The sequence below is a fragment of the Peromyscus leucopus genome, chromosome 7 (genome assembly GCF_004664715.2).
Source record: "Peromyscus leucopus breed LL Stock chromosome 7, UCI_PerLeu_2.1, whole genome shotgun sequence".
Taxonomy (NCBI): Eukaryota; Metazoa; Chordata; class Mammalia; order Rodentia; family Cricetidae; genus Peromyscus; species Peromyscus leucopus.
In genome coordinates, this window is record NC_051069.1 from 68,224,248 (window position 1) to 68,296,336 (window position 72,089).

Below are 72,089 nucleotides of genomic sequence, written 5' to 3' on the forward strand. Positions count from 1 at the left end.
GTTGGTTATGCACTGCATAGTCTATGCTTGTCTTGTGTTCTCTTTATTTCTCCTCTATATTAAAAATATAGCTGTGATGTTTACATCAATATGAGTTAGCAGTTATTTGTTTTGTATGTTGAAACATGTCATTCCATGTTTGCTCGCTAGAGGCTTTTAAAATTGTTGAGGAGAAATTTGATGTTATCTTGATGTTTTTGCCTTTGTAGATGAATTGGGGTATTGACTTTATAATTTTCAATATTTTTTCTTTGATTTGTGTATTTGACATCTTAGAGAGGTTCTTCTTGAGCTGTTCTTATTTAGCATTATAAATGCCTCTTGGGTTTTTTAATGTCTGTTTCTTTGTCTATATTTGAAAAATGTTCTAGTCTGTCATGGTCATAATCTCTGACCCTCTCCTGTTTAGCTGAGATCCTTTTGTTTCATGGAGTTTTAGGTTTAGGATCCTTCTAATATAAAAATTATTGGATATTGGGGGTCATACTATCTTGTTCTCCTTTACTATAGCTTAAATGTAGTAGTTAACCAACTATATCCTCCATCTCTGAATTTTTTCCTCTGCAAGGTTGTGTCACTATGTTTTTCATTTGATTCATTGAGTTTCTTCATTTTCTAGTGTTTTATATGTTTGTTTTCTTTTTAAAATTTTATTCTTTTAAATTTTTATATATGAATGCAATAAATTTTGGTTATATCCTCCCCCTACTCTCCCCTTTCAACTAAAACCAGACCCTTCCAACTTCATATCCTTTCTCTCTCTCTCTTTCTCTTTCTTCCTTTTCTTTCTTTCATTCTTTCGTTCTTTATTTCTTCCTTCATTTTTATTTGCTTATTTCTTCTTAATATAACCCACTGAGTCAGCTTAGTGCTGTCTGCATGCACATGGGTGGGGGGTTGACTTTTGGAGCATGAACAACCTACCAGAGTCTATGCTCTTAAGGCGCATCTCAATTTCCTTCCTAAATTTCTCTTTCATGTTACTGTTTTATTTTTATTGATGATTTTCTCATCCTCTTAACTGATTTCTTTTCCTCTTTGTTACCTACTTTCCTTTCTAGATCCTGGAACGAATTCTTCTGGTTGTATATTCTTTCAGGCCATTGACGATTTTAACCAGAAAACTAAATTCTCATGTTGCATTTTACTTATTCCAGTATGTTTTAATTCATTAGTTGATGAGTTTCAAAATATTTGAGGCGCTCTATTGTTTTGGTTTTTCATGTTTCTTAATTTTCTGTTTGATTTGTGTATCTGTTGGCCTAGATATCTTTTCAGTTTTTAGAATTTATTTTGCAGTCTACTCTTGACAGCTCATTTTCCAGCACCACTCAACAAAAAGAAAACAGATACTTTAATTAAAAAGGCATCAAATTATACAAAATACAGAAATACACTCAAAATCGAGAGAAGCCCAATAATAGACCACCATTGATCACGACAGTGAAAAAGTTAAAACTATTGTATATAGAATGTGCTATGAAGTTCCAAGTTGTTTGGGTAAATGTGGAAATGTAAACAAATGAGATAAATGAAGGATGCCGAGACTAGTGGAGAAATACAAGTAAATGAAAAGGGAAAAAGAAGAAGAGGGGTGGAGAGGAATATTATGGAGTCAAAGAGAAAGGATCAAGAGTTTACAAAAGAAAAGACAAAGATAAGAAGGAAAAAAGGAAGAACAAAAGAAAAAAGATTTCTCAATAATGATAAAGTTCAAAACTATATCAGATAAAATTAAGAAGGGGAAAATTAAAATATACTTATTTAAGATAAGCATTTAAGATAAAAGCAATGAGATAAAGCAAAAATATAAATGTAAGTGTAGAGGATGGTGGGTATGTCAAATGTATGGACTCTTTCTTCTGCTGAGTTTCTAGTTGCTGAATCTGTATTGGGAAAGCATTTGATGTCTGCCAGAGGGGCCTCTGCTGACCACATAGAGCTTTGCTGTTCGTAGGCTGGAAATGTTTTCTCATCTTGATCAGACTTGTTTCATCATGGCCCCGAAGGTGGTCTAACGCTTTAGCTAAAGAGTGTCTCCCAGGCAAAATGAGACACACCTCAGCAAGGAGATGGGTGCTGCTGGAGATCCTGTGTCATACTTTCAAGGCCCTTTAAAGGTCGGCCTTTTGTATAGATGCTCCTGTGGGTATCAAGTACTTTCCTGAAACTCCCGAGTTGTCAGGATCTACAGGATTCAACATGAGGGCTCCAGAATTTGACCCACCAGCAGGAGTCATACTCAGTACTATCAAAATTTAGGGTTGTTCTCAGTTGGTAAGATCTGTTCCTACCATCCCATATCCTCCCAGCCTGAGCCAAACCCCCTGCCATCTATACTGCTGGCTTGTCAGTGTCTGACCTTTTTGCTTCTACCACTGTCCCTTCTAGGGGCTTTGGTAGACCAAACTAAGACTCACTGACACATGACTGTTCTCTAGTTGACATCTGATTGGCTGATTAAAATTTCAGCGATATGGAGAGGTTGGAATGTTGCAGATCTAGAGCCTAATTACCCTATCTGGGCTAGCTTTAGGCCCCTGAATAGCCAATCCTTGCCCATCTCCATGTCTGAACTAACATCCTGTGACTAAGATAAAAAACTTTTTGAAATCTAATAATTTATCAGACCACTAGCTTCCACAGACCCCAAAGCTAAGCTAAGAATGTCATCAGATAACAGCTGAGACTCATAGAAAAGCTTCCTTCAACTTGCTGTAGCCACCTCCCTGGTGTAGTGACCAAATGCATTTTAAACTTGCCTTGATTTATGGCTTTCTTTGTTCTGTTAAACTATAAAGCTCCATGAAACTGCTTCCACACTGGGCCATGGAATTTGGAAGTAACCCAAATCTGTGTTCTTGGGCAATGACACTCTAAGTGACTCTAGAATAAACTATCTCTTATTCATTTAGAGATGAGGGCTGTTTTTTGCATATATAGTTATATCTACTTATCTACTAGTGGAATTCATTTGGTAGTAAACTTTTAATTTATTTACTTTGCTTCCTTTAACAAACAAATTCAGATATCAAAATGCCTTGTGCTGTTTTGTTATCCCAAAATTTTAACACCAAAAAGAAAAAGAAAGCTAAACAATGAAAATTATTTTTGGCATATGTTTATAATTTTTCCATAATGTTTTTTGCCCTGAATGACAGGAAGATGTTCAGAAATCACATGAGTTTTTAAAAATCATGGTCAGGTATGAGAAACCCTTCCTGTTTTTAGCTGGGGAATGTTTCCCAAGTGCATCATAATGCTTCATAATTACTAATTATTGGGTCATATGCTACTTGTCACCTGCAACATATACCACTAATAATTTTTCTTTTTCATTTTCTACATTTGCATTTAAATTTTTTTAACAATTGTATGTCTTTATTTATTTTATAGTGATTATGACCCTAAATTCAAACTAGTCATTTAGAGGAGTAAAATATCCTTGAATTACCTTTACTTCCACCAGAAGTTTCTCATCCAGTTAAAGATAATACTTTGTGTTAACAGTTGTGAAAATAGAAAAATCACTCAAAATATAGGAAAAATCCATATATATGTACACACACATATATGAATTAAAGCACTTGCAAGATTCAAATAAATGAAGATAATAGAAAGTCAGCCTTTGCAAAGAGATGTGAGTCAGAAGTTCCACACATCATCAAAGACTTAAGAAGCAAAACAAGAGAAAGACAAAGAAAGAAACCAGACGCACATTTCAGCTCCTTCTATGGAAAGTATTATGTTTTTATAGTGTCCGCAAAGGTACCAGAATAACAAAACAGTCTTCATGCAATAGGACTCACAGTGAAAGTGAAAAAGCACAGAACTGCTCAACTGAATTCACCCACCACCCCAACTGGCTTGAGTGATGTTTTTGCAAAGTTACATATTGTCATGTTGGGAATAGATAACAACCAAACAGCTTCATGTTTAAATTTGGTGGCATGGTGATGCCAACCTAGAAGGAAAGGGTTGACAAAAGCCTCTCATTTGAATAAACCACTGCTGATTGTAAATCAGAGTAGTATTAGAAAACACTTAAATGAAGTTTGTCAGGCTTCTCATAGAACTTACAGAATCAATCTCTCTCTCTCATATGTATGTATATAAATATATTATACATGTGAATTTATTAGAATGACTTATAGGCTGCAGTCCAATAATGGCTAGTTGTGAACGTAAAGTCCAAGAATACAGTAGTTGCCCATTCCCATGAGGCTGGGTATCTTAGTTCATCTTCTGTGTATGCTGGAATCCCGAAGAAGTAGGCTCTACCAATGCCAGTGAAGGAATGGATGTGCTGACAAGGTGAGGGCACATAGGAGAAGAATGAACTCTTCCTTCTTCCATTGTCCCTATATAAGCTCCCAGCAGAAGGTGTGGCCCAGATTAAAGATTTGTCTTCCAGCCTCAAGGTCCAGATCAAAAGGCATGTTGTGCCATCATAGCTTCTGATTTCCTATTATGTCTGTCTGTCCTCTCTCTCTCTCTCTCTCTCTCTCTCTCTCTCTCTCTCTCTCTCTCTCTCTCTCTCTCTCCTATCTCTCTATCTCTCTCTCTCTATGATTTCTCCCTCTCTCTGTCTCTCTCATCTATATCTACTATCTGTCTGTTTATTTCTCTCCTACCTACTTGTCTCAGCTTAATTGAAAAATAATTTATAACCATTTAAATTTATCTGTTTTAAGTTCACAATTGCTTGGGTTTTGTTAGTGCTATACAATTGTGAAAATAGCACCAAAGAGACCCTAAATTTTCTTGTCAGCCTTTGCAATTATTCTTTTCACCCTGACCTTTGGCTATGGATACCTACTGAACTGTAGACTGCTAAGTCCATTTTTCTTGGTCTAAAGTTTCATCCAAATGGAATTACGTATTGTGTACTTTAAAAATTTTTCTTCTTCTTCCATATATTACATCTCAACCACAGTTTCCCCTCCCTGATTCCTCCAAGTCTCTTCCCTATATATCACGTCTCCCCCAAATCCACCCTCCTCTATCTCCCCTCATTAAAAAGTACGCCTTCCGGGCACATCAACCAAACATGGCATATCATAATATGCTACAATAAGACCAGACACATACCATTACATCAAAGGCTGGACAGGGCAACCTTGTAGGCAGAGTTGTTTTTTTTTTCCCCCCGAGACAGGGTTTCTCTGTGTACCTTTGTGCCTTTCCTGGATCTTGCTCTGTAGACCAGGCTGGCCTTGAACTCACAAAGATCCACCTGCCTCTGCCTCCCAAGTGCTGGGATTAAAGGCATGCGCCACCACCGCCCAGCATTGGCAGAGTTTTTTGTCCCACCAGCCAGTTCCCAACTAACCACACAAAGACTTATTAATTATAAATGATTGGCCAATAGTTCAGGCTTGGTACTAGCTAACTCTTACATTTTAAATTAACCAGTATTTCTTAATTATGCTCTGCCATGTGGCTCAGAACCTTGTCTCAGTACAGCAAGTTCATTTCCTTTTTCATCTCCATCTCTTCCAACTCCTGAGACTCCTCTTCTTTGTGATCCCTTTTTGTCTGCCAGTCTTGTCTAACTGCTATCTGTCCAGCTCCTGGCCAGTCAGCTTCTTCATTAACCCAATCACAATGACATATATCCACACAGTAAAGGAATATACCATACAACACAGTAAGAGGAAAAAGGTGCCAATTGTAGGGAAAGGAGTCAGCAACTGCCCTTGCTCCCACTTTTACGAATCCCACAATAACATCAAGCTACTCAGCCATAACACATATAGAGAGGGTCATAGGCCAGACACCTACAGGCTCCTTGATCTTTGTGAGCCCCATGAATCCCTGTCAATTGATTCTGTGGGTCATGGTCTCTTGATGTCTATAACCCCTCTGGTTCCTCCAATCCTTGCCTTCTTCCAGAGGACTCCCTGAACTCTGCCTAATGTTTGGCTGTGGGACTTTGCATCTGCTCCCATTGGTTGCTGGATGAGGTCTCTTTGATGAAGATTCTGATAGGCTCCTGTCCCAGAACATTCTGTAGGCAGGACAAACTATAGATTGAAGGTTTTATGGCTGGTTTGGTATCCCACTGCCAGGTTACACAAGATGGCCTATTTAGGCTCTGTGTCCCCCATTACTAGGAGTATTTTCTAGGGCTACTCTCATAGGTTCCATGGAATTTCCATTGCACTAGGTATCTTAGCTTGCTCCTGAAATGACTGCCAATTCCAATCATTTCTCCCAGTATTTTCTACGTCCCCGTTAGCTGATCCCTCCTGTTTCCAACCCCACCCACCACAGCCCACCAGCAAAATCTATTCTATTCCCTCTCCCCAGGGAGATCCTTTCATTCCCCCTTAAGTCTTCCTTATTGTTTACCCTCTCTGGGTCTGTGGGCTGTAGTATGACTGTCTTTTACTTTACAGCTGATATCCCCTTATAAGTGAATACATACCATGTTTGTCTTTCTTAGTCTGGGTTATGTTATTCAAGATGAATTTTTTCAAGTTCCACTCATTTGCCTACAAATTTCATGATGCCATTGTCTTTAACAGCTGAGTAATACTTCATTGTGTAAACATGCCACATTTTCTTTAGCCATTCTTCAGTTGAAGGGCATCTAGGTTGTTTACATGTTCTGGTTATTATGAATAAAGCTGATATGAACATAGTTGAGCAAGTGTCCTTGTGATAAGATGAAACATACTTTGGGTATATGCCCAGGAGTGGTATAGCTGGGTCTTGAAGTAGATTGGTTCCTAATTTTCTGAGAAACTGCCATATTGTTTTTGAAAGTGGCTATACAAGTTTGTATTTCTACCAGGAGTGGAGGAGTGCTCCCCTTCTTCGTATCCTCACCAGCATGAGCTGTTACTTGTGTTTTTGATCTTAGTCATTCTGACAGATGTAAGATGGAATCTCAAAGTCATTTTGATTTGTATTTTTCTGATGGCTAAGAATGTTGAACATTTCTTTAAGTGTTTCTCTGCCATTTGAGTTTCCTCTGTTGAGAATTCTCTGTTTAGACCCATTTTTATTTGGATCACTTAGTTTGTTGATGCCTAGTTTCTTGAGTTTTTATATATTTTGGAAATTAGCTCTCTGTCAGATGTGGAGTTGGTAAAGATCTTTTCCCATTCTGTAGATTGCCTTTTTTGTCCTATTGAAGGTGTCCTTTGCCTTACAGAAGCTTTTCAGTTTCATGAGGTTCCATTTATTAATTGTCAGTCTTTGTGCCTGCACTATTGGTGTTCTGTTCAGGAAGTTGTCTCCCGGGCCAATGTGTTCAAGGCTATTCGCCATTTTCTCTTCTATCAGGTTCAGTGTACCTGGTTTTACATTGAGGTCTTTGATCCACTTGGTTTTGCACAGGGTGATAAATATGGATCTATTTACATTCTTCTACCTGCCAACACCGAGATAGATCAGTGCCATTTGTTGAAGATGCTTTCTTTTTTCCAGGATATGTTTTTAGCTTCTTTATCAAAAAGTAAAATGTCCATAAGTGTGCAGATTGGGTTTTTGATTCAATTCCATTGATAAATGTTTTTATGCCAGTACTATGCATTTTTATTACTACAGCTCTGTAGCACAGCTTGAAATCAGGGATGGTGATACCTCTGGAAATTCTTTTATTATATAGGGTTGTTTCAGTTACCATGGGTTTTTTGTTTTTCCATTTGAAGTTGAGTATTGTTCTTTAAAGACCTGTAAAGAGTTGTGTTGAGATTTTGATGAGAATTGCACTGAATCTGTAGTTTGCTTCTGGTAAGATGGTCATTTTTACTATGTTAATCTTAATGATCCATTAGCATGGGAGATCTTTTCATTTTCTGATATCTTCTTTTTCAAAGACTTGAAGTTCTTGTAATACAGTTCTTTCACCTGCTTGGTTAGAGTTACCCCAAGATATTTTATGTTATTTGTGGCTCTTGTGAAGGGTATTGTTTCCCCGATTTCTTTCTCAGCCAGTTTGTACACAGGAGGTCTACAGAGTTGTGTGTGTGTGTGTGTGTGTGTGTGTGTGTGTGTGTTTTGTGTGTTAATCTTGTATCCAGCCACTTTGATGAAGGTGTTTATCAGTTGTAGGAGTTCCCTGGTAGATTTTTGGGTCACTCATGTATACTATCATATCATCTGCAAATAGTGATACTTTGACTTTTCCTTTTCCAATTTATATCCCCCTACATCTCCTTTAGTTGTCCTATTGCTATAGCTAGAACTTCAAGTACTATATTGAATATACGTGAAGAGAATGGGCAGCCTTGTCTTGCTCCTAATTTTAGTGGAATTGCTTTGTGTTTTTTTCCATTTAATTTGATGTTGTCAATCAGCTTGTCATATATTGCTTTTATTATGTTAGGTATGCCCCTTTTTATCCCTGATCTCCCCAAGACTTTTATCATGAAGGGGTGTTGGATCTTCTTAAAGGCTTTTTGAGCATCTAATGAAATGATCATTTTTTTCCAGTTTGTTTATATGGTGGGTTACATTGACAGTTTTTGTATGTTGAACCATCCCTGCATATCTGGAATGAAGCCTACTTAATCATGGTAGATGATCTTTTTAATGTGTTCTTGGGTTCAGTTTGTGAATATTTTATTGAGTATTTTTGCATCAATGTTCATGAGGGAAATTGGTCTGTAATCTTTGTTGAATCATTATGTGGCTTGGGTATCAGTGTGACTATGACCTCATAAAATGAATTGTACAATGTTCCTTCTGTTTCTATTTTGTGGATAATTTGAGGATCATTGGTATTAGGTCTTCTTTGAATGTCTGTTAGAATTATGCACTAAAACCCTCTGGCCCTGGACTTTTTTTTTGGTTGGGAGGCTTTTAATGACTGCCTCTGTTTTCTTAGGGATTATAGTTCTATTTTGATTGTTTATCTGATCTTGATTTAACTTTGACAAGTGGTATCCACCAAGAAAATTGTCCATTTACTTTAGCTTCACCAATTTTTTAGAGTACAGGTTTTTAAAGTATGACCTAATGATTCTTTGGATATCCTTAGTGTCTATCGTTATGTCCCCCCTTTCATTTCTGACTTTGTTAATTTGGGTATTTTCTCTCTGCCATTTAGTTAGTTTGGATAAGGATTTGTCTAGCTTGTTGATTTTCTAAAAGAACCAATTTTCTGTTTCATTGATTCTTTGTATTGTTCTGTTTCTCTTTTTATTTCAACCCTGAGCTTGATTATTTACTGCTGTCTATTCCTCTTGGGTATATTTGCTTCTATATGTGTGCTGTTAAGTTGCTAGTATGAGATCTCTGCAAGTTCTTTTTGCTATGAACTTTCCTCTTAGCACCACTTTCATTGTGTCCCATAAGTTTGGGTATACTGTACATTTATTTTCATTCAATTCTATAAAGTCTTTAATTTCTTTTTTTATTCCTTCCTTGACACAGTAGTTAGTTGTTCAGTAGGGAGTTTTTTTAGTTTCCATTTTTTTTAGCCTTTCTGTTGTTTCAATTGTTGTTGATATCTAGCTTTAAAACAAAAAAGATCCATGGCGGTTTGATAGGATACAGGGAGTTGTTTGAATTTTTCTGTATCTGTTGATACTTGCTTTGTGACTATGTGGTCAGTTTTGGAGAATGTTCCATGAGGTTCTGAGAATAATGCATATTCTTTTCTGTTTGGGTGAAATGTTCTGTAGATATCTGTTAGGTACATTTGATTTATAATATCTGTTAGCTCCTACTTAGTTTTTGTCTGGATGACCTGTTCATTTGTGAGAGTGGGGTATTGAAGTCTCTCACTATTAATGCGTGGATTTCAATGTGTGATTTAAGCTTTAGTAATTTCTTTTACACATGTGGGTACCCTTGAGTTTGGGGCATAGATGTTAAGAATTGAAATGTTATCTTTGTGGATTTTTCCTTTGATGAGTATGAAATGTCTTTCTCCATTTCTTTTGATTAATTTTCGTTTGAAGTCTATTTTGTAAGATATTAAAATAGCTATACCAGCTTGTTTCTTAGGTCCATTTGCTTAGAAAATCTTTTTCCAATCTTTTAGTTTGAGGTAATGTCTATCTTTGGTGTTCAGGTATATCTTGTATGCATCAGAGGGATGGATACTGTTTTCATATTCACTCTGTTAGCCTGTATCTTTTTAATCAGAAATTGAACCCATTGATATTGAGAGGTATTAATAATTAAGGATTGTTAATTCCTGTTATTTTGTTGATGGTAGTGTGTGTGTGTGTGTGTGTGTGTGTGTGTGTGTGTGTGTGTGTGATTCCTTTCTTTGGGTTTTACTGGTGTAAGACTTTTTTTTTATTGCCTGTGTTTTCATAGGTGTGGTTAGTTTCCTTGGGTTGGAGTTTTCTTTCTAATACCTTCTATAGGACTGGATTTATGGATGGACATCATTTAAATGTGACTTGGTCATGAAATATCTTGTTTTCTTCATCTATAGTGATTGAAACTTTTGTGGGTATAGTAGTCTGCACTGGCACCTCTGGTCTCTTAGAGTCTGCAAGACATCTTTCCTGGCCCTTCTGGCTTTTAGAGTCTCCATTGAGAAGTTAGACCTGTTTAATTCTGACAAGTCTGCCTGTATTCTTTGGCCTCTTTCCTTTGCAACTTTTAATATTTTTTCTTTGTTTTGTATGTTTAGTGTTTTGATTATTATGTGGCAAGGGTCTTTCTTTTCTGATTCAATCTACTTGGTATTCTGTAAGCTTCTTGTACCTTTATAGGCATGTCCTTCTTTAGGTTAGAATTTTTTTCTTCTAGAATTTTGTTATATATATTTTCATGATTTTTTAGCTGGGGTCCTTTCCTTCTTCTATTCCTATTATTCTTAGGTTTGGTCTTTTTTTCCCCTTGTTCTTTTTTTTGAGACAGGGTTTCTCTGTGTAGTTTTGGAGCCTGTCCTGGAACTCACTCTGTAGGCCAGGCTAGCCTCTAACTCACAGAGATTGTCCTGCCTCTGCCTCCCTCCCGAGTGCTGGGATTAAAGGCATGCGCCACCACTGCCTGGCTAGGTTTGGTTTTTTTCATAGTGTCCCAGATTTTCTGGATATTTTGTGTTAGGAGATTTTTGGATTTAATTTTCTTTAACCAATGAATCTATTTCTTCTATTGTATCTTCAACACCTGAGAGTCTCTCTTTTATTTCTCATATTCTGTTAGTGATGTTTTTTTCTATAGTTCCTATTAGCTTACCCAGATTTTCCATTTCCAGAATTTCCTCAGTTTGTATTTTCTTTATTGCTTCTATCTCAATTTTCATGTCTTGAATAGTTTCCTTCACCCATCCCCCCAAACCCAGGCTTTCTCAGCATTCTTTAAGGGATTTATTGATTTCCTCCAATTTTTGTTTGTCTTTCCTTTGATTTCTTTAAGGAACATTTTTTGTTTCCTCTTTAAGGATCTCCATCATCTTCATAAAGTTGTTTTTAAGGTTGTTTTCTTGTATTTCAGGTCTTGCTGTTGTAGGATAGCTGGACTCTGGCGTGGCCATATTGCCCTGGCTGTTGTCGATTATATTCTTACAATGGTGTTTATGCATCTGGGTTTGGGATGGTTAGGTCTAGGCCCTGATTTCTGAGCTTGTCTTTGTTGGATGGATATTTTGTTCCTTGACTTCTGTTTCTCTTTGATCTTCTGGTCTTTATGGCCTGGATTTCTGGTGGCCAATGTGTCTTCTGATGTAGTAGGAAGTGTCTGTCCAAGTTGGAGGCTGGTCTTCTGGACGATAGCTTGGCCTTTGGTGCAGCAGGTGATCTTTGTTCTTCTGACTGGTGTGGCCTGCCGCTGAGCAGGGGAAGTCCACCAGAGCTGGTTGCAGGGCCCAGTGGGGGTCATGTGGGAATGAGGTGGGTGGAGGGCATGCACTGTAGAGTGGATCTTTGGGCACAGAATCTAAGGTGTGTGGAAGTTCAGCTGGCAGGCGCGTCACTCACCTGTTCTTCTGACTGGTCTATAGTATGCACTTTTGTTCTACTTTTTGATGTAGTAAAAAGGCTTTGCAGTTCATATAATTTGCTACATTGTGTTTTGTTTCTTTTATCACTGAGTGGTGTTCCACTCAGTGGAACTACATTATACATTTTTTTCTTCCCTTGTTGGTGGACATTCTTGTTTTTGGCTATTATGAGTAATGTTGCACAAAAGCATGTCTCTGTCTTGTCATAATATTTATTCGTCTTGAATAAATCCCCAGGGGCTGGTTTTCTGGGTTCTATTAGGGCAGGATAGGGAAAATTGCTGACACAAGAATGAAGAGAAGCCCCTTACTCTGAAGGCTGACTGAAGCCTTTGTCAGTTGAGAACCAGGAATTCCAACAACAAATCTGCTTAAAGCCTTTTCTCTTCCCCACTGTGAAACTGTAGGCTCTAGGACTCCCAGCAGAAAATGCCTGTGCAACACTAGTAGCTCCTGGCTTTACATTAGCAGAGTTTAATCCCATCTGAGGCACCTCCAGGGACACTTTAAAACGCCATTAATTAAAAAAAAAGGAGGCTAGAGATAGAGGATAACACTTTGAACAATGAAATCCCCAAAGCAAATTTCCTGCTAAAATTGTGACTTTTCTGGCAAGAAGGAAGATATTAAAAAAATTATACTTGGACATCTCCCCTTGGGCATCAGACTTTTGAGACAATAGAATCCAAATAACTGGAATTTTCCCAAGGGTCTCAAGTGAAAGAGAAGAGAAGGACCAAAGCCTGGTACCAGCCAGAGAAAGAGCTTGTCTCCTGGAATCAGATTTCACACAGTTCTGACAACCTGTGAGATTGATTTGCAGGAAAGGCTGGACCTGAGACAAGGATGGCTCAGTTATGGACAGGACCACACTGTGACCAGAACTACCTGCACACCTCTTGTCTCCTATTCAAACCTCCAAGACAGACTTGGGGGCCACTAGATCACTTTGTTCCTCTACTCGGTTGCCACATATGGTAAATCTCCATTGTGTGCTTTTCACTATTGTGTTTTGTTGGTCTATTGACTTGGTGACTTAATAGCCTGGCTTATTAGGGCCAATGGCACCCAGGGTATGACCGTAACAAATCTGGTAACAAATTTGATGAACTGGCTAGGAGAAAAGACACTTTTTTCTTTTCTTTTCTTTTCTTTTCTTTTCTTTTCTTTTCTTTTCTTTTCTTTTCTTTTCTTTCTTCCTTCTTTCCTTCCTTCCTTCCTTCCTTCCTTCCTTCCTTCCTTCCTTCCTTCCTTCCTTCCTTCCTTCCCTTCCTTCCTTCCTTCTTTCTGTCTGATATTTGTAGTAAGTTGACCTCTTAGACAGGAAAGATTGAACATTCCCACACATCTGCTAGAATTACATTATTACAGAAACTTTTTTTTATTCTTTCAGTTCAGCCAGCATCAACTGCTTTTCCCCTCTCCTTGATAAAACAGAGGAATGAATATTTGGACTTTGTGTTGAACTCCCAAGAAAGTCTGACTCTTGATGAATTTCTTTCTTGCCAATTGGTGTCCCTCAGCTATTTAGGACTCTGCTCTATGCCCATCTGCCCGGATAAATGTGTTATTTTTTGTTAAGTCTATGGGAGTTCTTGCACATCAGAAACTGAGTGTACTGATGATCACTAGCAGTGGATGTGTGAGAGGCCCGAAGTTTGAGTTTTGTCACCTCTGTGGACCCGCTATCCTACGGAGTCAAAGGGAGAAGGCGGATTAATACACAAATGACTTCTGTGTATTTTGTGTTTTGCTAGTTGTTGGTGTCACTGAAGCGGTGAAGACCCATGAAGGGAAAGCTTTTGCCTCCTAGCTAAAGGGATGGAATCTGCTGGCGAGTTCCTCAACTCTCAGCTCCTTTTCTCACTTGCTTATTCCCAATAGCATTAAAAAAGAAAACTACTATCTTTGCTTGCTTTAAAAGTCCTTTATATACCTGTGTTCACAGGAGGTTGCTGTTGGAGTGAAATAATGTTGACTCTCAGAAGGGGAAAATGCTAATTATCATGTGATTTTTAAAATAAAGTTCATCAGTTATAATGTTTACCAACATTCTGGATATATGCAAATAAATAGTTTATTCTATCATACTGTCTTTCGTATAATTTTGATGAAATGACACTTTAAATTTAGGTATTTTTTATTATGTTAATAATGCAACTTTCAAAAAAGGTTATTGTCTTTAATTTATCATCTAACAAATAAACATATAATTTCCTAATTTAAAAACATGATGCATTTTTATATTCTGCTTTATGTAATATGCCAATATGATATTGGCAAAGTAGCAGTTTTGAAGACATAGAAAATAAAATACTTTATTTTTGGTAGAGTGCTAGAATATTAGGACATGTTTTTCTAGAACATATAGGAAAGAAGGTCACTAATTTTATTGGCAATCTTCCCATTAATTTGGATTTGAACTATTTAAAGTATGAGCCATTTTATCTTAATTCAATCTTACTTAAAATCATATGGCCACTACTAAGTTTGACACTGTAAAAATACACACAGCAGTCTCAGCTCAATTACATAAGCAATAAAATTGTTCTATGTTAAATAAGGAGACAATTTCAGAAATGCTAGTAAGCATATTCAATAATAATTCAGCTCACAAAGTTTTTACATAGTCACTTGAAAATGTAACACTTTTAAAACAATCATAAGGTATCTATAATAATTATTAAACTTCTAGAATGAAAACATAATGGTTTATATAGTGAAGAATAAGGTATAGCTAACATTTCCTTTACTAAATTCTTTAGTGACATTTTAGAAATCTACATAATCTTTCCCTTGGTTAGGTCTTGTACTTGGATATCAGCAGGCACTAACTGATAGATGTGGTATAAAACTGGTAGGCTTCTAGGATGTAGTTCTCTGAAGCAGAGGAGATAATTTTAAATATGTCCTATTTTACATGTGCATATGGCACTGAACCACCATCTGGGGGGCACATGTTCTGAACTTTGCTGACTGTGGGAATGGATTCACAATGATTCAGTCACAACTCTTGCCAAGATCCACTGACAAGCTGTCCAGAATTAAGGGCTTCTGCTTACATACATGTTTCAGAAAAAAGCTAACTACAATACTTGGGGTTGAACCTCTTTCACTAGGTTAGTATTATAACCAATGAGAGTTTTTATACATACAGTACTTGTTCTGAGTATACAATCTGTGGAGAAAAATACTCAGCTGAGTTCGTATAGGTATACCATGCCTGTAAACAGCCTAATCCCTTGGCATGCGTTCTGAGAGTGTAAGATCCAATAGCACAAAAAGACTTCAAGTCTGTAGGGCTATTCCTTTGAACAGTATGTGAGGGTTTTTGCATGCATCCGTGCCAGCATTTGGTATTATCTGTTTTCTTAATAACTGTTGTTGAAATTAAGGTGAGAGAGAATGGGGTTTTATTTTGCATTTTTCTGATGGCTAGTGAAGTCAATAAACGTTTTCATGTTTATTTACCATTTGCATTTTGTCATTTAAAAACTATTTCACTAGTCTACTTATTGCTTGAGTTGTTTAATTTCTTGTTTAGGTATTTGAGTTCCTGGTATGGTCTAGGTATTGATCTTCTCCCATTTGCATAGATAGCAAAGATTTTCTGTGGGATATCTCCTTAGTCAACTGTTTCTTTTGCTGTAAAAACCATATAATTCATGAGGTCCCAAAATGTTGGCATTATTTCCTGAGTTAATAGAATCCCATTCAGACAGTCCTGCATATAATCTCTATCTTAAAGTGGTTTTTGTATCTTTTTTCTATCAATATCAGTTTTTAATTCTTGCATTAATGTCTTTTCTAAGATTGTATTTCCATCTTAATTTATATGATAAGCTATTCATTATACAACAGTGTGATGTTAAGTCTCCAAGAATTTGTGTATGCTCTATAATTTCTCTTGCTATTGAGCTCTAGTTTTGTTCCATAGCAGTCAAATATAAGAAATGATTTCAAATATTCTATTTATTAAGACTTGCTTTGTGTCCTATTATATTATCATCTCTTTTTGAGGAAGTTTCATGGATGATGAGAAGACTGTGTTTTGCAGTGTTTGGATGGAATTTTTTACAAATGGTTGTTAGCTCCATTTGACCTAACTGTCACTTAACCCGGATGTTTATTTATTATTTATTTATTTATTTATTTAGTCAGAATGACATGTCTGTTTGGTGAGATTGTATTTATGATGTCATGAACTTTTATTGTGTTGAAGCTAATCTCTGTCTTAATAGCTAGTCATATTTGTTTCATGAGATTGGGTCCATCCATTTTCTGTACATTATGGTAGGGTACATTCCTAGTAGGCAATAAATCACTAGAAACCAAACATCTTTCTTCTTAACCAATCTACTTGTCTATGTATTTGACTGGAGTACTGAGAACACTAATAGTAAGAGTTACTATTAGAAGCTATATATTAATTCTTGTCTATTTATTTATCATATGCATTTTTGTGCATATGTGCTTATGTGCGTGCATGCCACAGCTGGAATGTGGAGGTCAGAGGATTATTTTTGGGACTGGGTTTCTCCTTTCACCGTGTGGGTCCTGGGTATCAAACTCAGGTCCTCAGGCTTCTGTTGAGTCATTTGGTCACAATTCTGTCTATTTTTAAAGTGTTTTTAAAATGTGGTTTGTATGTTTCTCTATTTCATTTGTTGTACTACTGTTTTGGTGTGGCTATGTCTTTCCTGTAGCTTTATGAATGTGTTTATCTCTTTCTTCAGTCTGAGGGATTCCTTGAAGCATTTTCTGTAGAGTTGACTCTATGGGCATGAATTTTTTTACCCTGTTTTTATCATCCAATTATTTTTTTCTTTTTTGTCTAATAATGACAGTTTTACTTGGCAAATATTATTCCAAGTCCCATCCACATGTTTTAAAGTTTCTCTAGATATCTTGTGTTATTCTATAGTGCCTGCCTTTATATGTGACTTGATAATTTTTTCTTGCAACTTTCAATACACTTTCTTTTTTTTTCATATATTTAATGTTCTAACTATCATATGGCTCAGAGACATACATTGCTCTTCCTGTTTGGTCTTCTAAATGCTTCTACATGATGATCATATCTCTATTGATTTGTGATTTTTTTCATTGATTTATTTAAAAAAATAGGTTTTCTATGGCTTTAGCATGAATTTTTCCTTCTTATAATGTCATGTATATTTAATTTTATTTATTTATAGTTGTTAAATAGAGGAGAAATATACCTGAAGGAGAGAGAGAACATTGATTGGCTATATTGTTTGAGATCAGTCTCACTCTATTTCTCATTATAGCTTTAATATTTCTTCCTAGACACCCAGAACCTTTCTGTGATGTCCTTTGCAAGGTCAGGTCACACATGCTGGCTGCATCAGAGGGCAGTTCTTCAAGGACCGGGCCACTATTTGATCTCTGGATGGTCCTTCAGAAGTTGTTCTTATCTCTTGATGTCCTTTTCAAGGTCAAAGTCAGGGTCACAGATGCTCATCCCATCAGTGGGTGATCTTTCATGGATAAGTCGTAAATGTTTGTCCTATCTCTGAATGATACCTCAGTCTGGGTATGAATGCTGGCCTCTCTCCTGTGCTGTCTTTCTGGTACGGGGTATCCCACCTGGACCTTTAGTTTATGATTCACTGAAGACTCTGTCTCTGACCAGTTTCCCTCCTAGGTGAACATTGCCCAGTTCTCATTCACAATTTCTTACCCACTGTCTAGAGGTATTTTGTCATCAGGTTTCAGTGTACAGTCCCATAACAATACACTATTAGTATTGTGAGAGTGTCATCCATCAAGGGTCTATCATCATCAAGCCACCGATTCTGGAGAAAGGTCTTTTTAAAACAATGTTTTACCTTTGTTCTAGTGGAGGGCCCTGGGGGAAAATGTTTTCCTGTTATCTTCTGCCACTGCTGCAGACCATGCATGGTTGTTAGATCTGCCTCTGCTGCAGACCCTGCATGGGTGTAACAACTGCCTCTGCTGCAAACCCTGCATGGATGTTACAACTGCCTCTGCTGGAGACTTTGCATGGTTGTTACAACTCTCTTGGGTCTTCCACTTGAGTCCAGATGTTTTTACTGTAAATAAAAATTTATACACATGTTCTTGAATTTCCCAGAAGATTTCAGCATGACTTTTGGGAAAGGAGTAAGGGCATATGTGCTTAGGACTTAATGCATTGCTATTTTTAACATTGTTATTTGAATATATGTTCATATCATGAGAATTAAATTATTGACCCAGTTTTTGAGAGACCCTTAACCAGACCAGATAAACTACTCCTTTATCTTCCTATTTCATCTTTCTTTCTATATTGCCTCATCATATAAGCTCAGTTTCACAAGATAGGACAAGTTCAGTGGTTGGACCCTGTGCTATTAAAGAACAGGAAATACTATAGTTGCTTTATTCACACACCTAAGTTTTCTGAATGAATTTACATGTATTCCAGGGGGAGAGGTACGTTGAATCAGAAGACTGGAGTCATTGACATATATTTTTGGTTGTGAAGTATGTTTCTTAACTTGGAGAACTCTTAAGGGGTTAAAGTATATTTCTACATCTGTCTGTATATGAAAAGTACACTGAAAACAATTACCATAGGCATCATGTTTAGGAAGAAATCAGACTTGCATTAACTCTATCCAAATACTACCAAGTGATTCAGCATTCAAATAGTTTCTTGTGGCTGCAGGCCTTCATTTATCTTCTGTCTGCTTTTCCTTATTTTATTCATTACAGAGTTCAGTCTGCTACAGGTATATTTGCCAGCTTAGTAATCTATTATTTGTATTTTAAAAATTAAGTCAAATTACTTAAATTGACAATTAAGTTGTATTTACTTACCATATACAGAATGATGTGAAACAGGTTTATTTTCTAAAATGCCTCAATGAGCCACTTAATCACATACATTCTATCATGTATTTATAATTTTTAAAAAATGAGAACAAGTAAAATCTTCTTTCTTACAGATGATAAAACAGAACACATTGTTATTAAGTATAGTTACCATTTTGTACAATTGAGCTTTTGTAGTTATCTCCACTGTTGATCTGGTTTATGTTCCATGATCAACATTTCAGAATTCCCTATTGTATTATATCTGAACCTCATTCTCCTTTGCTCCAAGTTCAGCCTTTTTTTGGATTTCATACGTCAGAACCCTAACTGAAAAATTCCCCCGATTGGATTGGCCTGTGGGCATGTCTAATGAGAATTTTCTTTATTTGTTAACGGATACAAAAAGGCCCAGCCAACTCTGGGCAGTGCTATCCATGGGCAAGTAGGATTGGACTGTATAATAAAGATAGCTAATGTTTGGCTGTGGGTCTCTGCATCTGCTTCCATCAGTTGGAAGAGTGGGAGGAAGGATTGTAGTAGCTAGAGAGGTCAAGGCCACCATAAGAACATGGCCTACAGAATCAACAAAGCAAGGCTCACAGGAGCTCTCAGAGACTGAATTGACAATCAGGGAGTTTCTATAGGTCTAGCTAGATTCTGTGCACGTATGTTGTGGCTGTGTGGCTTGGTGTTCTTTTGAGAATCCTAACAGTGGGAATGTGGCTTATCTCTGACTCTTTTGCCTGCTCTTGGAACCCCTTTCCTCCTATTGGGTTGCCTAGTCCAGCCTTGATATGAGGGTTTGTGCCTAGTATTATTGTAACTTATTATACCATGTTTGGTTGATATCCCTGGGAAGCCTGTTCTTTTCTGAAAGGAAAAGGAGGAGGAATGGATTTGGGAGAGAGGGAAGTAGGGAGGCTGAGAGGAAAGGAGGAAGAAGAAACTGTGGTCAGAATGTAATATATGAGAGAGAATAAGTAAATTAAAAAAACAAAGACAGCTAAAATTGAGCTTAGAAGCAAGCCAATAAGCAGCATTCTTTCTTGTCTGCTACAGTTCCTGCCTCCAGATTACTGCCTTGTGTTTCTGCCTTGGTTTCCCTCAAAGGTGGACTGCAACTTGTAAGCCAAGCAAACCCTTTCTTCTCCAAGTTGCTTTTGGTGATGGTGTTTCATCTTGGCAATACAAACCCTAACCAAGACACCATGGTTACAAATATGCCATGTTAATGTAAAGGTGTTAATGGAAGGAAATGGAAAAGTGGTGTGGGCTATATGGAAATTCTGTACTTACTATTTTTGCACCTTCTCTCTGAACTTGATGTTATGCTAAATTACTTAATTTATTTTCAAAATGGGGGTCAAAAGGGTTTGGCTTTGAATCCAAGGAAAATGTTAAAAATATACTTTTCTTATACTGAATATATACTTTAATTTATGTCTTAGTTTCTTTTTCACTGCTGTGGCAAGACACTGTGACCATGGCAATTTATAAAAGAATGACTTTAATTTGGCTTAGGATTCCCAAGGGTTAGAGTTTACGGTGGCAGAACAAAGGCATCAGGCAGCTGGAGCAGCAGCTGAGAGCTCAGATCTTGATCCACAAGCAGGAAGCCGAGAGGACACTGGGAATGGCATGAGCCTTTTGAAACCTCAACGCCCACCTTTAACTACACTCCTCCAAGAAGCCTACACCTCTTAATCCTTCCTGAACAGGCCTATCACTGGGGACCAAGTTTTCAAATGTCTGAGAGACTCATAAGGGTCATCTCATTCTAACCACTGCTATGTATAATTATAATAAATCTCAAATGTAAATAAGTTGAAAACCTTTTGAACACTTTGTGTGTGGGAGGAGGGTTTGAGTATGTGCTTATGTGGAAGCCACAGGTTGACATCAGATGGCTTTCCTCTAACTTCTTTTTAAGACAAGGACTTTTACTGAACCTGGAATTTGCTATTTCTGCTTGACTGGCTAGCTAGGGAGTCCTTGAGGTCCGCTTGTCTCTATCACCCCAGTGCTGGGATAAAATGTGTGTGTCACCATACCCAGATTTTATATGAGTCCTGGAATCTGAACTCAGGCCCTCAGCAGGTTTTTTAGCTGAGCCTCCTTACCAGTCTGAATAGCCCCCCTTTTTTCTTATAATACTTTGAAAACATGTCTAGTAGATTCAGTCTTGTTAATAATAGTTCATCAGTAGAAGTCCGTTCCCTACTCATATTCACTTTATTTGTTTGAAAAAAGTAAATTTCAGAGTTGGTTTGTGGAAATCAGGTTTCAACAGATCTGCATGTTGTATTCAGTTAATATGCCTTCAGTTTGTTTAATCTATAATAGATAATTCCTTCCTAATGCTATTTTTTGATTAAAAAAAGGAGTCTTGTTTCATAATGGAATTGCCATTAAATTCTAAAAGATAAAAATTGTGTCTAGGTTTAATTTATAGCACTCAGTTTTCTTTCTTAGAAACATATAAAATACGTTGCATCTCACAGTGGTACCTAAGTCTGGTCAAGCAGAAGGAAATGAAGTTGGTTGCTTTCTCTGGGCTTGGTCCCTCTTCTGTGAAGAGAGAGGATTAGATAAAAACTGGAGGCTTCTTCTCATTCTGAAAGCCCATGAGCACATGCACAAAGACCCAGTAAGCAAGGAGCTAGCTGAAACAGCTGAACAACTCTGCTGAGGCTTTACATAAACATTTGCCTTTCTTTGCTGCTTTTGCATTTCTATATCAACCACACTGATCATCAATCTACTTTTCCTAGAAGAAAAGCAAGCAAGAAAGCAGAACATTTCTCTTTCCTAATCAGCGTCTTACACGTGCAACTCACGGAAATCATACCCCGTGAAGCACTCTGCACCAGGGATTAAGCTATGCGCTGGAACAGTTAACTAGCAGTGTCTGCTTCTTCTTCCTTGTGCATTTATAGTCAAATTATGGCGAAGAGTTAGTAGGAAGCCAAGGTTATGTGTGGAATGGAAGTCAGTGTAGCGTGATTAAAGAAAAAAAGATGAAGTATTTCTGATTGAATCCTTTTCTCAGGCCAGCTCTGTATGGAGTATTTTCGTATCCCCAAAGGCTCTGGGTGACAGGAAGCTGTAGTGAAGCCAGGACCCTTGGGCCAGAATTCCATCGGCAGTTAAACTGGCTCCTTATCTGAGACTGCTCTCAGTGCCAGGACAAGAAAGCTTTGCCACAGGAAATGAGATAATGCATCTCCAAATGCATTTATCGCCTCAGGAAAATATATAACCCTAAGATCTGTGTTTAGGCTCTAGACGTCCTAGATATTCTAGTAGACATACAGCGGTTGTACATGGTTCCTCCTTTTCTGTAGTGTCACTGATTCACAATCATAATTAAGACTGTCCCATGTACTTTTACATGAGACAAAATACCTCCCTGCACACTTTCCTGAAAAAGCAGTACCAAACAACCCACTTTTCTATAGAAAAAGAGAGCAAGATGACATGGAAGAGAGCTAGGGCACTATAGAGTTAGAAGTCCTGGATTTGCCTTCTAAAAGCTACCTGAAGACCAGGTGTGGAGATGTAGACTGTAATCCTGGCAAAGGAGAAGTTGGGTAGAAGCAGGGAATCCTGAGCTCAAGGGGAAAAAAGAAAGAAAAAGCCACATGACTTTGACTAGCTCCTTAGCTACTCTGTACTCATATATTAAATAGGAATAGGTAATCTGCAAGTCATACAGTGCATATGAATTTTGAAAAGACTAAATTATAGAGTACAAATAAAAAGCCTTCCAACATTATATAGCTATGCAAACAGGGACTTAGTGTTATGGTCTACTAGAAACAGAAAGACTCTGTAGGACCCCTCCTTCAGTTAATATGCGAACACCAAGTGCAGGGTACTTAATATGTAAAAGTTGGCAGTGACATCACTGACTGAATATAGAGTCAGAGCTTAGTTTCAATTTAGACTGTTGACCTTGTGTCTTTATGGGAGCATCTTCCTTCTAAGGAAAGATTTCCTTAGCTGACCAACATCCCAGGACATGATTTCCTGTTTACCTTGAATTGGAGGTTGTGGTTTTTTTTTTTTTTTTTCCTAATGACTGGAGTACATTGCAGTTCTTGGTGAAATGATCTCATTTAAACATAGAGCAGGATAGGAGAAAGAATAATTAACTCTGGTTTGGTTGTGTATTTCACAAAACTGGACAGACATATGAATGTCATATTTACAAATTGATTTTAATATCTCCCTCCATCAGCATTTACTACATATTAGAGCCAGGCATCATTGCGGGGTTGGTAATGACAACAGGGAACAGATGTTAACTCTTGCTTTCAAGGAGGCCATAATCTTATTTAGAAAGAACACAAGGTCATCTCTGATTACAGGATAATGTGGATAAAGATTATCACAGGATAATCTTTAGCAGTTGGTGTGATCTGTTTGGTATTAGATGTTTCTCAGCTTCTGCCTCTGGGGTTAAAGATTTCTGCATAAAAATTTTAGTGATCATGGAAGTATGCAATGGAAGGTCTACTTTTCAGCTCAGATTCTTTTATTTGTTCCCCAGACTCCTCCTTGCCTCCCGAAAGTACTCACTGAGTGTGCTGACATGACAGAGAGCATCTGATTCTTCCCACTATAAATGGCCTTTCCAACTTCTGTCTGTTTTGTATCCACAAAATATCTACTGGAATAGAAAACAGTCCCCAGACTCACAGACACAGATTACTGTTTGAAGTTAGATGAGAAGACTATTAACCTTGCCTGCTTGTAGCCAGTATTTTATTGAGTAAATTGGAAGGCAGCTGTAGCTTTCATAGAGATCAGTTGATGACTGAACAGTTACAACTAAATTTAGAACAGGGAAAGATGATTGCTTAGGAATGAAAATGCAGAAGCGGCCATATCCATGCTGACTGCAGGGAGTAAGATGGGTGGAGAAGTTCTTGAGGAGGCCAGGTCCTTTGTCTTGGTGACCCTGTTCAATTTTCTTGGAAGAAGAACTTGGGAGTGATTTCAGAACTTACTGAACATATTATGCATACCAGTGTTTAGTAGGTCCTGTTTTCACAAAGGTATGTCCAAATGTAACTCTGTCTTGCAAGTAATTTTAACCTTACTTCCTTAACACTCAGTCCACTTGATGGTAAGAAACATTACACAATTCCAGATTACCTCAGATATCTTCAAGAGTTTCTCCAAAGTAACTCAGGTGTCTCTGTATCTCCAACTCTCTCTTCAGAAATCATCTAATCTCCAGCTTTGAGAGAACCATCTGACCATCAAGGGCACTTGAGATGCCTTGTTTGCTTCTATTTGAATTCTGCTTCTTTTGGCTGTGTATCATCTCCACATCTACTGATCCTGTCTCAGCTCACACCAGGCTCTGTTGCTATCCTGTTTTCCATTTCCATTTTCCAGGGAGACCTCCTCCTCCTCCTCCTCCTCCTCCTCCTCCTCCTCCTCCTCCTCCTCCTCCTTCTACTCCTCCTCCCCCTACTCTTCCCCCTTCTCCTCTTCTTTTCCTCCTCCTCCTTCTAGAGTATAAGCCCACTGGGGCTCAGGGCTCTGGCAGCCTGCCTTCTAGTTTACTACGGATGCCAAAGGAACTCTTTCAGTCTTCCTTCTTCTATGCTCTGTATAAGCAAATCCCCCTACTATTCTAGACCTTCACAGAAAGCTTGAGGAGAACATTTCCTCCATGGTCTAGGCTCTAAGGGTCTAGTTTGTAGCAGAAGGACATGATAAAAATCTGTGATAACACTCTTTTAAAAACATTTCTCCTATATTGCTGAACTATGAATACATTTCTGAAATTTTTGTCTTGATTGTGATTAGATTCTGCTTTCCTTGGGACAATTGAAGACCTATATCTAGTTTGGTCATAAGATATGAAAACCAACTTATTTTCATCAATATGTATTGGGAACCAAAGAGGACTTTTACTACAATGTACAGTGTTGTTCTTGAGATAGTCCATGGTTACCTCCATAAATACTCTTTGGTAGCAATTACTATGGGTGTCTTCACTGATAAATATAGCCACTAGGGTTCCTTTTCAGGCAGTTTTAATGCTTAGTGTGGGTAAATATGATACACATTTTTTTTCTTGGAGAATCTAATGGTTTAGCTCTCCCTGGGATAGTAACCTTTTCTTAGGTGAAGAAAGCAAAGTCTCATAGAAGATGGATTGCAGTATCATCTTATTTGGGGAATGAGGGCATGGCAGTGGTTTGCCATTTGATGCCCATGTCACTCCGAGTTGGAAGGGGATGGTGATGCATATCGACCACCCTGAGGGAAGCCCTCAGGAAACGGCTGCTTTGCACATGTCACGGTGCCCCTCAGCCCTGCCTTGGAAAGAATGTGTAATGGGCCCCTTATATTTTTAAATAAACTGAAGTTTCAAATTATGAAGTTTCTAGCTGCTTGTAAATTTTGCTGCATTTGTGGATTTCCTTGCTACATTCCTCTCTTCCTTTTCTTAGTTAGTAGGCATTAGAATCTAACATACTAACCTTCTCTTTTATATTGGTTATAGGGATCATGATACTCATATTTTACTAAATGTGTGATTTCATAGAGGTGGCTTTGGGAAAATAAGGAGAAATCAAAATTGATTTTTATTTGTAATCTGTTTAGTTAGACCACTTCTTGACAATTTTAGTCACCTTTTTTCATATATAAAATTTTTTAGGGATGGAAAATTTTCAAGGTCTTAAGGGAACTTGTAATATATAGTACTAATTATCAAGCTGTAAACTGCTTGATGTGTTCTCTCATTTTTTTGTATTTACTTAAATTCGTTATGAAAATTAGCTTTTCTGGTTCCTTGAAGTGTATGTTTGATCATACGAAGGGACTTTTACCAGGCCTTTCATTAAGATTTTAATTTTTATTGGGTAATGCTAGATGAAAGGAAGGAAATGATCATAAATTGATAAGAATAATTCATTACAACATAACACAAATGATGACTGAGATCCCCTATTTCTGAAAACCTCATTTCTCAAAAAAATTTTTAAGGAGACTATTATTTCATATGAAGGACCATAATGAGTGCAGAGAGCACAGCTGTAATTACTATTCCAGCCCCAAAAGCCACTGTGATGAAGTCATGGAATTACAGTCTCTTCTAAGCTTATAATTGTGTGTGACCATATGCACAGTTTATATTACCGCAGTGGGATCCTCTGAAAGAATCACTCTCTGGAAACATTTAAGACAAAATTAAGCTTTGCTGATCTGTTAATAAAGTAAACCATCTTGATTTGATGAAAATAAATCATATGCTAGGGACAAAATGATCAGGTTCTTTGTGTGGGGTCATGGCTCAGTGTTTTCTCAGAAACAGGAGAAAACATGTACAGTTGTTTTACTGTCTCAGTGTCAATAATTACATTCCACCCAAAAGTCTCTTTCGGCTAAATCAGCACCATTTCTAGTTCCTCTTCTTGTTTGTCTTGATCCTGGCCCCGGAGGAGCTTCTCTTGAAGGAGTAGGACTTGTTCTTTAGACTGGTGGGACCCTGGGGATTAGTCAGTGGGGACAGTGGGGAAAAGAAAGCATGTGAAGCCAGACACCGGACACTGTGCCAGAGGCCGGGCAGGAGTGAGAACCTGGGCATCCGAAAGGCTGCCTTTGGAGATACAGCAATGAGCTCTCACCTCACAGGGATGACTTTAGACAGCACCTATTTTTCTATGTGAAGTGGCTAGACAGAGCAAAGAACTGTAAATTGATCTAGCCCTTTGGAATGGCAGAGGTTCAAAAGCATTTTCATCTGACCCTTCTGACCAATTCTGTCTGAGAGACCAGAGGTACTTGGCCTTGTCTTCCACATTTTTCCCCCTACTTCTGCAAATTGTCATGAGTTGCGAATTTGGAGTAGACTTAAAAAAAAATCTTTTTTTTTTTTTTGTTTTAGACATAGTCAGGAAGAAAAATTACATCCAAGGAGCTATAATTCTGAATTTAAAATGAAAAAAGTCCTAAATGCAGCCAGCAATGCTTTTTTTAAAAAAAATATGAAAGCACAACTTACTTTAAATTGCTAAAATGTTTTCAAAAAATTAAAAGTTCACTTATTACAATAATTTGCATTTTACTCACTTATAGAAAATTATACAACTAGAAGAATATATATAATAAAGAAGAAAACTTTTATAGTTGTATTAATCAAAGAAAGAGTATGTTGTCCTTTTGTGTGTTTCCTACATATGTATTTTACATTCTACAGTATGTATTGTGTGAATAATTTCCATCCTTCCATAATTTTGTCTGTCCCTGATTTGAGAAAAATCAACACATTCTGAAATGTTACCAAGTGCCTATTGTAAGCAAGACTAAATGACATTGAAAAATACTTAGGTTTTGGGAATGTCTGCAATATTGTATAACTCTTTCAACAATTATATGAGTGATCTTGGAAACTGGCTTTCTCCTTCAGTCAAGCATTCAAATGAACTCTCACCCTTGGTAGTTGCCTGGGTGCAACTTTTTGAAAGATCCTGAGCAGAGACATCAAGTTAAGCTGTAGCTGCAATCCCAACCCACAGACCTGAGATTTGATACTGTTTAAAATGACTAAGTGCTGGTGTGTTTTTTTTAAAATCACCTAGCAGTAGAAGGCACAGCAGAAAAGATGTGAATACAATAAGCACATAGTACCATTGAATTTGCAGCATACTCTTGGTCAAGTCACGAAAGTTGCTTGTTTACAATTTCCCAAGTATGCCAAAGTTTATCATGGTGCAAAGTTACCTAAAGCCAATTAGGACATTCAGCAAACCTCTCTGGGGAATACTGGTGGTCTTCTAGCAGTTATAAGTTGTTGAATGATGCATTTTTTTCTTCTATTAACTCTGTGTCCAGATGATGCAGAGTGGAGCTTTCAGAGTAGATCATGTGAAATGTGAAGTGTTACAGATCCGAGATGCCATTTTTATAAGATGCTCAAGGATTTTATTGAGCAGAGAGGGTGAAAGCTACAAACACACTGCTAATCATAACATGAAACACCGATGTAAAGATACCCAGTTCCTGTCATGGTATGATATGAGAAAACTGTGTCATTAAAGACTAGTTCATTAGCAACCGCAGAAAGAACTCTGAAGTCTTGCTGGTGTCATAAGAATATAGCTCTACCAAGAAATTCTGACTCTGAAAAAGGAAATACTGTTTTTCTGATGCCAGGATCATCCATTCTTATAAAATGATCAGGCCATCAGGTTCTCCACAGAAAGGGCTGAGGCAGGATAGGTATGACTGCCCGTGCTGAGTTCCCTTCATCCTGAGTGCTGCACTGTGACTTTGCAGGTTCAGGCAAAGGGGTAGGGTGTGGTCAGTATTCCTAACTCATCATTTGTCTTGAAGGATATGCATTTAAACCAACAAAGATTATTATAAACTTACTCACAAAATGATCTATTAGAAACTTATTGGCAAAGCCATTGGTATAAGAAAGACTAGGACTGTACTATCTTGTGAGCATTTCTCTTTTTGAATATTGATTTCTGGTTAAGACCTCACAGGGTATTTGGGCTGCTCTGTGAAGGTTCAAGCAACTGAAAATGGAATCAGCAATCATCAGCCAGAGCTTCCTCTAAGGCTCTTCTGTTAGAATTTAGTCTCTTCAGCTTATTGATTCCCTATGCTTCCAGGCATCAGTGCATCACTGGCCACTGTTATCCCTCCCCCAGGATTCCAAAATCCTACATGTTCTGCCCATGTGGGTTACCGCGGCAGCATTGCCGCCTGTAATGCTTCAGTTCCCGGCAGCTACCGTTTCCCTCAAAGGCAACTCTGGAGTCTGACAATTGTCTTTTATCTAATCTAGTGCAGTGAGGGCCGGTGGCATCTGTGGGATGTATTCAAGGGCACTACAGTTTAGCACAGCTTATTTCTAAAAGAGGACACAACTTTTCATCCTTGTTGTACTTCTTGTTCACATTCTTAAAAAAGCTTTCTCTTCCTAAAGAATATGTTTCTCATTGAGGAGCAGGCATGCCAAGTCTGAAGTTTAAAATCTAAAACATACTGTGTTATCTGAAAGCAAATAGAGCTTTTGGAAAAAGTTGCCTGATGGAAAATTACTAGATTGGTTTTTCCTGGTGCCCAAGTATGTTTTTTTAAAAAATAATCACCAGCTAGTCATTTTGTAGTTTTTAAAGAAATCAATATTTATTTGGGGGAAACATGGTATTAAAATGAGATGCTGAGGAGATGATAATACAGGAAACTTATATGTGTTCTCATTCCAGTGGCTTCAGGGCTGCTGCAGACATGCAGACATTTGGTTTCTAAGTACATGTTACTTAGTGGAGCTTTGCATTGAGAAATGTGATGGGCAAGCATTATGATCACAAAATAAGACTAGTTCTACATGAACTGTCCCAACTTGACAACTGTGTCATCTGATATGCAAAATGATGAGTTGCCAGGTATATTTAAGTTATGTTCCATGTATATAATTACATTTGTAGTAAACAACAAAATAGAGTCTTCATATAGCATTTACTCAAGGATTTCATGAGCTTTTCTTTCACTTGATGAGCTGTGTTCATTCTGATGTATAGTATACTCAAGACAGAGAGTTCTTATCATAGGCAGAGACGACACTGTAGGAATGTGACTGCAAAGTGGATTCTACATAGGTCAAACTCTGTCTTTACTGGTCTTTAGCAGCCTTGGAATCATAATTGGCCTGATGGTGGTGATCACAAAAGCTGTGATTGGCAGATAGAAGGTGTACAACAACACTACATTTTATAGAGTTATCTTTCACACTTTCATAATTTATTGTGTAGCTGATGCTCAGAGTTGGAGGGATGGTGGCAGCTTGGTTGGTTTATCCTAGACTCAAAGATAATAATCCTACTTGTACTGGTGCGCGCGCGCACGCGCGCGCGCACACACACACACACACACATATACATTTTTTCTTCTTAAGCTGGTTTTCCTTTAACAGATCAAATTATTTTGAAGTAATATTATGGAAAATGCACTCAGATCTAGAACCAGGAATTTGGTTTCTAGGCTTGACCTTGATGCATGTTTATTGGATGAGCCACTGTGAGGCCTGTAATGACATCAGCCTGGGGTTGCAGCATTTGATCTAATTAATGCACCTCCATTTCCTCATGTTTCCCAGTTGTTGTCTTGCAGAGTTGGGAAAGTACATAAGTGCAACTCTGTATACAGAGAGATTTGCACAGAAAGGCTCTCTTGTTGGGGCCTCCCTAAATTAATTACTGACTTCCTCTCTGTTGCCATAACCACAAGCATAACAAAGTTGTGTCTAGTGGTCTCTCAAGCACTTCATAAGCACCCTCCAGTTTTTAAAATTTGGCAAATGACATGGAATTTTTTTATAATTTTTAAAAAAATGTCATCCTATTTTCCCTTAGACATCCTAGAAGCTGGTCATGGCCAGAGGCTCAGAAGCACTGCTACAATTATGTAGTCTTTGTGTTGGTTACATTTTTTTAAAAAAAAATTTTGTTGCTGTGATAAAACACCTTGACAAAAAGCAACATAAGGATGAAAGGGCTTGTTTTGGCTTACAGTTCCACAGGGAATGCAGTATTGTGGTGGGAAGACAAGGCATCATGTATGTATGGAGCTGGCTTGGGGTCGGGAAGCAGATTGGTCACACTTTATTCTTTTTACAGGAAGCAGAAAAAGACAACAGAAAGTAGAGCCGATCTAAGAAACCTCAAAGCCTTGCTCACCTTCTAAAGGTCCTATTACCTAAAGTAGTGCCACTGTTCAAACACATGCCTATGGGGGGCCTTTTTTAGTCAAACTGCAACAATCTGCAAAATGAAATAAAATTTTAAACATGGTAAGACCACCTTCCCTGTTGCCTTCATTTCTGGTGGTCACATTACAGGTCTTTCTTTAGCCTTCCCAGAGTCCTTTCAACACCTTCCATTGTGTAGATTGTGTCTCTCAGCAAGTCTAGTCTTAGTGTCAAAGAGCTGAAATAGAAGTGATATTTGATGATCTCCTCTAAAGAGTGAGGATATGATGTTGGCTATGGCCTCATTTTTTTTTTTTTTGTCATGTCCCAAACTCCACACCATGGGCATTGTGTTCTGGTCCACATGGACTTACAAGTGTTCCAAATGGTGTGTAGTTTTATCTTTGAAGTAATATTATGGAATTATATCTTTCTCTCTAGTTTGTCCTTACCACCCCCACTTCCCAAAAATGTTAGCATTGTTAGCATTCCAATGGAACTGTTGATCTTTACTCGAAAATCTGGAAATGTGTTAATTTTGCCAGTAGCCATGTTGAGACAAAAATCTTCTCCTCTTCCCTGTAATTCCTTTCCCTTCCCTCTCTCTTACCTCCTTTTCTGCCTTCCTGTATTTTGTAATATCATGGTGTTTATTCTTTAGCCTTTAATTGAAGCAGATCATACAAACATACAAAGTGCACAGCTTGATGAGTGAGATAGATTACATCATGTGGTTACTCGCCTTGACTTCTTTATCAAACTTTCACTTTTGATTAGAAACACAGTCTTGTTCACAGTTGAACAACCGAATCTAAATAATCCTGACTGATGAGAGTTTTTAGTGTTGTGAGTTGTGGCTTTGCTCATGGCCTCCTTGTGCTGTTAAATATGCTCACTGTTGACATGAATAAGGCCTTCTGAGACTCGAGAAGGGAAAAAAGGAAATCTGCCTTTGCTTTCTCAATTCAGTGATTGTGTCCCTTCTCCCAGTGCTTCAAAGGTTTTTTTTCTTTTTTCTTTTGTCAGTTCAAACCAGGCAGGGGGATAGAATAAGGAACAGCATGTTCCTCATAGCATTTATGGACAGTCAATATTAAAGTTTACTTTGATTTAAATGACACAAAATGCTTTTGTGTGTGTGAGTGTATGTGCATCACAAGGTTCATTTTCAGGGCAAGTTAGTTTTTTTTTTTTTTTTTTTTTTTAACAGTTCCCAAGAGTGCAACACTAACTTTTCATCCTAAGAGAAAATAAATGAAAGAGAATCTGGAGGGATGTACATTGTTTCCTGACCTGAGACAAACCACTGGGGGCAGTTCTGTTTACTAATACCTGGATCCCCTAGCTGTGGTAAAGTTAGCGTCCTTTTGGCTCAGTTGTCCTTATTCCTTTTGCTGTGACTGTTTCCCAAGCAGATGTTCTGGCACTGCAGGACCATCTCCACCTAGCAGCTCTTGGCTCTCGGTCACTCACCGCTCAGACTTCTCCTGGGGTAGAGGAAGGCCAGAGTCCAGCACATGGGACAGGCTGTTTATGATCTTTGCATTTGCTTTTGCTGTTTTCCCCTCAGCTGTCACAGGAGTGACTTCCATTGCTGCCAGAGACCTCACCCACCTCCAGTTTCAGGAACCCACCTCTTCCGAAGCATAAAACTGTCTTTCTGTCATTATAAATAATCCAGAGACTATATTTAATTAGCTTTTAATTTACACAATGGTAATCAACCTGTGATGAGTCAATAAATGACTAGAGGTCCCAATGTTGCTAAGTGAGTATTTTGGAAAAGATCATGTCCTCTATGAATAAAAAAAGGGGGGATGCTCCTTAGATCATTTGTTTCCTTACATCCATGTTCACTTTATACTCTTTGCTAACAGTGATTGTCACTACTGGATGAGGACAGGAACACAGCAGCTCAACAGGACACAGTTGGACCCCACTCCTTTCACTTTGGAATGCATTCTACATTTGCAGGCAGATTTATGTATCTGGGGACATACTGTCAGAAATTAGCAGGCCTGGATCCCTCCTGACATAGGGGGCCCGGGAATATCTTCTATTCTTATCTGCTGTGTGTTTGTGTGTGTGTGTGTGTGTGTGTGTGTGTGTGTCCCCGTCCATACAAGAGTGTGCTTTTTGTTTGGTAATTTTTCTATTTTTCTCTTTTTAGTTTGTTTTGCTATTTTTCCTGTTTGCTTTCGAGAAAGAGAAAGAGAGAGATAACACGTGAAGCTGGATAGGTAGGGAGGTGGGAGGTGTGCAGGATCTGGGAAGAGTTAGGAGAGAGAATATAACCACAGTACATTGAATGAAAATTTTAAAAAGAAGAGGAAGAGGAAGAAGAAGGAAGAGGAGGAGGAGGAGGAGGAGGAGGAGGAGGAGGAGAAGAAGAAGAAGAAGAAGAAGAAGAAGAAGAAGAAGAAGAAGAAGAAGAAGAAGAAGAAGGAAAAATCTCAGTTTCTTTGGAACTGGATGTGACCATAGGTTCCAGGCACAGTCTCAAGAAAGCGCTTCACATTTAAAAGGATAAGATTTAAACCTTGCCTATACCTATTTTTCACTCTGTATAAATCCAGACACTTGACAGACTCCTAACCAAACTAAGGGGTGCCTGGTCTCTTTATGGCAAAGTCTCTGATATATACATGGTGATTCTGGGAAGGTAGAGGGAACCTGGGTATATGATGGCATCTTCCGCCTTTCTTGGACTTCATGTAATCTGAAGAAAATGTCACCTGGAACAGAGAAAGGAACAAACAGACCAGCACTACAACAATCAAACCAGAACCCAAACCAAAGCCACTGCCACCACCAAAAACCTGTAAAGAATCTAATACTACTAGTTTTTTTTCTTTTCTATGCAGTTTACTGGGTAGTTTTTAATCTAAGAGCAATTATGAGATTAGTTTTCAAGGAAAATCAAGAGACGAATGAAATCAGGATCCTCTCTGTCCATTTCCACCTTTCTTTCCTCTTTGGTATCATTCTCCATTTGCAGTGGGGTAACAGTGCTTTAAAACATGGCGGCTCCCTCCTTCCAGCTTTGTGATGAGCAGCTCTGGCAGCAGATGCAAACAGAAGATAGAAAATGGTCAGGCAGTTTAGGACAGAGACCTTGATCCTTGTCCTTAGCTAGGAATGTCCTGGGTTCTATCCTGGTCAGTGGCCAAAAATACCAGAATGGGGCTGTGATTTCGGCTCTGGTTTCTTCTTACCTTTTTTTTTTTTTTTTTTCTCTTTTAGACAACATAAGTGAGCCCCACTGCCTGGAAGGCATACGAGAGGATGTGACTGAAATTGAGATGCTGTACTGGTAGGTCAGCTGGACTGATTCTACCTTTTCTGTGCCTACCCCAGTCTCTGTGATAACTCCCTGGGAATCCTCCAAACCAGCAGCTGAGACACTTTTATGTACTGAGGTGGCTGTACAGGAGACAACTTTTAGTGGCTCCCTGAGTGAGGGTGACCAGCGGTATTGATTCACCACCTCCTGAGTAGCTTTGAGCTGTCTCTTAGAACGCACAAGACCTGCATACGGGGTATCTCAGACCATTCATTTTTCTGTCTACAAAGAAAATGTGCTTGTAAAGTGGCATTCAGATTAGTAGTTTAAAATGGAGACCATCTTTTTTCATTCTTTAGTTTGTTTTCAGGCTAGGCTTGAGTGCTGAAAACTATCAACCAGGCGTTTCTTTTTCAAGGTCTCTGGGTCAGGAAGCTTAGTCCCTACTGTCTATGGTGTCTCTGGAATTGGACTGAGCATGCTGCCCTAGTTCCCAGTTTGCTTTTGGTTTATACCAATCAAATTAACTCCATAACTGAGCAGTGCATGCTACTGTTGAGTCTCAGACTGATTGATTTTCCCCAGAAAGGTCCCACCCCTTTCTACCATGGATTAAAAGTTATCCAGGCAAAATGCATCCAGATCACAGCCCAGGGAGCTAAAAGCCATGTCAGTGAGTATGGACTAGTCCATCAGGCCTCCCTTCCCCTTGGGAATCACATAGAAGGGGGGCAACAGGAAAGTAGTCAGGGCACTTCCTGGTGGAAGGGAGGGACAAGATGTTCTAACTTGTCCTTTTGACTTTATACGTAGGTAATTGCTCATTCTTTGGTCTTTCCTTTCTGTTATGTATGTGGCCAGGAACCAAGAGTTGATGCTGAGCCTTTTCCTCATTACTCTGAGAATTCATAGTCTGCCAAGACCCCCAGTGTTTCCTCACAAACATATCCTTCTCTTCTGCCATTACAGGAAACAGATGTTGACCATACCGGGAAACACACTCATGTACATACTTTCTTTTCTTTACAGAATCAAGGACAGATAAAAGCTGGTCTAAGGAAAAAACTTCGGATAACCCAGACAAATGCATGCAAATTTTCACAGGTATATCCAATCCTTTGATTTAATCCAGAGGGATAATGTTACTCCTGGGATTTAAATGTGTTCTAGACTGCTTCTTTAAAATCCCTGTTAAGATCTTTAAAAAGTGTAGTCAGGAGGAGATTAAAAAGAGGAAAACAAAAAGAAAAAGGATAAAAAATGATGGTCATGATGGCTACACTAAAGGAAGTGAGCCTGAAGCCAAGTCCCTAGGAGGAAAGAGAAATAGCTTTTACTTATTTTAGTTATGGGCAAAAGCATCACATAAAACAGGAACATCCCAGCAAAAAGATCAAGCCCTCTAAGCCAGGTCGCATTTGCCAAGAGAGACCACTGGATGGCCCCAGAAGCAAAGGTCCCTGAGTCCTGATGCCTTCCAGGGGAAACAACAAGCAGAACAAAAGGGGTCCCAGACTTCTCTGTGGCTACCACATTTCAGACAATCATTTCCAATCAAAAGCTGCAAATGCCTGTGACAAATGGAAAATTTTTCTTTAGCCATCCCTTTTAGACGTGTTTAAAAGGTTTCTAGATCAGAGATACAATCATTCTCAGGAGAAAGATTTCCTGACTCTTGCTCTTGTAGGATGGAATCATCTCTTCTTCCCCAGCATTGCCCATTTTATTTCACTCCTACTCTTCTCTTACCATAGCTCCTTCTCCCTCACGTTTCTGTCTGGGCATCAATCAATGACTTCCTTTGTTATTGCATGTGACATGCAAGTGAAGCCACCCATGCACTTTCAAGGTCCCTTGTATGGGTTCCCAGTTGCCATACTTACTACCCACATTCATCAGGATATGATAAGATCAGTTATCACCCAAATTACCCAACAGCAGTTAGAGTTACCTCTTCAGGAGAGAGAATGATTAAGAACAGAAGATAAGAACTTGTCATACAGCTTATAGAAAGGGACACCAACCTCTAATCCTTGGCTTTTCCCAGGCCAGAGGTCAGAAATGCCTGAAGTTACCTCTCCTTCCTGCTCTGTTTTTTTGTTCTCTCTCTCTCTCTCTCTCTCTCTCTCTCTCTCTCTCTCTCTCTCTCTCTCTCTCTCTCTCTCTCCTTAAACAACAGAAGTGAGCTCCATTGCTTGCAAAGCTATAGGAGAAGATTGATGGAAACAGTTGCTTAGAAACCTGTGGAATGGACCTACTGACTGGCTCCATTCCTCCATACTTCACCACAGCATCCTTCAGCAAACCCTAGGCAAAACCGTAGACTAGCGGCATCATGGTACTCTATTTCTGGGACAGACTCCTGCTCTGCTCTGTCTTCCTTCTTTCTCTTGTGTGTTCTTGAATTTAGTTTGCAAGTGTTTTACTGAAAATTTTTGTATTTCTGTTTACAAGAGATATAGTTTTCTTTTTTGTTCTTGTTTTATTTCTATTGGGTTTTGAGATCTATAAAATTCATTCTTTGGGCTTATAGAACAAAGCCTCTGGAAGCTACTGGCTTGGGTTTGTTCTGGCGTCTATTGGTTTGTACAGCACCTGAACTCTACAAGCTACACACACCTAAGGCAAGAGAGCCTTTGATGCTCTCAAGGGTCCCTTTTTCCATAGCTAGATTTAAAAGCAAAAACAAAAACCATTTAGGTTCCTAAATCCCTTAGGTTGGTTTCTGTTGTTTGGCCTGAGTCTTGAAATCATTTAAGAATTTCACAGTTCCCAGAAAAACTATATAGATGAATGAAGGACCTGTGAAATTTTCAGAGAAGCACCCAGGGAAAGGATAGCCTGAAACAATCATTCTCCACTGTAATCTGAGTTAGTATCAGGAGCAAACTGTATTGTGTATTTAATCACCTGTACAAATTCTGTGTCATTAGAGGAAAGAACAATTGTTTCATACTTGAAAAAAGTTTTAATTTTTATGGATTATTTTTAGTGCCTAAGCTTAACAAAGTTAAACAAAACAGATCAAATTTCTATGAAATCAATTTCTGTGATTTTTTTTTTGTAAAGCAGAAAATACTGGAATCCTTTCAATCCAGTGGTTTTCTGAATACAGTGGTTCATTTAAATGTTAACAAATTCTTTGCTGCCTTTATATATGAGTCTATAATAAGCCCCACTTGCACTTGAAGAACATCCCTCGTTTTGGTAATTGGTAACAGGAGCTCCCACCCTTTCACGTCCCTATGGTGATCTCAGTGTTTATTGCTCAGGCTGAATAGTGGCAGCTGTTTATTTGCTTGTGTATACAATGGCTTATTGGAATGTCCTCTTCAAAATGGGATTATTTTTGTTTCAAATTTTATTTTCACTTACTATCTACGTGAAACTGTGTAATTATGCATTTTTCCACTGTGGGCATGGCAAAAATGATATTTGAAATGCCAAGAATGATGCTCATCTTCTTTATATATGTTTATCACACTGTTACTATAGGCCTGTTGATATTAGTTAAATATTGTTGTTTCCTAGCAATGATTCTCTTTGATGCGTGACATTCTCACTGGAATCCAGCCTTGGCAGCCTGTGTTTACTTTCTTTTCCCTGTGGTGTTGAGGATGGTGTATGGAGCCTTGCATCTGCTAAACACGTACTGCCGACCCCTCAGCTGACGGCTCAGATCAGCTGCCACACATGTGATTCCAGATCTTGGCCTTCAAGCCTTCTAGTTGAGCCTAGGCTGTTTTATGCCACTCTTTCGGGGAGTGAAGTTTTCACCGACCACAAAACTAGAACTGAGCTCATTCTGCTTCTAAAAGACATTTTAGAGTTAAAAAAACAAACACAAAATCAAAACAACAACAACAACATAAACCTGTTACAAATAAATTGTCCTTCTAATAATACTATACCCTATATAATATAAGATCTTTTATTTGGTCAGTATTCTGAGGAAGATTATTGGACACAACTTCTTGCTAACTGTTAAGTTGTAAAAAAGTAAATTTATTTGTTATAAAAATAAATAGATAGATAGATAGATAGATAGATAGATAGATAGATAGATAGATAGATCAAAGGCTGGCTGTGGTATCACTTATCTATAATCCTAGCACTTGACAGATAGAGGCAGGAGGAGCAGGAGTTCAAGGGCATCCTCGGTTGCTTTGGGAGTTCCAGGTCAGCCTAAACTGTCTGGGATCTGTCCCCTTCATAATAAGTAAAAGAATATCTCAATCTGGTTGTGTCTCCCTGAAGTAAAATATTAGCATTAAAATAGTTCAGAAAAAATGAACTAGAGAAGTAAGAGTCAAGGAAATATTGCTGTGATAGGCCCTGGAATGAGTGACAGATATACACAGGGTAATATTACTTATTCTATGACACCATAATTTTATAGATTTCAAAATCCAGTAGAGATATAACAATAAGAAGAACAAAAAAGAAAACTGTAGGCTTTTATCTCTGGTAAACAGAAATACAAAAATTCTCAATAAAATACTTGCAAACTAAATTCAAGAGCACATGAAAAGATCATCTACTTTAATCAAGTTGCCTTCATTCCATATATGCAGGGATGGTTTATTGTACATAAGTCAATAAATTTAATCTGCTGTTGTAGACTATTATTTTAAGATATATTATGTTTGTTTATGCTGTGGAACATTTGCTTTAATGATGCAAAGATGTGTTGTATTCTTTTATGTTGCATTTGTTTAACTCTGTGAAGCTGTGTTACTTTGCCTGTTTAAAACACCTGATTGGTCTAATAAAGATCTGAATGGCTAATAGCTTGTCAGGAAAGGATAGGTGGGGCTGGAAAACAGAGACAATAAATGGGAGGAGAAATCTGAGAAGAGAGAAAAGAAGGCCACCTAGCCACATAGCCATATGTGGAATAAGAAGGAAAGAAAAGATATACAGAAATGAGAAAGGTAAAAACCAAGAGGCAAAAGGTAGGCAGGATAATTTAAGAAAAGATGGCAAGAAACAAGTCAAACAAAGGCCGTACATTTACAAGTAAGAATAAGACTTCATGTGTGGTTTATTTGGGAGTTGGGTGGCAGGCCTCCCCAAAAGCCAAAAGAGTAAAAAAATCAATCAACAACAGTCTGCCACACAAATAGACTCAAAGGCAAAAATCATATCATTATTTCAACAGATGATAAAAAAACAAACAAACAAAATTCACCATTCCTTCATGTTACAAACTCTAGAGAGCCCAGGGATACAGAGAACACATCACAATATGCTAAAGAGTTTATTCAATAAATCCATGGCCAGCATTATACTAAGTAGAGAAAACTCAGAACATTTTAACTAAAATTGGGAACACATTCACCACTCCTTTTAAATATAGTGCTTAAAGTCTTAGTTAGGACAATAAAACAAAAAGAAAATAAAAAAGAAATAAATAGGAAAGGAAGATATCAAAATATCCTCACTTGCAGATGACATGATTCTATGCACAAGAGACACTGAAGACTCTACCAGAAAGCTCTCAGAGCTGATGAACACTTTCAGAAGAATGACACAAAGTTAATACACATACACACACATTTATATTTCATCTGGGCTAACAAAGCTTCCTCTATGAGCCAAACACCATCTAACAAAAACCTGAATGCTAGGCACGAGAAGCCCTCTTTTGAGTTTTTGGTCAGGTTTACCTAAGAGATTTTTCAAAACATTATATGTTATTGCTATTGCCCTGGGCTGCTCCCCAGAGGAAGAAGGTAAGACACCATGTGCTTCAGACACAGGGCCCAGAAGCCCACGATCTGGAACTGACTTTAGAAGCTTATGTGTCACTTCTTCCCAAAGAAGTGACACATAAGCTTCTAAAGAAGGGAAGCAACTGGAAGTCCTACACAGCTATGACACCTCTGAATCACATCAATGACCACCAGCATGACAAGATAACCCTAAGTGTTCAGTAGCTGAATACATAACTACCAGATCTCTAATTGTACTTAAGACCACTCAACAAGAGGAAAATCAGGCCTGTTGCTAGGCAACTACTTAGGGAGAGTGAAATCATAGATCTTGGAGGAGAACCTACAACCACCAATTTACTAAATCAACATAATTCATGACTGCATTCTCAATACTTGTCCTTATGCCCATAGCTAAGTGTAGCCATCATCCCTCATCAAGGAAATTTTTTTTTTTTGCAACAGACAAGAGACCATTACAGAAATACATAATCAAAATGCAGAGATGTGCCCCCCAGCCTCAACTGATACGTATGTCACATGGCTACTGAACCTAAGGCTCAGAGACCATTTTGGAAGAGTAGGCAAAAATATTGTAAGAGCCAGAGGAACAAAGAGTCCACTGTGAGACTGTGTCTCTTAGGAATGTCAGAAACTACATGTATGAAAGTCTCACCAACATGGCTGCCTGAGCATGAGCTGAACAAAGATGGCACCAATAGGCAGACTGAATTGTATGGGGGAAAACTCGTGAGATTTCAACCCTCCTCAAAAAAAACAAAACAAACAAACAAACAAAAAACAACCAATCAACCAACCAACAAACAAACAGACAAAAACAAAAACAAACAAACAAACAAACAAAAAACCACAGGTAACTAGAGAATGCTGGGAGCAAGAGAAACAGTCTTCCACAGAGAAGAGTACACCAATTGGTTGTCCAATACCAAATGGTCAGCCCATTAGAGGGACTTAGGTTGTATTTATGTATTAGGAACACACACACACACATTACAACCAGATACTAACAACAGTTAATTAAAAAAAAAAGGGCATAAATTTGAAAGAGAGTGGTATATGGGAAGGCTTGGAAGAAGGAAAGGGAAAAGGTAAAGGATATAATTATATATAACCTCAAAATATAAAATAAATAGTAAAAAAATAAGTAAAGGAAAGGGGATATACATAAGAGCAATAAAGACTTTGCAAAGTATTCAACATTCTTAGCCATTACGGAAATGCAAATTTAAGTGACTTTGAAATTCCATCTCACCCCAGAATGGCTGCCACCAAGAAAACAATTGAGGACAATCCCTGGTGAGAGCTTCAGGGCAAGGGGCACCCTCATTCACTATGAAATGATAGAGCTTGGTGTAGCCACTTTGGAAACTAGTGTGGAGTTTTCTCAAAAAACTAAACATAGAACTACCATATGACCTACCCGTGCCACCTAGACATATAGCCCAAGGATACCATACCCCATGACAGAGACGGCTGCGTATCCATGCTCATTGCTGCTCTATTCACAATAGCTGTGAAATGTAACAAACCTAGATGTACTCACTGGTGCAACAGTGGCATGAATGTTTTGAAGGCAGCTCACCTCTTTCTGCTTGTATTTGAGGCTTTGCCCACTGAAAGGAATACATACCTGGTACTATAGCATGGTTAAGAGCCTCTGATTGGCAGGGTCATGGGCTCTGGTGGTGGTGCTTACTATTGATGCTATGCAAAATGAATTTGTAGTCATACTGCCTTCTAAATATTTGTGTGTTTACCCTTAGACTAGTGTTGATCTCAGCCTTTTGGTATTGGGCTAAATTTGATACACAGACTCATAATCAAAGTCCAGAGGATAAGTGACTGGTGGCTGCTCAGCCCTAAATATGACATCCATGTTCGTCCCTTCAAGGTCCAGGAAACATCACAGAAAGGGGGGTAAAAGAATGTACAATCTGGAGGCTGGGTAAGAGTGCTGTGAAACACTGGTTTCTGGTTATGACATGGCTGATGGAATCATAACAAATAGCAGTTGCGGGTGCCTGCTCAAAGCTTTACTGAAACTGACATACAAGTAGCGGGGGACTGGAAGAAAATGGAGATGTTCTGCAGGTGTATGAGTAGGTAGTAGAGGGTAATGGAGGTGTGTATCTTCACAGTACATTTCTTACATGTTTGAAATTGTTAGAGATAAGGTAAAAAGTTAAAAACAAGCAAATAAGTATTTGCCAGAGTTTATTGAATTGTAACTCAAGTTGTTGATATTATGAGATAGTCTTGAATACTCAAACAATGATTTCTTTGAAGGCAATGGAACAAGACTCATTTTAGGAATGATACATTATAGTCAAGGTTTCCTTGCACGCAGATCTGTTTTGTTTATTTATGTCTTATTCAATAGTTTTACTTTGGGTCCTGTATCACCATAACCTTTTATGTTCCAGCAGAGTGAGGGGAATTTCAAATATGTATGTTTAGACTGACTATATGGGTTCAGAATCATGCTGAATAGAGGAGGTTTGACAGTGATGGATTCATGAATATGGCTTCAATATGTTGGACACTTTATTTCTGGAATTTATGGTATTGCAAGTATTATTATGCCTAATAAAAGAAATAAAAGTTACAGTCTAAAGGGAGAGACTGCTGTTGCCACATTAGAATTGTTTTTTTCTTCTATTGAAATTTAGTTTCTAGAACTACATGCAAACCACAGTTCTTTATGTGTGAATCTGAAAATAGATTCTACATTATAACATGTTTTAACACTGTCTTTGTAAAATAGACTTTACATTATAACACATTTTTAACATTCTCTTTGTTTAACAAACTCAAACAAGATTAGAGTTTCATGTTACAATTATTTGAGGATGCTTTTATTTAGAGTAATAAAACCACTTTTGCTTGTGATTTTAGAAGATCAAGAAAGCATCTTGCCTAGATGATTGTACTCTATGCATACAGTTTAAGAGTTACTATGTATCCTCCCTTATTTGAATCTAAATTCAAATTAAATTTATAGAAGAATAATGTCAAGTTGGGAACATAATTTGAGCTTTAAAGCAATAAATTCACATTTTAATAATTTTGGTTTTAAAATCTCAGCCTGTCAAGCTACTAAGCCAGATAATCTATTGTGGAATACTCACAATTATCAAAGTCATTCTTGACATTGTTTTCAAGTGAAATGAAGTAATTTTACAGACAGGTTATATATCATTTGAATTGTTAGCATTCTAGTCTAATTTCCTCCATAAACCAGAAATATTAAGTGTCATGCTAACATCTGTGACTGAACATAAAAGTTGACAAAAGTCAACTTTAATGGCTTTCTCCACTCTTCAATAGTACAAACTTTCAATCTCGTTTAAAAAGAAAGTCTAGAGTGTCAGAATAATATGCACTTCGTGTTTCTAAATGTTTTGTGTTCTCATAGTGAACACAGCTTTTGTGGAATTTGTTTTTTTTTTAATTAAATTTATGATGACATTTTGTTTTCATGTGGTCTCAAATGTTCATTATGTGAAAAATTTCAGAGCCATGAAGGCTTTAGCAATAATATAATATAAAATTTCAGTTATAGTTTGACAGGAAATAGATCCTTGTATTCCATGGGGTCTAATTCAGTGGAAAATTTACTCAACATCTGGATTCTAAGGTGGGGGTAGCTGATGACTATAGGATTGCATAAGACTTGAATTTCTTATTTGAAAATGTACATGACAAGATATTTAACAGAGATTTTTTTAAAATTATTGATTAGGATTCTTTATGTTTGAGAAGGGTTTATTCCTTACAATCCCTTCTCTGATTGTCACTGACATTGCATTCAGAGACACCCCCATGTTTTGACTGATGTAGGTTCTCCTTGGTCTTGACCTTTGTTTTCAATAGGAAATGGATGTCCTTTGATGCTGTTCATCCAGCAGCGGTACTTTTTTGATCCAGCAGTGATTTTTTTTTCTGATTGTTCTGTTTGTGGCTCCCCTCTTTGGCTTTTCATTTTGAATTGCTTCAGGGTTCAGCTGTCCCCTCACTGTCACATACATATAACAGATTAGCCAAGTGGCAGCAAGCATTGCCTTGGGACTAGCGCACTCCAAACATCTGACATTGTTCCTTGGATAAATTTTTGTCTTATTATTGTTGATGTGGTTCCTAGGTGATCCTTATGAGGCTGTCCAGAAGGTTGTGTTTAATGTTGACAGTTCCAACATTAGCAGATGCTTGTTATGATAGACAGATGACTATCTGGTGCCCCATGACTGCTGTGGTTAAGAACTCCACTAACTGCATTGTGCTAGATGATATCCATCACAAATACACACCCTGGTCTCTGCCTTCTGGGGGATAATGTTAATTCATAGAGCTTGGAAAGATACAGGGCTACTTAATATGTATCTGGAAAGCTATTTTATTTCTTTACTTGATTTCTTTTAAAAATAATTCGTATTATTTTTAATTACATGCATGCGTATGTCTGTGTGTCTTTCTCTGTCCCTGTGAGGGGATATGTGCATGTGAGTTCAGGTACCCTCAGAGGCTAGAAATATCAAGTTCTCTGGAGATGGAGTTATAGGTAGTGGGATGTGGGCTCTCAGGTTCTCTGCAAGATTGGTATGCACTTGATGTGGGTGCTAGGAAACTGGGTCCTCAGCAAAAGCAGTATGGTCTCTTGACCATTGGGCTATTTCTCCAGGTTCCGTTTCTGTATGTTTCCTTGTTGGCTCACACCATTCATCTTCAAAGAAACACATGAAAGACTGTCTTTAATGAAATAAGTTGAATTTTAACATCTGTGCTTATCTCAAACAAATAAGAGCAAGATATATTATTTGAATTTCAAATATTAATGACAGAGGTACTTTCATCATCACCTACGTGGACTGTTTGGGCATGGACTCATTATGTTTCTTCAAAAGGGTAATTAGTATTATACTAACCTGTGTACATCATCTCAATAACTTGTTAGAACTAGTGATTTAACCAAGAGTAAGAGGAGATTATTAGCTGATCCATTTGAACATTTGGCAATCACATTCAGGTACACTATTACACCGTTCATCTTCACATCTGATTTTGTGTAAAAGTATACTTTTAATTATGGATATTCTCAGGCTCTACTTGAAATGGAGTTGTAAATTTAACTAAATGTTCAAAGATACACAATATTGTATTTCTTTCCTGTTGCTACATAACAAATAATTCTAAAACCTGGTGACTTAGAAGAAAAAAAAATAAATCCTAGTTACATCCAGCTAGAGATTTTAGAGAGTAGCTTCGGCTCTGGTATAGGAGTCTTCTTTCTCAGACTACAATCAACTGAGGACTTGATTGGGACTGTAAGATTAATTTCTAAGTTACCTCCTTAGCTTGGTAGTGTTTTATAAGAGGTCTCTGTTCATAGCTGTAACCAGACTGAAGTGAATTATTAAGGTTTGATACAGGGTCTCCCTATGTAGCCTTGGCTGGCTAGGAGCTCCCTATGTAGACCAGGCTGGCCTTGAACTCATATATATCTCTGCCCTGATGCTGCCTCCAGAGTGTCAGAATTAAGGGTCTACTACACCATGCTCAGATTTAGAGACGGCACTTTAAATAAACAAAATAGAACCCTTTAGAGAGGATGCCAAGTTGGCAAGGTGACCCAGCCAATGGAAATTGTGAGTGGTACTTATAAAAATGGGGACTGAGAATGTCATCAAGAAAGAATGTTGTCCAGATTGGTAAATGGCATAACATTGAGGATTTCTGTTGGGGAAGTCTCCAGAGATGTTCCTCTCAAAATACGGATATGCACAAGAGCTGACATTTGGGCATCTTCCATGACAGGTCTTTCAACAGTCAAGCAAGAGCCAAAGAAGACATGAAATAATTTAAAATAGATTAAGTTTTTTATTAGTTGTTTGAGAATTTTGTATAATGTATTTTCATCATATTTACCCACCTACCCCCAACTCTTTCCAGAACTGACCCCCTTTCCCTTACCACACAACTTTGTGTCTTTTTTTTTTCCTCACCAAGGCCAGTTTGTACTATTGAAATACTTTTGGGTGTGTAGCCTTCCACTGGAGTGCGATCAACTTACCAGGGGCTATACTCTTAAAGAAAACTATCTCTTCCTCTCCTAGCAGACAATGGCTAATAGCTCCTCAACAGGGGACAGAACTTCATGTCTGACTCCCTTTCCTCTCTGTGCTGGGATTTGTTATGGCTTTGGCTTTCATGGGTTTGGTGCATGCTGTCATAACTGCTATGAGTTCATATGGGCAGCTGCCCTGCTGTTTGCTTACAGTCATCCACCACCTCTGACTCTTATACTCTTTCTGCCTGCCTTCTGCAATAATCCCCGAGTCTTTAGAGGATGGGGTGCAGATATATGTCCCATTTAGGGCTGAGCATTTTGCAGCTTCTTATTCTTTTCACCTTGGCCAGCTATGGGTCTTTTGTTAAGCATGATCTACTTCAAAAAGAAGCTTCTTTGTTGAGAGTTGAGTGGAGTACTAGTCTTTAGGTATAATGATAAGCCATTAGGAGTCAGTTTAATACTTTGTCTATGTGGTGATTTAAATGAGAATGGACCCCATAGACTCATGTAGTTGAATACTTGGGGTGGAACAGCTTGGGAAGGATTAGAAGGTGCGGTCTTGGAGGAGGTATGTAACTGGGGGTGGGCCTTGAGACTTCAAAAGCCCAAATAAATGCCACTTAGGTCTCTTTCTTGTGGTTATGGGTAATATGTAAGCTCTTAGATACTGCTCCACTGCCCTTCCTGCCTGCTGTCATGCTCCCTACCATGATGGTCATGGAGTTTACCATTCTCTGGACCATGAACCCTAGATTAAATGCTTTTATTCATAAATTTCCTTGGTCATGGTATCACTCCATTTAATATAATAATAGCAGTGAGTTCTCTCCTAGGGTCTATGATTTGGCCTAGCCATAGGCTGTGGTTTTGAAAGTCCATTCTTCTTCCTGATCACAGTCTGGAGGAATCCAGAGAAGCACAGTGAGTGGGAGCTGGAAATGGAAGAACCAGGGAGAGTGAAAGATTGAGACACATTTTTGCTCCCAATTACTGTGAAACTGGATGTCAAATCTGCATGAGCTGGAGAATACAAGCCTGAAATTGAGTGAAACTAGAATGCTTTGATTTACCCTAAGCTGAAAGGCTATGGGAGAGACTGTTGTTAAGCTTTAAAGTCATCAGAAGGTTATGGAATTTGTCTTACATATGGCCGAGAGGCAAAGGAAAGAAAATATGATGGAACAGGTTTGGCAGAAGATATTAAAAAGGTTACATTCTTATAATCTTTAAATGCTCACTCAGTATTATCGGTTGCTTGCAAGTTTCTTGGACACTGTCTTGAAACTGATGTCCTGGCACGTCGGACCTTTCCTAGATACTTTGTTAGGTCGTTAGGTCTTTTTTTTTTTTTTTTTAGAATTTTTTTTTTATTTTACAATACTATTCAGTTCTACATAACAGCCACAGATTCCCTTGTTCTCCCCCTTCCTGCCCCCTCCCCTTTCCCCCAGCCCACCTCCCATTCCCACCTCCTCCAGGGCAAAGCCTCCCCTGAGGACTGAGATGGACCTGATAGACTTAGTCCAGTCCCCTCCTACCAGATTGAGCCAAGTGTCCCTGCATAAGTCCCAGGTTTCAAACAGCTAACTCATGCAATGAGCCCAGGACCTGGCACCACTGCTCAGATGCCTTCCAAACAGATCAAGCCAATCAACTGTCTCACCTATTCAGAGGGCCTGATCCAGTTGGGGGCCCCTCAGCATTTGGTTCATAGTTCATGTGTTTCCATTCATTTGGCTATTTGTCCCTGTGCTTTATCCAACCTTGGTTTCAACAATTCTCGCTTGCAGAGGTTGTTGGATGTACTGGGGAAGCAGGTGGCTCATGCAGTGATGCTAGGGACCATGGTGATTGCACTGTGGCTATTTCTGATTCACTGCTTAGAAACTATTTGGACTATGTCAATTCCTTCAGCGTCCTGTCATAAATGCACAGCATTTCAAATGCCAACTGGAACCAGTTTTATAGATAATAAATGGACTAAAGCCAAAAGGTGATGAAAATATAACCATAATTGTTTGAGTTTTAAAAGCATTTTAGTGATCCTCAGCGCAACAGACAGACAATACATCAGTCTCATAAAAAAACGTTTATATATGCTATTTCATTCACTGGATTATATTTACTTTGCCTTAGTAGAGTAAAAGATTTCCTCAAAATTTAAACATATCTGGTTTTTTTTAAACATGTAAAAATGTTCTGTGCATATTTAAGTTAATTAGTAAGTAGCCATTATTAGAGGACTACATTACTTTTAGAAGTGTATGGTTTTTCTATCTATATTTTTGAATTGTCATCTTTGATAATACTTGCAATTTGCACTAAAACTAAGACTGAAGCCTATTCAGGTAACAAAGCAAGTGCTCTCTGAGCTCATTCCTTAGGGAAATTACAGGATATTTTCTAAGAGTTTCTGCTGAGCACAACCCTTTACCTATGAGCTTCTTTTATGTATTTGAGGGACTGTCACCCACAGGAGATGCTGTATGGATTGTCAGTTGACTCATTTGCTTCAGTTAAAAATGCTCTGTAGCCGGAGATGGCCTCGTAACTGATAAACTCTTCATTAGCATGTATGGCAGTTTACTGTGAGTAGTACATAAAGCAGGCACAAGCAAATGAGGATTTGTTTGGGGGCAAGGAATAGACTTTCTCAAGAATGAAAAAATAGACTAAATGAAAGCATGCGTGTTCCACGGCACATGGTTTTACACTTGACTTTGCTGGATTGCGATTTTATGCTTACCAGATTTATGTCATTTGAAATTATGGACATTGGATCAGATCCCCATGTTGGGCATGTTCTGAGGTGACATTAAGTGAGCATGTGATCTGACCAACCCACAATTTGACACAGGTTTGGATAAGCAAAGTCAAAATGTTTCCCGTAAAAGGCTGTAAATTTGCTAAAATTAAACACAATCTCCCTATAGACAGAGAAACTGTTTACTAAAAGAGAATTTTGGAATATCTTTCATGAATTAAACAGTTTCTAGGGAGAAACTTCTCACAAATAATGAAATATGTCATGGCTTAACTCACACGGTGATTCTTATGCAAGTTTTCCTGGCTGCTCAAACATGAAACCTTATCAGAGATGCCTGCTAAGGAAACAGGAAGAGCTCCAAAGCTCTAAGGAGGTTTGCAATTAGTGTTTTAGGAGGCTCTACCAGTCACAATTGATTCAGCAGACGTGTAATAGATTTGTTTTAAGTTTACTTTGTTGTGTAACAGATTGCCACAACATTAGGTACCTGCCACAGCACCCATTCATTATGTCACAGCTGGGTAGGCTAAGAAACTCTGCAGTGTCATGGGATTATCTACTCTGGGACTCTAGCCAAAGTCAAGGCATTGCCCATGGCTGTAGTTCATTTGTAGAGCTCAGTGCTCTCTTTCATGCTTATTGGTTGAAGATGGACTTCATTTCTTCAAATCTCTGACATACTCTCCTGACAAACCATCCAGACACAGCTTTACTCAGAAAAGGACCACCTTATTAGGTCAGGCATGGAGTGTTGTCTGCTCTTACTTACTGGATCTGCTCACATTCAAAGAGAGACTGTGGACCATCAAGGGGCAGTTACCTTTGACTTTTCCTGCCACACATACAAATACACAACTTGCATTCTGAAGGGTTGTAAATATCAAGGAAACTTGTCTTCTGAACAGCAGTTGGGAGCTCTGGTCTGCCTTGTTATACCTTCCATTTTTATATCAGTTTATTTATACTTTCAGCTTAGAAATTCTTTGGGGAATAGGCATCTTGCTCATTTGGCTTGCTGCAAATGGTGCCAGTGTTCCAGGCTCAATTTTCTCTTCTGTTCTTCATCATCACACTGGATTCCAGATCAAGATCCATGAAAAATATGGAGGCTTCACTTCCCTGGAGCTTAAAATAATGTGCCTATATCTTCAACTCTCATGAAGATCACTGGCTTGGAAATTTGTGCAGAAATATGCACTGATAAAATTCTCAAAGCATAGATTAAAAACACTCACTAAATTAATATTCATCACTTGACCATTGGGTTTCCATGTGCAGTACACATCTGATATGGTCTGAAATAGGCTTGCAGAATAGAAAGTGGTGTAGTGATTCCTCCTTTCTTTTGACTGCCCTTATATATGGCTATAAGGTAAAATTTAATTTATGTGTCAGATTAACCTTCACTTTCACACACATTTTTATAATAGCATAGTAAAGAGGATGGGTAAAGGGATTAGTATTTATGTTTCTTTTTGGTCTATATTTGTTGAAAGGACTCAGTTGCCATGGTTTTTGAGGAACCCAGACAGATACATCTGAATATTTTCCATCAAATAGGAGGTAGAGGATCAACTACGGATTTTCTCTTCATAGCACTTCTGGCAATAAGATTCTGGACTAAATTCACATATCCCTCCTCCTACTTGGGTAATCACAACATCTGTTTGTCTCCAATGGCATTTGTCCATTGACCTACTGTCTCCTGTAGAAGACACTTACCATCCCTCGTAAGGCCAAATTTTGATGAGAAGCAAGCAGCTCTCAAGTAACTTTAGTCATGGAATTAGTCATCAGCTAAAAGCATGGCTTGGTTACATCATGTAAATCCATTGAAAAGTAGATTAATTTTGTTTCTCTCTGATGTGGGAGATGGGATTATTAATAATACCATGTTATTTGGAAGGGAACAGATACAAGAGATTTAGACAGAAGCACATCAAACGTGTCTTCTATTTACTATAGCACAGGATATGTAGGTATACATTTTGACTTAAGGACCATCCAAAGAGTTTAGTTCATTTTTATAAAGAGGTAGATTTTACCTTAAATTATATATATTTGTGTGTATAATAGGTTCTGAAATTAATATACTTTTATTGGGCTTTGAAAGATTGACCTCTAGGCCAGAGCAAGAAATCATACCTTTGCTACAAAATCTTTTCTCCTTCTAAAACTGATTTGTACCTGTAAGGTGGGACAGGGACCTGCTCAGGAGAGGCCAAGGCTATGAGGCTGTGGTGTCAGTATCATCCAACAACAGCCCAAGCTCTCCAAGCTCTACTTTGGGCAGAGATTCTTTCAGAGCTGGTACCCATCTTTGACTAGCTGCTTTGTGTCCTTTGTCCTTAGCCAGCCACAATCTGCTCAGCTGTGACAGATTATTTGGTTTCTCTCATTAAAAATGTATCTGAAATTTATTTAAGTTGCACATTAGCAAGAACAAGCCACATTGTTTGAAGAAGCAGGAATAGCTGGACTGGGAATCTGGACTTGGCTTGTAAAAGCACCTTGCTAGGATCTTCAGCAGAGCACTTTCCCCTAGGTCTCTGATATGATGTACTCATATGCGTGCTTGCCACTACATCCATTTCCACTTCATCTACTTCTCACACCATGCTTGATTTCTGTGTGGCCACTAAGTCCTCTTTTCTGGTCCCCAAAATGAGTATTTTGTGATACTTCTGCCACTCTCTCCCAGACTCTGGTTTTATCTTTTCTCTGTATTCCTGTTACACAGTCATGGTTTCTGTCTTCAGTTTGCATCTCTTCACTTCTACCTGTTGACCTCTTCCCTAGCTAGAGTTGGATCATCGTGAACAATGTTAGAAATGAAGAAGCTTGGAGGGCAGGTGATATGTATTCACCATGGAGCTCACAGACTAATGATAATGACAGAGTCTCATCAATTAGAGAATTAGTCCCTTTTAAGTTTAATTCTAAATATTTAAAGAAGTTGAAAATCAGCCGGGCGGTGGTGGCGCATGCCTTTAATCCCAGCACTCAGGAGGCAGAGGCAGGCGAATCTCTGTAAGTTCGAGGCCAGCCTGGTCTCCAAAGCGAGTTCCAGGAAAGGCACAAAGCTACACAGAGAAACCCTGTCTCAAAAAACAAACAAACAAACAAACAAACAAAAAACAACAAAAAAAGAAGAAGTTGAAAATCTCTGTCTAGTTTTGTTGTTGGTTACTTAAAACACACACACACACACACACACACACACACACACACACACACACACACACACACACACACGGATGTGTTGGTTACTTTAGAAAAACCCACACAAGCATGGATTCTAATGTGGTTCTGTCTGTACTCTGAGATATTCACTTCATTTCCACCTTTTGCATCAGTGAGAGGAAATAGCGGGAAATAGCGTGTTGAGTGTGTGGAGTAGAGCTGAGGATGCTCTCTGCTGTATACATTGGTTTGTAAATGTTGATTGGCAGTAGTTGTTTAATCCAAAAAAGGTTTTTATCTCAGTAGAAACACCAATGTGTGACTCTGCATGCCAACTAAAGAGGTAATGGGAACAAATTAACCAAATCTTTTGCAGAAGAGGATACTTCAGTATAGAAGGGTTTCTCTTTCTAAGTTTTTCTGTTTTACCTTTATAATGTTTACAATATTTTCTGGAAGCATCTTAGGGAAGTACACAGAGTCATAGTTACATTTATAGAGAAATATAACATAATAAAGTTTCAGAATTGCCTAGAGACCTACAACAAATGGTGGGCAGATCTAGAACTCCATGCTTCTGTGTTCTGGCCACAGACCTCACTAGCTCTCTTTGTTCCTTTTGCCAAGGAATGACCAGATCAGAAAACATCCTCAACTAATTAGTCAGGCTCCCCATGTGGTGATTATTCTGACAGCATCTTGTGTATTACAAAATTTGGGCTCCAATTAGAACTTTGTTCACCATGGGGATCAATGTTCATTCCAAGGAACTGACAGTCTGATGGTGCAAGGAGAAGCTAAGTTGATTGTTTTGTTGTTGTTTGGAGTTACATGTTACATATTTAGAGTATTTTGTCACTTCAGATCTATGTGAGTGGGAAGAGAAGGTTACACATAATAAAGTTCTAACATGTCTTGTTCAAATTAATTTTGGTGTCAGCATACAGAATAATGGGTCTCACTGAGGCATACCCATGTGTATGAGCCACAACACCATTGGGTTTTCTTGTACTTTATCCATCTCATCATCCTGCCTCCTGCTTTTCTTCTTACCCCAAACAGCCTGTTCTTCTGCTTTTATGTCACATTTATTCTGTCAGTTTTTCTTTTCCTCCTCTCTGGACTCTCTTAAGAACTTCTCCTCCCTTTTCTGTCTTCATCATACACACACACACACACACACACACACACACACACACACACACACAGTGAACTCTCAGTTCCACATATGAGGGCAACAGTATCATTTGTCTTCTGAATCTGGCCTATTTCATGTAACAGTGAGCTCAGGTTCTGTTCATTTTCCTATAGATGCCATCATTTCATGATTTTCTTTCTGCCTAAATAAAATTCTTTATATGTAACATGTTCTTTATACTTTCTTTTGTTGATAGGCATCTACGCTGGTCCCATTTCTTAGCTATTGTGCACATGAGCCCGAGTAGACATGGGTGTGGAAGTATCTCTATGGATTGCTGACTTGAGTCCTTTTACTGCACATTTATGAGTCATTTAGCCAGCTATAAGGTAGTTTTAGCTTCTGGTTTTTGAGGAACTTTGTCACTGAGCTCCATAGCTGCTACACAGGCTACCTTCCCACAAGAATAGCTACCCCACCCCATATCCTCACTGGAATTAGTTATCATTTATTTACTTGATGACAGCCATTCTGTCTGGGTGAAAGGAATCTCAAGCAGTTTTAATTTACATGCCCACAACGGATAAGAATGTTATATATATTTTTTCCTAAATACTTGTCAAACATTTTTTTTCCTTGTTTGAGAATATTTGTTTCGTTGGTTTTTACTGTTCTTGACAGACTACAGTTCTTAATCCCCTGTCTAAAATATGCTGGGAAAGATGTTTTTCTCAGTCATCTCCTCACTTGATTATCTCCTTGACTGGACAGAAGCTTTTCAGTCACCTGTAATCCTGTTTTGATTAGTTCCCTCGAAATTGGCATCCTCCACGGTCAACAAGACAAAGCGACAGCCTACAGAATGGGAAAAGATCTTCATCAACCCCACATCTGGCAGAGGGCTGATATCCAGAATATATAAAGAACTCAAGAAATCAGACATCAAAATGCCTAACAGTCCAGTTAAGAAATGGGCTATAGAGCTAAACAGAATTCTCAACAGAGGAAGCTCAAATGGCCGAAAGACATTTAAGGAATTGCTCAACATTATTAATCATCGGGGAAATGCAAATCAAAATGATTCTGAGATACCACCTTACACCCATCAGAATGGCTAAGATCAAAAACACTGAAGACAGCTTATGTTGGAGAGGATGTGGAGCAAGGGGAACACTCCTACACTGTTGGTGGGAATGCAAACTTGTACAGCCACTTTGGAAATCAATATGGTGCTTTCTTAGAAAATTGAGAATCAATCTCCCCCAAGACCCAGCTATACCATTCTTGGGCATATACCCAAGGAATGCTCAATCATACCAGAAGGGCACATGCTCAGCTATGTTCATAGCAACATTGTTTGTAATAGCCAGAACCTGGAAACAACCTAGGTGCCCTTCAACTGAAAAATGGATAAGTAAAATGTGGTACATATACACAATGGAATACTACTCAGTAGAGAAAAACAATGACATCGTGAGGTTTGAAGGTAAATGGATGGATCTAGAAAAAATCATCCTGAGTGAGGTAACCCAGACTCAGAAAGACAAACATGGTATGTACTCACTCATAGGAGGATACTAGATGTAAAACAAAGGATGACTAGACTGCTACTCACAACTCCAGGGAGGCTACCTGGAAAACAGGACCCTAAGAAAGACACAGGGATCACCCAATGACAGAGAAATGGATGAGATCTATATGAGCAACCTGGATGTGGGGGGGTAATGAAGGGCAAGGGTCAGGGGAAAGAGAGCTTAGGGGAGCGGGAGATCCCAGCTGGATCAAGAAGAGAGAGGGAGAACAAGGAAAGAGATACCATGATAAATGAAGACCTCATGGGAATAGGAAGAAGCAAAGTGCTAGAGAGGTCCCCAGAAATCCACAAAGATACTTCCACAATAGACTACTGGCAATGATCGAGAGACATCCCAAACTGACCTACTCTGATGATTGGATGGCCGAACACCCTAACTGTCATGATAGAACTCTCATCCAATGACTGATGGAAGCAGATACAGAGATTCATGGCCAGGCCCCAGGTGGAGCTCCAGGAGTCCAATCAGTGAGAGAGGAGGGATTTTATGAGCAAGAGATATTGATATCATGATTGTAAAAAGCACAGGGACAAATAGTCAAACTAGTGGAAACACATGAACTATGAACCAATAGCTGAGGAGCCCCCATGGAACTGGATCAGGCCCTCTGGATAAGTGAGACAGTCGATTAGCTTGAACTATTTAGGAGGGCCCCAGGCAATGGGACTAGGACCTGTCATTAGTGCATGACCTGGCTTTTTGGAACCTAGGGTCTATGCTGGGACACTTTGCTCAGCCTAGGTAAAGGGAGGAGGGGACTGGACCTGCCTGGACTGAATCTACCAGGCTGAGCTGAATCTTCAGGGGAGTCCTTGCCTTGGAGGAGGTGGAAATGGGGCGTGTATTGGGGGGAGGGCCGGGGTAGGGTGGGAGGAGGGAGGACAGGGGAATCTGTGGCTGATATATAAAAATAAATTGATTATAAAATTAAAAATAAAGAAAAAAATTGGCATCCTCTTCAGAATTTCCTTCCCTATGTTATTATTTGAAAGTGTTTTCCTCTAAGTCTGCTTTTACATTAAGGTGTTTGATATATTTTTGTTTGTTTGTTGTTACATGTGTTAATTTATGTGAAAAATTTGTAGGTCCCTTTGTTATCATAAGTATTAAAACAATTCATAAACCAGCATCATGAAAGTCTGACTTTCCTACTTTTCCTTTTATTAAAAATAGATTATTTTCTCATATAATATACCCTGATCACAGTTTCCCCTCCCTCTCCTCCTCCCAGCTCCTTCCCACCTGCCCTCCCATCTGAATACACTACTTTTCTGTTTCAAATTAGGAAAAAAAAAAAGCTTTCTAAGAGATAAGAAAATATAACAAAATGAAATATAAGAAGATAAGACAAAACTGTCACATCAAAGTTGAACAAGACAAGGCAACAGAAGGAAAAGAACCCAAGAGAAGGCACAAAAATCAGAGATCTACTTGTTTGCACACTCAGGAATCCCATAAAAACATTAAACTTGAAGCCATAATTTATACCCTGAGGACCTGATACAGATCCGTGCAGCCCGTGTGCCTGCTGACCCAGTCTTTGTGAGTTCGTATGGGCATTAATCATTTTGATTTAGAGGGTCTTGTTTTCTTGGTGTCCTCCATCCCCTCTGGTTCTTTACATTCTTTCTTCCTCCCCTTCCAGGGATCGAAGGGAATGGATTTGATAGAGATATCCCATTTGGGCCTGAGCGTTCCAAGGTCTCTTCTCCCTCTCGTTCTGCAAATGTCTGGCTATGGGTCTCTATACTTGTTCCCATCTGCTGCAGGAGAAAGCTTCTCTGATGATAGCTGAACAAGGTACTACTATGAGTATAGCAGAATATCATTAGGAGTCATTTTATGATTATGATTACTTTTTTTTAAGACCAGTAGTTTTTGGATTTAACTTAAATCCCTGTGCTATCTAGTCTCCAGTTCTTGGTCAGCCAAGCATTGATGGGCATAAGTTTGATCTCATGGAGTGGCCCTTAAGTCAAATCAGACATTGGTTGGCTACTCCCACAAGCTTTGTGGCACCACTACCCTAGCTAATTTGCAGACAGGATACTGTTGTATATCAAAAGGGTTTGTGGCTGACTTGGTGTTTACATTTCTCCTTTGGTAGTGTGCTGAGTATTTTCCTGTACCAAATATCCTATAACATAGGGGTGAAGGCTCTGTTATAGGCACCAGCTCAACTTCTCCATGTTCAACGAGTTGTGTAGTCATTGTCTTCAGCAATGGGGTCTTTCTGTAATTTTGTGGAGAGCAACCTGTTATCTTGACAACAGCCTTGTTGTTTGGGGATTCCAATGGGACCTCCTTGGCCAAAAATTCATATACACGAATTGTTGTCATTTATTTACATGATGACAGCCATTCTATCTGAGTGAATGAATGGAATCTTAGTTTAATTTACATATCTACAATGAATGAGAATGTTATACATTTTTTCCTAAGTACTTGTCAAGCATTTGTTTTCCTTGTTTGAGGTGCACTGTTACATTATTTATTCAAGATCTTTCTGAATTTTAAAAGTGAAATCTCATAGCTAGAAACTTTACTCAAAACTGTTTTAGCTGTACCCTGAGGGCTTTTTAATTTTTATTTGATTCTATGAATATTTAATCTCCTTCCTGATTTCTTTTTGGCTTTCTTGTTATCCAAGAGGGTATTTTGTATAATTTTTGTAGTTTCTCTTGCTATTGATTCCTAATTTATTTCACTATGATCTTATGAGATGCAATAAATTATTTTGCTTCTTTTGTATACCTTAAGATTTGTTTTGTGGTTTAGAATGTAGTCTATTTTAGAAAAAGCTGCATTACTCCCATATGTATACCCAAAGAACTCAGTGACCATACAATAGAGACACTTCTATGCCGACAGTAGTCATAGTACTAATCAGCTACATGTCTGACAGAATGAACTGATGAAGACAGTATAGACTGTTATTTAGCCACAAAGAAGAACAAAATTGTTATATGCAAGAAAATGATTAGAATTACAGATCATCATTTTTAGTGAAATAAACCAAACCCATAAACACAAGTATCATGTTTTCTTGTCTCTGTAGAGCTTAGAAAAGAAAATAAAAAGAGGAAAAGATGGTATGAAAATAGAAGGGACTTCCAGGAAGGGAAGGGAGACTGTACAAATGAGGGGAGGAAATGAGGGGGTAGTAAGACAGTAAAAATGACTGAAGTCCTTCATATGTAGGAGTAAAAATGCCACAAGCCCCATCATGTGGTACAATTAATATGTGTTCATACAAACGAAAAAATTCTGTTAGGTTTGTTCTGAATTTTGATGATGGTTTGATTGCTGCAATCAGCAGAGAAATTGAACAAAATGGACTTGTCTCAGGTACAAAGGATGAAACGGCTTTGAACATTTGATTAGGTTTTAAACATGTGGAATCTGGAAGGCAAAATTGTACATAAAGTTGCTTGCACTATCATTATACATTGCTGGTTGATTTACATTAATTTTGTCAAGAGACTGTCTTTTCCTGCTCCTTCTCTGACAAGAAGAAAGCAGTTCAAGGAGTGAAATGCATGGTCCTGATGCAGACAGTGCTAGGCGTTTTCACATATCTCAATGTTTCTCAGCAAAGCTTTAAACTACTACTACTGTGTGAGAGTCATGGCTGAAGAACACCGGGATTACAGAATTTCTTTCCAATGTGATTGAGATAGTACAACAAAACAGGTAGAACTAGAATTCAAATCCAAGTTTACTGACTGATTCACCTCAAAATGTTTACTTACTATATATCAGGCTATATAAACTTAGTAATTATACTAGTTTTCTAGGGATACTATAACAAAGAAGTATAGACCATATAACTTAAAAAACAGAACTTTTGTTTCTGTGTAACAATTCTGGAGGCTAAAAGTCTGGGATCAAGATTCCAGTGGAAGTTGTGTCCTCTGAGGCTCCTTCCACACGTATGCATGTCTGTGTTCTAACCTTTTCTTAGAAGGCCATGACTCATCCCCCTGCTCACCCAAGTGGCTTGATTTTAAATTAATTACCCATTTATAGTCACATTCTGATGTCCAGCTACACATGAATTTCGGGGACTAGATAATTCAACCCATAGCAGATACTGACCTATAGATGTAACCAACCGTCCCACCAAATAAGAAACACAGAAACAATGCGAAAGAGAAAGCCGAGAGGTCAGAGCTCAGAGCCAAAATCTCACCCTTCCGCCTGCGGTGTCCCAGCCTCCCGAATGAGAGCCTCTATTTCCCGTCTGTTCGTCTATTTAAAGAGACAGAACAAGCCACAGCTATCTCACCTCACCAGTTCCTCAGCTGGTCCTGTTTCCTCAGACTGGAAGCTTCTGTGTCCTCATCCCAATAGCTCTCAGCTGAACTGTGTTGCTCCAAAGCCTGAAAGCTTAACCAGCCAAATGCTTCTAGTTCTGGTCCTCATGCCTTATATATCTTTTTGCTTTCTACCACCACTCCCTGGGATTAAAGGCTGGCTTTCTGGGATTAAAGGAGTGTGTCACCACCATGCTTGGCTATTTCCAATGTGGCCCCGAACTCACAGAGATCCAGAGGGATTTCTATCTCTGGAATGCTAGGATTAAAGGCCTGTGCCACCACCGCCACACTCTTGCTATGGCTCTAATAGCTCTGACCCCCGGGCAACTTTATTTATTAACATACAATCAAAATCACATTTCAGTATAATTAAATTACCACCACACTGACCTAAGACTGAGTCAACATCAGACACTGGTCAAGCTCTGATGGGATTTACAGTCTAGTTGGGGAAGCAGTGTTAGGCAGAGACTCAGATAAATGATGTACATTGTAATTATAGTAGATGCTTCCAGAGGAAGTTCAATGACATTACAGAATAACCCAATGGGAAGTTTGATTATATCCATGTGTATGTGGGGAGGTGGTGAAGGAACAGTGTTCTTGAAGAGACAATGACTGGCTGGAGTCAGCTAGTGTAAAAAGCATAGAGTATTGCTCCGGTAGACGCAGCAGCTCATGAGCAGAAGGCCTGTGTACAAAGAGCTGGGGTGTGGCACCTGAACATTGAGGAGATAAGAACCCTGCTTGCTGGCTTTTGGTTCTTGGGCTAGGATTTTAGTCTTTATCTAACAGTAATTAGAAGCAGTAGAAAGTTTCAAGGTTAGCCAGGCGGTGGTGGGGCATGCCTTTAATCCCAGCACTCGGGAGGCAGAGGCAGGTGGATCTCTGTGAGTTCGAGGCCAGCCTGGTCTCCAAAGCTCCAGGAAAGGAGCAAAGCTACATAGAGAAACCCTGTCTGGAAACACGCCCCCCCCCCCAAAAAAAAAGAAAGTTTCAAGGTTGACTTGTATTTTGTCAACAGTCTTTCTACTTTTAAAACATTCATCAGATCAACACTAATTTCCATTTACTTTTCAACAAACAGGTATCATGCACACACAGAAAAAAAATTATGAGATGTTAGCTTTTTAAACTTGCAATATCTACTATTGTCTAGCTTTGAGTTTTTCAGACATAAACATTCTCTAAAAGTTTCACTCAGCCTCTGAAAGGGAGACTCCACAACTCAGACCTTGGAAAGCCGGCAGAGGACTAATACTGATACCACTTGAGAGCTTACAGTTGGGCTTTGTCATTTCCCGTCTGCCTCCACAGCGCTGTCAGACATTTGGATTTCATCTTCCAGCCGGGAACATTGCTAGCTTCCCTGAAGCCTGGGGGAAGTCTACGGCTGCCCCAAAGAGGAACAATGTGTCTGAGAGTCTGATGACAAAAATGGAGCAGTATGTAGGGCTGAATGGTTAAAATATTAAATGCTTCAAAAATATCAAGTGCAGTTAATAGTACAGTTTGAGATTCTAGGTATGAAATTGAATATAGATGACTGTTGTTCTGAACAGAATATGAAGTAAGTTCTGTTTACCTATAAAAGAAAAGTGAAAATTTTAAAACATTCAGTGTCTCCTTCTCAAAACTTAAAAATGACTGAACATTTGATCTTGTCATTAATACTGAACATGTTTTTCAAATAAAAATTCTCCTCACCTCCAGAAAAAACCTTCTGTTTAAGGAAAAATGATATAGAAACCAGCCAACTGTAAGTTCAAATAGAGACCAACATATTAATTTTCAAATTGTAGACTTTCTAACAAGCAGGGTGAAGTTACAGCTATCCAAATGTCCATGCCAAATGTGAGAATGAAAATTCCCACAAATATCAGCTTTAGCAAGCTCTTGAATTCTAGTCAGTGTATAGGCTGCTGATTAAATTTCCCCTGATTTATAGTACCAGAAAGAAATATACCAGTCTATGGTATGAAAAGAACATTTACTAGTTGGTGACCATTACAATGTGTGTTTTGTAAAAGCTTCATGAGGAGAACGGATTGATTTAATGCAGACAAGCGAGCGTTTGGGGAAATGGTCACACTTTGAATAAAACTTTTGCAATGTTTTCTTAACAGCATGGGGTTATTTACTGTTAAAATATGAAAAAAAAACCAAAAATAATTTTCCAGAGGCTGGTCAGGTGACTAGAAGTGAGAAAGTGCCCAAGTCTGCCTCAAATTAAGTCTGTCTCCAGATGTGGTCTAAGAAGCCTTTTCCTTTATTGCTCAAGGCAGATTTTTAAAGCTTTTTATGGAAGAAGCTATTTCCATTATTAAAATATCTGGTATGCTTTTTTATAAAGATAAAAATTAATCCATTGACCCTTTCACTCAGAAATTAAAATATTAAACTCATGCTATTACTCAAGATGTGTTTGAAGATAGGTTTTAAAAAAGCAAGAAGAAATATGCTCTCTTGAGCTGATAGCTTAAGAAAACTTTAAAAGACTTAAATTTATGTGTTTCATTAATACTTTTATCTGACATTTAGACACAACAATTCTGCCATTCAAACATGTTTCACCTCTAAAACAAATATCTTAAAGAATTTAAAAATATTTGTGCTCAGGATTATAGAAATATTAGTCCTGGGAAGGAGCCCTTCATTTACAAATGTACTAGTGTCAGACAAGGTAATTCTACTACCAGGATGCTTACTCATGCCTGAATTCCCACTCGTAAGTTGTGGCTGCCTTACCCAAGGCTTTCACCAAGTGTTACCAGTTTTCACCTCTTCTTCATCCCCAGGCCGTCTTACTAAAGTGAAAGGAGGAAGGATCAACAACCCAATGATTAAATGACTCTCCCACAAATTCACACTCCAAATGAAACAACGTTTTGGGCTTACTTAGTATGTCCCCACCTCCCAAACAAAACCAAACCTTCTTACACATAGGAATCATTGTTACATGTGGAAATGGACCTGATTTCTTACGTCTTTGTTGGAACACGCTTGATTTTTCATAGTTGAAGCCAAGCAGCGCAGTCACAGTAGCCTGTCTTTTTGGGAGCGTCATCTGGGCTTCACATTGGTAGCAGGGGACTAGCAAGTGTGTTAATATGTGTGGGACTCTCTCATCTCCCCTGGAATGCCCTAGCGCTTCTCTGCTTTGCTTGGCAGATAGGAGCACCCTCTGGTTCTTCCGGTCTTATCCTCTGGCAATGATATTATAGCAGGGTGAAGCTTTAATTTATAAACAGCCCCTCAGGAGAGCTTCCACGGTGCGCTTAGGCGCCAACAAACATGGCCGCACAAGAACTGAAGTGTTGGTGAGGAAAAGGTCCTTGTTGACAGAAACTAGTTGAGAAAGTAAAGTCTTAATTGTTCACTTGCTCCTCTTAATCATTTGCTGAGTATTGCCACAGAGTGAATTGTACAATTTCGCCAAGGTCCACGCAGTATCTATCCTAGAGACCAGAAGTAGAGAAATGCAGGATCTGGATTAAACCATAAGAGCAAGCCATCGGCCGCCCACACATTTTTATTTGTTCTGCATAATTTGCTTTGCACTAACAGACTTAAGAAAAACACAAGGAGACTCTAATATGTTTTAGTCTTTCAAAGGGCCATTAAAGTATTTCCTTTGGGGTTCATACTTGTATCTATTTAGACAATGATCAATAGTTTTACCTTCTGTGGGTAGCTAGAAAAAGTGTTTAATATCTAAAGTGAGAATAATAAGAATGTAAGTTATTTAAGTAATAAAATGGAACTGAAATATATATTGCAACAAAATCAATAGTCTCCAACAGTGGGAACAATTTTAAATAAATAAAATAGTTGTGTTTTAATAAAAAAAGATGCCTAGTCTCTTCAAATGAGAGCTCTGATATGTGCACTAGGTTTTTTTTTCATTTTTTAAATTTATTTATTAAATTTAATTTTACATATCAGCCATGGATCCCCTTGTTCTCCCCCCTCCCACTCCCCACCTCCACCTTCCCCCCCTTTTTTTTTGCTCATGGTAAGAATTCAATAAACTCTCAGAATTTGTTTTCCTACTAAACTTATTTTGGGTTTCTAAGTGGACACATAGTTGAGGTCCTGAAAATATGGTATTCTGTATGTTTGATACTTATTTAAAATATAAGCCCTATCTTTTTTCTTTTTCTGTTTTTTAATTGAAGATTGATTCTTCTCTCATACAATGCATCCTGACTACAATTTCCCCTCCCTCCACTCATCTCAGCTCTCCCTACCTCTTCTCTTTCCAGATTCATCCCCCCCCCCTTTCCCTTCAGAAAAGAACAGGCTTCCAAGAGATAACAACCAAATACAACAAAACAAGATACAATAAGACAAGGTAAAAGCCCTCACATCAAGGCTGGGCAATCACTCTGCTGTATTCATAGATCGGGACAGGCCTTTCTTTACAGTTGTCTTCACTGGGATTTTCAGAGAGCTGCTGGTGGTATAATGTGTTCCAATATCAATTTGTAATATGGAAGATCATGTTATATCTTGCAAAGGTAATTGTAACTCCTGGTTTGTGAGTTTATTTAGTGGGAAATACACTTATTTATAATTAACATGATACATTAATTTTTTTTTTACTAATTCTTTAGTAAGATTTTTAGACTCCCTTGGCTCCAAATTTCTCACTCCTAAAATAGCAATACTTATGAGCAACATAAGATTATGGCTAAAATTATAATAGATTGATAAAGTATGCTGGTGATGACTTGATGTTTTTGTGGTTCTCACTTTCACTTTTTCACAGTATAGGTATATTTCGTTCTGTTAACTTGATAAGGCCATAGCACATAGAAAAGGAAACTTCCTGTTGTATATGCAATTTAAATTTAGAATTGCGCTGAAGTACATGAAGTTGAGAGGCACATGATGCTTCATAATCAAAAGATATTATCACTTCAAAAGCCTAGACAAGCCCATGCCAGGGCACAGAATGCTAAAACAGTCGGGCACTTTCTTGTGGAGACACAGAGACAGGAGCGCCTGTCTCATGAAAGCTATATAAGAATAAGTAGAATTAGGAGTAATGTATTTATTTCTGAAAGTCTAAGTACATACAATAAAGACAGGTATATTAGAGCAACCATGTGAACATTTAAAAACTAAGCTAAACAAAATGAGAAACACTCACCTGGAAACTTCAGTTAAAGAATACTTTAGAAATAATTATCTAGCATATCATCTATTCCATTATTAGAGACATTGAGTTACTATTGAGATAATAGTTAATACACATACCTTGTCCATATGAAGTTCAAAGGAAAAAAAAACCTGAAAATATTTTAAAATCTGACTTCATAAAGTTTCTTAGTCATGCAGTTTTCCTACTCTCTAAAGAAAATAAAAATTAAAACTTTCCATGAAACCAATTTCCTATTTTTATATTCTCTCTCTTGCTCATTTAGAACAAAACAGGACAGAAGTCAATGCATTTATTTTTTCCTTCTAGTTTCCTTTTGGGTAAATGTCACTGTTGATGCATAGCTGTGCTGAGGCTGACCTTGGGGCTGCTTGTCCAGCAGCAGTGATGTATTTATACCAACCCTTTGGGGCCATCCTCCTGCACTCAGTGGACTCCAGGCCCGCCTTGGCAATCAGCTGTCTTAGAGACTGCAGTCAGTAGGTTCTAGCTAAAACAAAACGAGATGTGCCCTTCTCCAAACCATCTCCCAGAACCAACCCTTCCTGCAAACCATAGCAGCCGCCTCCAGCTCTAAGAATTCTAGAAGTCTAGGGAAATGGTCTGGATTAAGTAGTCTCACTTTTTTTTTTTCAGTATAGAAGTCAAGGTTTTGTTTCTCTTCTAATCAAATGTCCGTATTTAGGACCTATTCCTTTTTAAAATTTGAAAATAGGTTTTTAATACAATATATTCTGATTATGGTTCCTCTCCCTAACTCCTTTCAGATCCTCCCTACCTTCCCACCCATTCAAATCCACACCCCTCTTTTCTCTCATGCATTAGAATACAAACAGTCATCCAAAATAATTAATAATAATATTAAAATAAAAATAAGCAAACCAGAATAGGACAAAACAAACAAGCAGGAGAAAAAGAGCCAAAGTAAAAGCTCAAGAAAGACATATACACGCAGAGATACCTGCATTCACAAATACAGAAATCCCAGGAAAACACAAAACCAGAAGCCATAATATTTATACAAAGGACTTGTAAGGAAAAGAAAAAGCCCTGGCAGAGCATTATGAGACAAAGAACCTCCTAAAGTGGGGCTGACTTCATTTTGTGTTGGCCATCTAGTGCTGGATATGGGGCCTGGCTTTAAGAGTGGTTTGTATAGTCACTGAGACTCCACTGGAGAAAACTAATTTTTCATTTGCGAGCAGTTATCAATTGGACATTGCTTCTGGGTTAGCTATGGTTCACTTCCTGTCAGCACTGGGAACCTCATCAGGCCCAGTCCTGTGTAGGCCCTGTGAATGCGGGTCCTGTGAGTTCTTGTGTTCATAGGTCCTGCTGTGTTTAGAAGACCTTGTTTCCCTGGTGTGCTCCATCCCCTTTGGCTCTTATAGTCTTTCCTCCTTCTCTTCCACAGGGTTCTCTGAGCCTTGAGGGGAGAGAATTGATAGAGACATTCTGTTTAGGACTGGGTGTTCCAACATCTCTCACTCTGCATAATGTCCAGTTGTGGGTCGCTGTGCTGGTTCCCATCTACTGCAGCGGGAAGCTTCTCTGAAAATGACTTAGCAAGAGACTGATCAATGATGTCATTAGGAGCCATTTTATTGTTATGTCCCTGAAGTAGAACAATAGTATTTGGTTTTCCCTTAGGTCACTGGCCTATCTAGTCTTAGATTCTTGGCCACCTAAGGAGTGTCAGGGATGGGGTATATCTCATGGAGTGGGCCTAAAATCCAATCAGATTGGACTCCCAGAGCTCCACCTGAATCTCTGCATCGGCTTCCATCAGACACTGGATGAGAGTTGTGTATGGGCTGGCTTTTTGGAGCCTGGGGCCTATGCTGAGACACTTTGCTCAGCCTTGGTGTAGGGAGGAGGGGACTGGACCTGCCTTGGCTGAGTCTACCAGGCTGGGCTGACTCCCCAGGGGAGACCTTGCCTTGGAGGGGTGGCAATGGGGAGTGCATTGGAGGTAGGGCTGGGGGCTGGGAGGAGGGAGGACGGGGGAATCCGTGGCTGACATGTGAAATTAAGTTAACTATAAAACAAAAATCCAATCAGATATTGGTTGGTTAGTCCCACAAGTTTGTGTCACTATTGCATTAGCACATCTTGCAGGCAGGTTGCCACTGGAGACCTAAGAGTTTGTAGCTAGGTTAGCACTCACCTTTCTTTCTTCTTTGGTAGTGTGCAGCACAGCTTCCAGTACCATGAACACTAGTCTATAGGGGTGAAGGCTCCAGGTAGGCACCTGCTCAACTTCTCCGTGTTCGATGAGCTGTGTAGGTGTTGTCTTCACCAACAGAGCTTTACAATCAGTTTGTGGAGAGCGACAGATAGCTTTGGCAATAGTCCGAGTTGTTTGGCAGTTCCCATGGGGCTATTTTGGCCAATCACTTGATTAGATGTAACCTATTCCCAGAACTAGAGGCTTCATTTGATGACAAGAGATGACCATTATTTGGCAGTTCCATTCTTTTTTTTTTTTTTTTCACATGGAGAGTTTTATTGGCGGGGGGGGGGGGGGCGTGGGAGAAAGCAGGTGGGGGCTGAGGAGAGAAGAAGGGAGAGAAGAGACAGGAAGGTGGAAGAGGGGAGAGGCAGATGGGACCTCAACCTCGTGGGAAGAGAAGAGGAAGAGTGGCAGGTTCCATTCTTGACAGGCTGAAAACAAAGCTGTACATTTAAAGAAAATGATATATTTTAAAAAGAAGATTCAATGACAACAACCTACCCACAAGTAAGAAACTCTGTTTGTAATATTCTCTTGGTGACTGTGCACTTCAGCTGTGTACTGTCTTTCTAGACATGTGGACTGTAGTAAGCTGGTGCTAACTTCACATTAGCTCACATCTTTTGCTTTAGCGGAATCATAATTCTGCCTTTTATGTGTTTAAGTTTTACATTTCAGACATCCCAGTCAGCAAAGAATTCTTATTTTTTTTTAAGAAAATCCTATACTTACATAATATATGCAGCTGAACAGTTCAAATGAGCGAACTCTACATTAACCTCAGATCAAGATTTCTTGAGGACAATGGGAGTATTATCAAATAATCCACTTCTTATTTCTAACAGGAAAAGGTATTAATTGTTCTTTCTAACACAAGAAAGCTGTGATGTGTCAATTTCTGTATTTTCCTAATATGTATACGTGGCTCACTTTTTACATCCAAAGATGAAACGTCTTCATCCATTGCATTATAGATGCATTACATTTTGCACTGTGTGTATTTAGTGAATTTTGAAGAAAAGTCTACTGTATTTTAATTTGTGAGTGAAAGGTGGAAAACAGTAAAATAAAGCACACCATTCCATCAGAGACAGAACAAGAGATAAATGTCATGCTAGTCCAATCCAGCATGTCCCTAGCACCATGTTTAATTTATTAGAGAGGAAATTCTAAATATGCTGAGAAAGATAGGGATTATTTGCTCTTGTAATTTTACTGGTAATATTTAATAATTCTAAAGGACCAAATAAATTTACCTTTAGTATTTAATTGTCATATTTGCTAATCTTTATTTAAATTAGATAAAGACAGAGAATTAAGAAAGTTTAAAATTTTTAAACCACCTCAAAAAGAAAAGTGTAACATAAAAAAGATCTTCTCTTCTCTATAGTGTTATTTATTAATTAAGAATATGATATTTCATTATTATCCTCCTTCTGAGTAATTTGCTCCATATTTTTTCCAGAAAGACTTATCCCATACAATATTTTATGTCAACACTTGGGAGGTTGATTCAAGAAGATCTGGAATTCAAAGCCAGTTTTAGCTACATAGTGAGTTTGATGCCAATCTGGGCTACATGAGACCCTGTTTCAGAAACAAAAAAATAATTGATGTGGGAAAATTAATATTGATGCTTTGTTGCATCTAATTCTGGAACTCCTCTGTTTTCCAGATGTTTCAGTGATGTGTGTGTGTGTGTGTGTGTGTGTGTGTGTGTGTGTGTGTGTGTGTGTAAGACAGAGGTTATGTTATTCCTGCATCCTATCATGGGACCCACAGTTTAAAATATCCTATTAATTTATTTGACTAATGTAGTGTCTGCCAGGCTTCCCTACTACAAAGTTACTATTTTCATAATTAATTAATTCTTTATAAGAAGATTCTTTGAAACTTGCAAATATCCCAGTCCTCATGAATCTGTGAGTCTTTTTTGTTGTAGCAGCAGGAGCTCATGTTTTTCCATTTTTCTCGGTATCACTGGTGTTGATTTACATAGATTGCTCAAGTCATCAATGGCATCTGTGGAACATTAAAATTGAGTATATCTTGTTCATTCCTTGAATACTTTCTTACCTTTTGACCACAATAACATTATTCTTATTGCTTAAGTAAGTTATGGGTTCAGCATGCTCTGTCTTGTGTTTTCTTGCTGAATACGAAGTTGGCCATTTCGCCAAGGTTCCTTTCATTGAGGAGTTGAGGTTGGTTATACATGGAGCTGTGAGAGTGAGCTTCCTGTTTGGATTAGGGTTACAGTTACAGGCTCTCTTAGTGGCTGGAGGAGTATTTTTGCTTATGTCTCCTACAGATATGTTTAAATGTGTACCTCCACACTGACATATCAATTGCCATCAAGCAACACCAAGTTCAGCCTGTCCTTCACCCTTCCCCAACGTTCACCCTCCTGTCCCACAGCGAAAGAAATCTATCATTACCTTGAGTATATTTATTATTCAGCAAATTTCCTGCATGTAGGCAATCTTTCAAAACCAATGCTGTGTAGATGTCCTCTGTACTCTATTCTGGAATCTATTACCACATGCTGGGTCATACTCCTCTCTAAGGCACTTTTCTCATTTCTACTACATTGTGAATTTTATTATTTATTGTTAGTTAGTTCCCTAATTCACTGTACCAGTTATTTTTGTGATCATCCATTAAAGAATAATGGCCATCACAGATCTTTCTTCACAGCTCTTATCATTGACAGAGGTTCTAGACAGGATTCAGCAATGATTTGTTGAATATTGACCTGAAAGTCTAGTTGTTGGGCCAGACTTAGGGAGCTTGGATTGATGATGAGGCTCTGACTCTAGCAGCATAGATCCAGAACAACATCTGTGACTCTTAACAGGAAGTGTGACCCAGGAACTGAGTTGGAAGCAAACCTATGTCTGTAGATAAACCCAAGTTCTCACAAGCACAGCTGTGGGGGTTAACAGGAGGCAAAAGAATAGCATAGTATTAAGTTAAACCAGGAGCTTAGTGGATGGGCACTGGGATCCAAATCTGATGATCCGTAACCTGTGGCAGGAGATAATTACTACCTCAGGTCCTTCATTCTTTTCAGAATGGAGAGTATGAGTTACCGAGGTTGAATAAAAAGGATGTGGCCCAGATCATGAAGATCAAGACAGCCCAGGGGCATAGACCAGAAGGGCTTCTCAAGGAGTGACAAGCAGGCAGCACCAGCATTCTGGTAAGCCAGGCATTAGACAGGAAGATAGGAGTGCCAGGAGCCAGACATCATGATTGCAATTACCCAGGGTGGCAAATGGAGGTCAAGATGCACTGATGGTTCTACCCTTGTCTCCTCCTGTCAACTTTTGTGTTTCTACAAAGGAAAAACAAAAAATGAAAACCCATTTTAAAGTAGCTCAGAAATATTATACAAAGAATATAGCAGAATAAAAGTAAGGAATTATAGCAATATGATTAATTTTCTATGTGTTTATGTTTTCATTTCAATACAAGTAAGAAAAGAGAAATGAAGAATTTTCTTAATGGTCCCTGTCACTGTTTTTTTTTTTTTTTTTTTTTTTTTTTTTTTTTGGATACAGGGTCTCATGTAGCCCAACCTAATCTCAAGTTTGCTATGTAGACAAGAATGACGATGAACTTTTGACCTTCTTTGCCTCCATCTCCCAAATGATGCCATTATAGGCATGCACCACCATATTTTTATGTGATTCTGGGGATCAAACCCAGCTTTGTGCATGCTAGACAAGCACTCTATGAACTTTGCTACACCCTCAGGCCCCTGTCAGTCTTTTTGACTGATCAATTTTAGGCTGTCAGTTTTCTGCAACGTCCATAGAACAGAATCGATTTTTTTGTTTGTTTTTGTTTCATTTGCTTGAAGGTTTGCTTAAATAAACAACTTTCATTATGACTAACAATTTCAGAACTCTTGAGCAACAGCAGGAAGAGTAGGTAAATTTTCTTAACCTATTGAGGTAATGACCTATAACTTTAAAGCAATAGAATTCCTGGAAGTAAATGGTATATTTTAAAATAAATTGATGAAATTAGAGAAAGAACTTTAGATTGATCCTGTTCTTGTCCTCGTTTCATTTTCTTCTGGATATAATCTCACTGAGAGAGGAATAAGTGTAGTGAAAATGTAGAGAAAACAAAAAGAAAAACAAAAACAGCTGAGATCACATCCAGCCTGGGCTGCATCTCAGCTCTGATCATATTTATCTGAGGTCCCAAGCAGGATGCTGACAAATCCTTTTTCCTGGCTTCATGCCTTTACCAGAACCAATAAATAATGAACTCAATATTTTAGGAAAGAATTATTGCATTATATCTCTGTCTAAAATATTTACTTTGGTTAGTGGCCACTACTGCTTCATATTTAAACACAGAATACTATGATCCATATCTATAGCTATAAATCTCTGTTTGAAGACAGCATGAAACAGTGTGCATATACATAACATCATTCTATGCATATAAAGACATTAGTGGGTGGTCATCAGTTTCTGTCATTTTTCAAGTTTTTAAAAAATATTGTTTGATTGTGTGGATAGATTAAGAAAAGATGTACCTAAGAAAGACACTTGTTGAGAGTGCTATAGGAAGTTCAGTCTTCTGATTGCTCATGAAGCCCAGGAAACAGTACTGGTGAGGAAGGAATGAGTCCTGGCAGGTGGAAGTTGGAAGCTGCTTCTGCAGGCACACAGGGTGCTTTGTGCAGTCTCAGGCTCACCCTGGAAGGGAAGCTCACAGCAAGCTTGGATTGACAGTCATCCATCTGTTGAAGTCACCCTTTGCAGGAAATGGCTGCTACTGTTCAGAAATTACTTATCTCTAATCATTTATTGTAATTCTCCCCCTCATAGACAGAAATACTCTTATATTATTTTGATTTTAAAGGAGCAGAAATAGCTGAAAGCAGAGGTGAATGAAGTTTTGTAATATCTAGTAAATACCACTGTGCATCATAAACATCAAATCCATGATAACTTTGATCCAAAAGTGGGATTAGTTTGATTCAAACCACATGAAGAGAAAAGCAGCTACTGTGCAAATACTTCACTTTTTGCTTTTCCAGAGAGAAGGCAAATTCACTATAAATCATGAGCAGACTATTTAGAAGGCTTTCATAGTTTTGTCAGGACAACATTAATTGTTGGAATTTTTAGAATGTAACATTTTCCAGAGATAAATTCTAAAGATAGCTATTTGGGAGAATGAAGACTAGTGAAGAAGAGAATGAGGAAGGAAAACAATTCTTTAGATAAATTCCAAATCCCTTTTCAAAAAAGGAAGGCAGTTCTTTTTGCAACACTCATCCCATTGGCTCAATTCCTTCTGTTTTCTCAACACCAACTCTCTTCTATGTTCAGTACTTGTTCCACTTGAGCCCACTTGTCTTTCCTGTCCTCTTTCTAAAGGTTGAGAGTCTCTAAAGTAAGGACAGTTGGAGTCGGCTCTGATTCTCATCCCATTGTCCATATATATGCACAGGTCTGTGGATGAACATAGCCCACAGAATGCAACATCACCCTACTGAACATGAGAATAAGATGTTCTCTGGAGCCAAGTTCTGTTTTATCCATTTTTATACTTTTCTCGCTTTTTCAAGTGCAGTAGCTAGCACGATGCTTGGCCAGGGGTCAAAGGCACTCAGTAAGTAATTGCTAAAAAATGGAAGTGGACAAACCTGAGTTCTTCTCTGGCTGCTGAGCCACAGGGTACTGTCATTTCCTCTTCTATATCCAGGATGTTATGTAGTGTCTGTCTTCGTTCACTACAGGAGATGACTGACTTAAAAAGTGCCCTGCAGAGTCCTGAGACCCAGTCCTCAGTGAATATCTGTTCCCTTCTCTCAGGCTAGTCATTTCATGTTCTTCAGCTTTGCGTTCCTTGTTGTCACGGAGGATCATAGCGGTTCGTGGAACTCCTGGATGGGCTTATTCCGAGGACTGCAAGTTCAGATGTTTAGAACTCTGGTTAGAATATCAAAAATGACAGAAGGAGTTGAAAAGATAAGCTGCTTAAAAAAAAGTAGTGGAAATACTTGTCAAAAGAATTTAAAAACTGATGGTCTAAAAGATTTAAAAAGAGGGCTGCTTGATCCATTTGGAGTTGAGTTTTCTGCAGGGT